Source organism: Pelodiscus sinensis, chromosome 5, assembly GCF_052426305.1.
Source record: "Pelodiscus sinensis isolate ZL-2025 chromosome 5, ASM5242630v1, whole genome shotgun sequence".
Classification (NCBI taxonomy): Eukaryota; Metazoa; Chordata; order Testudines; family Trionychidae; genus Pelodiscus; species Pelodiscus sinensis.
The window spans coordinates 134,331,848-134,399,347 of NC_143056.1; the positions used below are offsets into that span (position 1 = coordinate 134,331,848).

The 67,500-nt window shown below is 60.3% G+C and overlaps 4 protein-coding genes across 5 annotated transcripts in view; 3 read left to right on the plus strand and 1 right to left on the minus strand.

The window, feature by feature from the left end:
• The first annotated feature begins 3,188 nt into the window (after nucleotides 1–3,188).
• Nucleotides 3,189–55,893, plus strand: LOC142829296 (uncharacterized). The gene is made up of 9 exons (XM_089778863.1): nucleotides 3,189–3,331; nucleotides 5,316–5,417; nucleotides 8,501–8,599; nucleotides 10,143–10,869; nucleotides 11,246–11,270; nucleotides 19,313–19,558; nucleotides 43,441–43,588; nucleotides 52,340–52,441; nucleotides 52,905–55,893. Exons 2-9 carry the CDS (start codon nucleotides 5,330–5,332, stop codon nucleotides 55,718–55,720), a joined length of 4,251 nt encoding a protein of 1,416 aa, XP_089634989.1. The 5' UTR covers nucleotides 3,189–3,331; nucleotides 5,316–5,329; the 3' UTR covers nucleotides 55,721–55,893.
• Nucleotides 20,576–24,907, minus strand: CTF1 (cardiotrophin 1). Of its 2 annotated transcripts, XM_089779112.1 has the most exons (4): nucleotides 24,754–24,907; nucleotides 22,965–23,098; nucleotides 22,168–22,619; nucleotides 20,576–20,729 (listed from the first exon to the last, which is right to left on the minus strand). In XM_089779112.1, exons 1-4 carry the CDS (start codon nucleotides 24,767–24,769, stop codon nucleotides 20,687–20,689), a joined length of 645 nt encoding a protein of 214 aa, XP_089635238.1. In that variant the 5' UTR covers nucleotides 24,770–24,907; the 3' UTR covers nucleotides 20,576–20,686. The 2 variants fall into 2 exon arrangements, with proteins under 2 accessions (XP_089635238.1, XP_075784832.1); XM_075928717.2 differs by lacking the exon at nucleotides 20,576–20,729 and having other exon boundaries at nucleotides 21,764–22,619.
• BCL7C (BAF chromatin remodeling complex subunit BCL7C) lies at nucleotides 28,625–39,407 on the plus strand. Its single transcript, XM_075928716.2, has 6 exons — nucleotides 28,625–28,969; nucleotides 31,039–31,117; nucleotides 31,265–31,373; nucleotides 35,631–35,792; nucleotides 36,040–36,125; nucleotides 37,506–39,407. The coding sequence occupies exons 1-6, from the start codon at nucleotides 28,878–28,880 to the stop codon at nucleotides 37,650–37,652; spliced, it is 675 nt and encodes a 224-aa protein (XP_075784831.1). The 5' UTR covers nucleotides 28,625–28,877; the 3' UTR covers nucleotides 37,653–39,407.
• Nucleotides 55,894–63,461: 7,568 nt separating the features above from the next.
• Nucleotides 63,462–67,500, plus strand: part of LOC142829300 (uncharacterized) — an 8,864-nt gene continuing 4,825 nt past the window's right edge. The window contains exons 1-2 of the mRNA XM_075928731.2: nucleotides 63,462–63,610; nucleotides 67,237–67,500. The exon at nucleotides 67,237–67,500 is cut by the window's right edge and continues 4,825 nt beyond it. Of these exons, the coding sequence (XP_075784846.2) occupies nucleotides 63,547–63,610; nucleotides 67,237–67,500 (328 nt within the window). The 5' untranslated portion in view covers nucleotides 63,462–63,546. The remainder of the gene's footprint in view (nucleotides 63,611–67,236) is intronic.

A 67,500-nucleotide genomic window follows, 5' to 3' on the forward strand; every position in this document is an offset into this window, starting at 1 on the left:
TGAACCGTGACTCTCAATACTTTGCACCAGCTCAACCGTTTATGGCACTAGTCAAGTACGTTCTTTAGAAAGCATAGAGATCGACAAAATCGATCCAAACACATGAATGGGTGACAATGTTTGTCATAAAGATGCCTTAGAAGAATTACAGCGTCTTCGAAGCCTTCCTCCTTTTCACCAACAAAACAATTGATCGATCACCTCAATTACTTTATCCTTGACTTACACACAACTGTTTTTCATTATAAATGTAAATACCTAGTGCAAAAAATTTTTGTAAAAAAGTCTAGCTCAAAATATATAAGCATATCAAAATGAACCTTGTAGTTTTTTACTTGAAACACATGAGATTTAAGATAAAGACAAAAATTAATATATACATATATATTTTAAAAACACAATCTTTCTAAACGTGTACCAAAAGACTAAACATAATAAAAAAGTGCACCAAAAAGTCAAAAATAAAGTTGTAAGCTAGCAATTTAGGAGAAAGATTGGCTGGCTAAGTACGATTCAAGCTAGCTGCTGTTAGCCATCCAATCTTTTTCCTAAATTGCTAGCTTAACTCTTTATTTTTGAATTTTTTGGTGTACTTTTTTATTATTTTTAGTCTTTTGGTGCACTTTTAGAAAGATTGTCTTTTGAAAAAAATTTGTTATGGCTTTCTTTGTTGTGCCTGTCAGGAAATTCAAAATAAAAATCTCTCCCATTACATGCCTTTTTTTAATCTGGGAAGGGAGTTAAATCCTTTGAGACTATTTTCCCATCTCCCCCTCTCATGAGAATGGTAGCTCCCAAACCCAGAGTGAGTTTTTGGGGGAGGGGGGTTCCCACACAGCTCCACATGGGGTGAAGTGTGAGTCTGGATCCACTCTGGGGTCAAGGAAATCCTCACTCCATTAGTGTCAGTGAAGTCACTCCAGATTCAGACCCGGATCACCAAGAGCAGCATCTAATTCTCATGACATATTTTCCTTGAAGTTCCTGGAGTCATGTGAAATCAGCTTCCATTTGGAAAAAAAATGTTTAGTTCTCATAGATGCGGGACAGAAGTTCAAAACAAGAGTGACCCTAACTGTAGCCAAACGAAAAGCCCCCACAATTTATCATTTAAAAAATTACCAGATTTTTAAGCCAATCTTGTGATTTGTTTGTGAAGCCCCACTTGTGAGTTTTGACTCTGTAGTGAGTCAGCGTGACTCTGGAAGGTGCAACGGACACACGGCCCCTGCTGCTAGTAGGTCATAGGATTTCTGGATAGAGGACTGTGAACTCAGGACTCTGTTCCTGCCTCTATCACCGGATGGCTGCATTATTTTGGGTCAGTCACTGCAGCTCCGTGCCTCAGTTTCCCAGGGATAGTGATCCTGGCCTCCTATGTAAATATCTTGATGGAAAGTGCCAGGTAAGAGCCAGGGTTTATTTATTATTACAGCAATAGAAATAAGTGACTGGAACTAGTCAACCCTCCCCCCTCCCCCAGAACAGAACATTTCCATGAAAACGTGTCTTGCAATAAAATGCCATCCCCCAGGGGAGGGGGCAATAATATTTCAATAGGAAACAGCTCCGTTTTCCGCTTCCCAAAAGACATTCGGTTTATGACATTTACAAATTATAATGCAATCTAATAAAAATGTCAAAATGGGAATGCATCATTTCGATCGCAGAGCACGGGAATGTTTGCAATTGACCTGGTGTGTTTTTATTTCCCCAAGATGGATGGATGGATAGATAGAGGATGGGGTGGAGACAGGTACATTGACACGTAGATTGGGCACTACATATGTGGCTAGCTGGATAGATATAGTAGTATATGAGGATTAGATAGATGATAGATAGATCCATCGATCATATGGGCTGTGTCCAGACTCAGGGTTTTTTTCCGAAAAAGTAGCCTTTTTCCGAAAAAACTTCACCTGCGTCTAGACTGCAGCCGCGTTCTTTCGAAATTAAATCGAAAGAACGCGGCTTTTCTTTCGACGGTGGTAAACCTCATTTTACGAGGAAGAACGCCTTTTTTCGAAAGTGCTCTTTCGAAAAAAGGCGTTCTTGAATGCAAACAGGAGTTTTTCAAAAGAGAGCATCCAGACTGCCTTTCGAAAAAGCGGCTTGCTTTTTCGAAAGTTCTGCTTGCAGTCTAGACGCTCTTTTTCGAAAGAGGCTTTTTCAAAAGTATCTTTCGAAAAAGACTCTTTCGAAAGAGGCTTGCAGTCTAGACATAGCCCTGGGGGATATATAGATGGATGATGATGTATGGGTGATACAAAGTTGTGTATATGAAGCTGGATGGATAGATAAGTAACAATGTAGAGGGCTGGATGTATAGGTAAGGGGTTTGTATGGGGATATGAGGTATGTATGAGCGTGGAGAAATAGATATATAGATATAGGGTGCACATGGGGATGGATAGATGGGGATTGATAGAAGGGTATGCATATGAGGATGGGTGGATGGATACATAAAGGTAAAGGTGTGTAAAGGCACAGATGGACGAAGGGTGCATCTTGGGATAGATGGGGTGTATATTGGGATAGATAGATAGATAGATAGACATAATGCATGTGGAGCTAGATGGGGTGTGTATAATGATGGATAGAGGGATACAGTGCTTGATTTGTAATGCAAGACACAGCAAGGCTTAAGCAATAAGGAACCAGGACTCAAGATTTTCTTATATTCATAACTGACACGAGGGACAAGGAGTCCTGTGGCACCTTATAGACTAACAGATGGATTGGAGCATAAGCAGATGCACGAAGTGGGTCTTTGCCCACGAAAGCTCACGCTCCAATCCATCTGTTAGTCTCTAAGGTGCCACAGGGCTCCTCTTCGCTTTTGCAGATCCAGACTAACAGGGCTGCCCCTCTGATACACAGCTGGCATGGTGAGCCCAGAGGTGCTGGCCCAGAGACGCCAGGACAGCGGGTGCCGGGCTCTGCGCTGCTGGGCCGGGGAGGCCAGGCTCTGAACTGTGGGCCCAGGGGGTGGCTGGCCGGGGGGGAGCGGGCTTGGGGGTGCTGCCGGGACGGGGGTGCTGGATTTAGGGGTGCCAGCCGGGGGTGGCAGGCCGGGGAGGGGGCCGGACCAGGGGGGCCGGGCCGGTAACTGGGTGTCTGCCTTGCAGCCCGGCCGGGCGCGGCGGCAGGAGCGAGGCCACGGGGACAGGCGCGGGGCTGGCGCTGCCCGGCGCGCGGGGGACTCTAATAACAAAGGCAACTTCCTGTTCCCAGCCTGCTCGGCTGCGAGAGCCGCCAGCTGCCGGGCGGGGGCAGGGCCGGTCCCAGCGCCAGAGCCCCCTCCAAGGGGGGGGGGTGCAAAGGAGCCGGGGTGAGTGGGGGGCCGGGCCGGGGGCGGCGGTCAGAGCGGAGGGGGCGCAGCAGCAGCAGGGGCAGGAAATTGCAGCCTGTGGGAAGTGGGCAAAGGGGATCGGGGCGAGGGGGGGCGGTGCAGCCAGCTCTGGGGGTGCACGGGGAGGGGACTGAGCAGCTGGATCTCCAGCCAGCTCTGGGGGTGCACGGGGAGGGGGCTGAGCAGCTGGAGTTCCAGCCAGCTCTGGGGGTGCACGGGGAGGGGGCTGCCCCCTGCCCGCTCTGGGGGTGCACGGGGAGGGGGCTTCCCCCTGCCAGCTCTGGGGGTGCACGGGGAGGGGGCTGAGCAGCTGGATCTCCAGCCAGCTCTGGGGGTGCACGGGGAGGGGGCTTCCCCCTGCCAGTTCTGGGGGTGCACGGGGAGGGGGCTTCCCCCTGCCAGTTCTGGGGGTGCACGGGGAGGGGACTGAGCAGCTGGATCTCCAGCCAGCTCTGGGGGTGCACGGGGAGGGGGCTGAGCAGCTGGATCTCCAGCCAGCTCTGGGGGTGCACGGGGAGGGGGCTTCCCCCTGCCAGCTCTGGGGGTGCACGGGGAGGGGACTGAGCAGCTGGATCTCCAGCCAGCTCTGGGGGTGCACGGGGAGGGGGCTGAGCAGCTGGATCTCCAGCCAGCTCTGGGGGTGCACGGGGAGGGGGCTTCCCCCTGCCAGCTCTGGGGGTGCACGGGGAGGGGGCTGCCCCCTGCCAGCTCTGGGGGTGCACGGGGAGGGGGCTGAGCAGCTGGATCTCCAGCCAGCTCTGGGGGTGCACGGGGAGGGGGCTGAGCAGCTGGACCTCCAGCCAGCTCTGGGGGTGCACGGGGAGGGGACTGAGCAGCTGGATCTCCAGCCAGCTCTGGGGGTGCACGGGGAGGGGGCTTCCCCCTGCCAGCTCTGGGGGTGCACGGGGAGGGGACTGAGCAGTTGGATCTCCAGCCAGCTCTGGGGGTGCATGGAGAGGGGGCTGCCCCCTGCCAGCTCTGGGGGTGCACGGGGAGGGGGCTTCCCCCTGCCAGCTCTGGGGGTGCACGGGGAGGGGGCTGAGCAGCTGGACCTCCAGCCAGCTCTGGGGGTGCACGGGGAGGGGGCTGAGCAGCTGGACCTCTAGCCAGTTCTGGGGGTGCATGGAGAGGGGGCTGCCCCCTGCCAGCTCTGGGGGTGCACGGGGAGGGGACTGAGCAGCTGGACCTCTAGCCAGTTCTGGGGGTGCACGGGGAGAGGACTGAGCAGCTGGATCTCCAGCCAGTTCTGGGGGTGCACGGGGAGGGGGCTGAGCAGCTGGACCTCTAGCCAGTTCTGGGGGCTGCCCCCTGCCAGCTCTGGGGGTGCACGGGGAGGGGGCTGAGCAGTTGGATCTCCAGCCAGCTCTGGGGGTGCACGGGGAGGGGACTGAGCAGTTGGATCTCCAGCCAGTTCTGGGGGTGCATGGAGAGGGGGCTGCCCCCTGCCAGGTCTGGGGGTGCACGGGCATGGGGCTGCCCCCTGCTAGCTCTGGGGGTGCACGGGGATGGGGCTGCCCCCTGCCAGCTCTGGGGGTGCATGGGGATGGGGCTGCCCCCTGCTAGCTCTGGGGGTGCACGGAGATGGGGCTGCCCCCTGCCAGCTCTGGGGGTGCACGGGGAGGGGGCAATAGCAGCTGGACCCCCAGCCAGCTCTGGGGGTGCAAGGAGGTTCCTGGTGTCTCCTGGCACTAGATGTGTTGGACACAGTGGGACTTTCTGCCCCCATTCACACCACTAATGCCCTCTGCCTGCCCAGCCCTCAGGGCAGGAACTCTGCCCCCCCCCCCCCCCGACTTTCTGTCTGTCTGTCCGGCCATCCCCCGTGTCCATAATACTTTTCAGCCAATTATAACTCCCCCCACCCCCCACCCCTATGAAGAGGCAGTTTTCAGGGAGCCCCTTCCGCTCTGGCTCCCAGCCCCCCAGATGTTTGCCCTGACCTGGGGTGCGTCCGTCTGTGCAGGTGCCGGGGCTGCGATGGAGGAGTGGGCGCTGCTGGATGAGAGGCAGAGGGAGCTCTACAGGGACGTCATGCAGGAGAACTACGGAGATGCCATCTCGCTCGGTGAGGGGCCAAGGTGGGGGGCGGGGGGCATCAGCTCCCTAGGGCTGCAGGCAGAGGGATTGTCACCCGACATCTCCTTCCCGTGGGCTGATCCAGTCCTGGGCTCTCTCCTCCAGCCCTGCTCCCCCCTTCCCACAGTGTCCCTGGGCCTGCCCTGCTCCCCCCCCCCCATGCCCCGGGCTCTCCCCAACTGCCTCTTTCCCACAGTGCATCTGGGGCACCCCCTCCCCACAATCCCCTGCCCACCTGTTCCTCCCTCAGTGCCCCACTGGGCTGTCTTTGATCACCCCGATCCCTTTCAGAACGGGACGCCTCTGCGCAGAAGGCATTGCTGCTGACGTGCCTAAGCGTGGTGCTGACGCGCCTCCCCGCAGACGCCGGGCGCGGGCACACCAGCACGTGCTAGCTACGGTCCAGAGAACTGCCGAGTTGAAGGACAGTCGCGATCTATCTGGTTCCATCACCGTAGCATCTGGGCACCTCATGCCCCTAGTGCATTTAACCTCCTAACACCACGGTGAGGCAGAGCTTTTCGCCCCCGTGGGGAAACTCGGGCATGGAACGGCTAAATGACTCGCCCATGGTCATAGAGGAAATATGTGGCAGAGTGAGGAACTGGCTAGCATCCTATAACCATTGGGCCAGCCTTCCTCTATGCCAGATAACGCCGTTGGGGGTGAAGTTGGCAGAAGTTTTTGGAGTGACAGATTTCTTGAAAAATGGCCTTTTTTCAAAATAGTTATTTTCATGAAAAATGTGGTGTTAAAAACCATTTTTTTAAAGTTTTTTTTTAACAGAAGTGAGAAATGAGCAATGGAAGGGTTTTTCCATTTTCCATGTTGGTGGTGACGTGGAAGAAAGAGAGAAAAATGTCAACAATTAACAATTTTCAACAGAAAAATGTCATAGATTTCCATTTAATCTGGCGCGTTTTTAAGTGAAAAATGAAAATTAGCACTTAAAAATATGAAAAAACATTTTAAAAACGAAGAATTTTCAGCATAGTAAGTACCCCTGCTTCTGGAACTTCCACTCCGAGTCATCTGATGAAGTGGATTTTACTCATGAAAGCTTATTCCCAAATCAGTCTGAGGTGCCACAGGACTCTTCATTGTTTTAACATAGAAAATGTTCATGGCAAATTCGTGAGGGCTTTTTTATTCTGCTCTTTTCAAAAACGTGAGAAATGATTTTTTTTTCAAATTTTATTTTTTCTATTTAGTCTCCTTTTTCTGTGGGAGGGGAAGAGGGAAAGCCCTCAACGAATTAAAAAGTGGACATTTATATGTAGCTATGTCAAAGAACACCTGAAGAGTTCTGCACAGCTCAAAAGTTTCTTTCTCACACCACAAGAAATGGATCCAATAAAAGATATTACCTCATTTTACAATTGGAAATGTTAATGGAATATTAAAACAAATATTTTTTTGTTTAACAAAAAAGTGAAGAAAATCAGTAGAGTCAGTTTCTAAAATTTCCTGGCCAGCCCCTTTTTCTTTGGAAAATTTAAAAGGGGGCGGGGGGAGGGGAAATTTCACAACAATGTTTGGGTTTCAAAAAAGTACTTTTCTAAAAACGGAAAACTTGTGTTGTTTTTCAGATTTCTTTTCCTCATTTCCTCCACCTTTGCTGTGGCAAAATGAATGAAAGGAAATAAAGGAGAAAAATCCCTCAAACTTTAGAAAATGAACGTTTTCCAAACTGAGTTATTTTTTTAAACATTCTATGTTTTTTTTCATGATGAACTTAGAAAATGATCTGTCTTTTCCAGTTTCCTCCCCCATCTCCCAATTCCTCTCCTTTTTTCTACAAAAAATAGAGATGGGAGGAGGAAATGGGCGGGGGGGGGGGGGGGACCAAAACAGGATGATGGAAAATTTTAGGTTTAAAAAAGTTATTTTTAAAAAACAAAATTACATGGAATTGGGTTTTCAACTTCCATTTTTTCCATTTTCCCCTTTCCTTTTTATTGTAGAGAAATAAAAAAAATGGGGAAAACAAGAAAAACTTCAAAAATAAATGTTTTCAAGGCCATTATTTTGGGGGGGTTATTTTTAAAAATTGTAATTTTTAATTTTAATTAAAAAAAATTAATGAAGAGGAGAAAAGAAAATGGATTTTTTTTAAAGTTTTTCCTCCCTCATTTCTTACCCTTTTTCCATGGCAAGTTGGGGGGGGGGGATTTATTTATTTATATTCTATTAGTTTTGATACAATTAATGTAATACAAACATTACATATTTTATTTTTATTGCTTTGGCTTGTATAATATGTAATACAATATACATCATTAACAGAGGTTGGGAAGGATTTAATTTTTATCATTAAATGTTGCTAAATTTCCTTCTTCCCATATACGCACAAACCGACAAAAAATGTTTCCATTGATGGTCATCAAAATTTGCAGATCGAGTAAGACTTTATAGGCAAACTCCAACTCTTTAGATTTTTGAATGAGTGAATTGTTACTTCGGGTATTGTAGCATGTGACACTGACAATTTGTGTTTAGCAGACGTAAAGCTTTAACATTTGTCTGACACGTTCTCCTTAATTTCCCATAATTGAAAATTGCGGGGGGAGGGGAAATGTTTTAAGGCCCCTTTGAACAGTTGTGAAAATGTAAATGGATAAACATCTAAAAGTTTAAAAATCAACATTGATATTATATTGCAAAATTATAAAAAAAAATAATTCTACCAAGTGATATTAGACCCTTTTTTCTTGCCACTTAAATACACTGGCAGATGTTTGGATTATTACAGAATAGTGAAGGCATTGTGCTTATATTGTGTTATATGCTTTTTTCATGCTTCTCCCTTCTCTATCCAGGGTCAGCTACTTTTGTAGCAGGATAATAGAATATACTGGGAAATGTGTTGGTTATTATGTAACAGTGGAAGTACTTGTCAATTACTGTTGTATCAGGATTCATGAAATAGGCAAGGCTCTTTTTGTGTTTGTGGACAGCCCCATGTGTGTCCTGCCATGGAATTCGGTGCATGGAGATGCTCTTGGCCCTCCACGCACAATCCTAGTGAGCCCTGCTGGGAAGATAACAAACCTGCTTTCCTCCCGCTGGCAGGATTCCCTGTTCCCAAACCAGCTGGGATCTCCTGGATGGAGCGAGGGGAAGAGCCGTGTGGCCCGGATCTCCAGGGCTCTGAGGAACAGGAGATCCCAGGTGAGCACCAAGTGACACCATCCAGGAGTGATGGGAAAAGCTGGGATCCTTCTGGCTTCCATCGGCCCTACCTGACTCCTGGCCTTCCCCGGCCTTTCTCGGGGGGCTCCATGGGCCCTTGGAGCAGAACCGGCCCCTCCCCTCGGGGGAGGTAACACTGACCCCAGGGAGGTGGGTGTGCATGGGGCTGGAGGGATCGCTGGCATGGGGATGGGGATGGATGGATGGAGAAGGGGACTGTAAGGGGGTGGAGAGAGGGAGGGATAGATGAGACATGTATGGGGTGGACGATAGGGATATGATTGGTTAACTGGGGTTTTCCACACCTAGTGGGCGAGTGTAAGGATGGATGGATGAGTGTGTGGGGGTGGATGAAGGGAGTGGACGTGTGTAGGAAGGACAGGTATTGGGACGCACCGCTGGAGGGGCTGGGAGTGGAGGAGGGGTCTGTGCAAGGACAGGTGGGTGGATGGTGTGGGGATGGGTGTGCACAGGGAGGGAGGGAGGGAGAGAGGGATGGGGGCTTACAACAATGGGTCAGTGGGGGGTTTGTGGAGACAGAGGGAGGGGTGAAGAAATGGGTGGGTGTTTACAGGGCTAGATGGGCTGGAAGGGGGAGCAGGTGCGGAGGGAGGGGTGGCGTGTATATGCGGATGGGTGTTCACGGAGTGGCAGCCCTCTCTGGCGCAGGCGTGCCCGGTGTGTCAGTGACAGCCCTCTCTGGCGTGGGCGTGAGCCCTGCCTGTGCCCTCGCCGTGCCCGGTGTGTCAATAGCAGCCCTCTCTGGCGTGGGCGTGAGCCCTGCCTGTGCCCTCGCCGTGCCCGGCTTGTCAATGGCAGCCCTCTCTGGCACGGGCGTGAGCCCTGCCTGTGCCCTCGCCGTGCCCGGTGTGTCAATAGCAGCCCTCTCTGGCGTGGGCGTGAGCCCTGCCTGTGCCCTCGCCATGCCCGGCGTGTCAGTGGCAGCCCTCTCTGGCGCGGGCGTGAGCCCTGCCTGTGCCCTCGCCGTGCCCGGCGTGTCAATAGCAGCCCTCTCTGGCACGGGCGTGAGCCCTGCCTGTGCCCTCGCCGTGCCTGGCGTGTCAATAGCAGCCCTCTCTGGCACGGGCGTGAGCCCTGCCTGTGCCCTCGCCGTGCCTGGCGTGTCCGTGGCAGCCCTCTCTGGCACGGGCGTGAGCCCTGCCTGTGCCCTCGCCGTGCCTGGCGTGTCAATGGCAGCCCTCTCTGGCGCGGGCGTGAGCGCTGCCTGTGCCCTCGCCGTGTCCGGCGTGTCCGTGGCAGCCCTCTCTGGCGTGGGCGTGAGCCCTGCCTGTGCCCTCGCCGTGCCCGGCGTGTCCGTGGCAGCCCTCTCTGGCGTGGGCGTGAGCCCTGCCTGTGCCCTCGCCGTGCCTGGCGTGTCCGTGGCAGGCCGCAAGCCCTGCCTGTGCCCTCGCCGTGCCCGGCGTGTCCGTGGCAGGCTGCAAGCCCTGCCTGTGCCCTCGCCGTGCCTGGCGTGTCCGTGGCAGGCCGCAAGCCCTGCCTGCACTCTTGCTGTGTCTCCCAGCAGGCGAGGGGACAGCGAGCGACAATGAGGATGAGGAGGCGGCGGAGCCTCCCCGGCAGGAGGAAGAGTCTCCGGGGCCGGATGCCCCCAGCCACCCTGACTGGGCCGAAGCCTGCGAGAGCTTGTGCCGGCCCCCGCAGCGGGGGGGCCGCTGGGGCCCCTATGGCCGGCGGCGGCGGGTCAGCACCGCCCCGCGGGCCCAGCCCCGCTTCTTCGACTGCCCCGACTGCGGGAAACGCTTCACGCTGAGCTCCCACCTCATCCGGCACCAGCGGGTGCACACGGGCGAGCGGCCCTTCGCCTGCGGGGTGTGCGGGAAGAGCTTCTCGCAGCGCTCGGACCTGGGCCGCCACCAGCGCACCCACACGGGCGAGAAACTCTACCGCTGCACCCAGTGCCAGAAGAGCTTCAGCGAGAGCTCCCACCTCATCCGCCACCAGATCATCCACTCCGGCGAGAAGCCCTTCAAGTGCAACGTCTGCGGCAAGAGCTACGGCGACAGCTCCTACCTGGCCGTGCACCAGCGGGCCCACACCGGCGCCCGCCCCTACCGCTGCCCCCTCTGCGGCAAGAGCTTCGGGCGCAGCTCCACCCTCATCCGCCACCAGCGCGTCCACGCCGGCGACAGCACCAGCGCCACGGGCCAGCCCGCCCTGCCCACGCCGCCGCCCCCGCCCCGGCCCAACGCCCGCCACCTCCGGATAGTGGGCTGGCAGTGGGGGGTGGAGTGAAGGGAGGGGCCGCTTGGGACGTGATCGGTCACCATTGGGGGGTTGATTACCATGGTGACTGGTCAGTACGGAGAGACTTGGTGGGCTGGTTACCCTGGTGACTGGTCCATATGGAGGGGTTTGTTGGACTGGTTATGCTGGTGACTGGTCCCTACACAGAGGCTTGGTGTGTTGGTTACCATGGTGACTGGTCCATGTGGAGGGGTTTGTTGGACTGGTTATGCTGGTGACTGGTCCCTACACAGAGGCTTGGTGTGTTGGTTACCATGGTGACCGGTCACTATGGAAACGCTTGGTGGGCTGGTTACCCTAGTGACCGGTCACTATGGAAGCGCTTGGTGGGCTGGTTACGCTGCTGACTGGTCCCTACAGAGGGCTTGGTGTGCTGGTTACCATGGTAACTGGTCACTAAGCTGGGGATTGGTAGTTCAGTAGCCATGGTGACTGACCACTGATGGGGAGGATTGCCTGTCCGGTTCCCAAGGACGATGGGTCACTATGAGAGAAGGAGGGGATGGGTGGTTTGATTACCACGGCAATTGTTGCTAAGGAGTCAATTGGTTCTTTGGTTGCTAGGGGAAACTTGTCAGTCAGAAGTAGGTGGGCCGACAGTCTGTTCCCTGGGTGTGGGGGGTGCGCGAGGCTCCAGCTGGGGTCGCTCGGCCTAGCGCCATTGGGTCAGTGGGGTCAGGCCCTAGCTGGGTCACTTGGCCTAGCGCCATTGGGTCAGTGGGGCCAGGCCCTAGCTGGGTCACCCGGCCTAGCGCCATTGGGTCAGTGGGGTCAGGCCCTAGCTGGGGTCGCTCGGCCTAGCGCCATTGGGTCAGTGGGGCCAGGCCCTAGCTGGGTCGCTTGGCCTAGCGCCATTGGGTCAGTGGGGCCAGGCCCTAGCTGGGTCACCCGGCCTAGCGCCATTGGGTCAGTGGGGTCAGGCCCTAGCTGGGGTCGCTCGGCCTAGCGCCATTGGGTCAGTGAGGTCAGGCCCTAGCTGGGGTCGCTCGGCCTAGCGCCATTGGGTCAGTGGGGCCAGGCCCTAGCTGGGTCGCTTGGCCTAGCGCCATTGGGTCAGTGGGGCCAGGCCCTAGCTGGGTCACCCGGCCTAGCGCCATTGGGTCAGTGGGGTCAGGCCCTAGCTGGGGTCGCTCGGCCTAGCGCCATTGGGTCAGTGAGGTCAGGCCCTAGCTGGGGTCGCTCGGCCTAGCGCCATTGGGTCAGTGGGGCCAGGCCCTAGCTGGGTCACCCGGCCTAGCGCCATTGGGTCAGTGGGGTCAGGCCCTAGCTGGGTCACTCGGCCTAGCGCCATTGGGTCAGTGGGGCCAGGCCCTAGCTGGGTCGCTCGGCCTAGCGCCATTGGGTCAGTGGGGCCAGGCCCTAGCTGGGGTCGCTCGGCCTAGCGCCATTGGGTCAGTGGGGTCAGGCCCTAGCTGGGTCACTCGGCCTAGCGCCATTGGGTCAGTGAGGTCAGGCCCTAGCTGGGGTCGCTCGGCCTAGCGCCATTGGGTCAGTGGGGCCAGGCCCTAGCTGGGTCACTCGGCCTAGCGCCATTGGGTCAGTGGGGCCAGGCCCTAGCTGGGTCACTCGGCCTAGCGCCATTGGGTCAGTGGGGCCAGGCCCTAGCTGGGTCACCCGGCCTAGCGCCATTGGGTCAGTGGGGCCAGGCCCTAGCTGGGTCACTCGGCCTAGCGCCATTGGGTCAGTGGGGCCAGGACCTAGCTGGGGTCACTCGGCCTAGCGCCATTGGGTCAGTGGGGCCAGGCCCTAGCTGGGGTCATTTGGCCTAGCGCCATTGGGTCAGTGGGGCCAGGCCCTAGCTGGGTCACTTGGCCTAGCGCCATTGGGTCAGTGGGGCCAGGACCTAGCTGGGTCACTCGGCCTAGCGCCATTGGGTCAGTGGGGCCAGGACCTAGCTGGGTCACTCGGCCTAGCGCCATTGGGTCAGTGGGGCCAGGACCTAGCTGGGTCACTCGGCCTAGCGCCATTGGGTCAGTGGGGCCAGGACCTAGCTGGGTCACTCGGCCTAGCGCCATTGGGTCAGTGGGGCCAGGTCCTAGCTGGGGTCATTTGGCCTAGCGCCATTGGGTCAGTGGGGCCAGGACCTAGCTGGGTCACTCGGCCTAGCGCCATTGGGTCAGTGGGGCCAGGTCCTAGCTGGGATTCCTCGGCTGTGACTCTGTGGGAGCCGGAGGGGGGGGGGATGGACCACGTAGAGGTGCTATTCGGCCATGGCTCCATTTGGGTGAGTGGGGCCACACCACGCAGGGGTATTAATCGGCCGGGGGTCAGTGGGGCCGGACCACACGGGTGTTAATTGGCCGGGCTCCATGGGGATCAGCGCGTCGCTGGCTGCCAGCAGCCAGCCATGTATCCTGGACGTTCTCAGACTTGTGACACTATAACCCGACTGATCTTTCTATTTATTTACGGTTCCCTGGCCCGTGCCCGCAGCGTGTCCTAGGTTTGCCTAGCTTAGATTGTAAGCCGACGGGGGCAGGAACCTTTCTTTTCTAGACCTCTGTCCGAGCTCTGTGCACAGCCACTGGGACGCGGAAATGTTTAATAATAATAAAAACCTAACGACGAGTCACCTCGCAGCCCATCCCTCCCAGCGCCAATCGCCACCCAGTCCACGGCCCGCACCCCGGGATCGGAGCCAGCACAGAGAGCTCTTGGGGTCTGGACTACTTAGTTTGGACAGGGCTGTTGCTTATATGCAAGCCTTCTTCTGGGTAATCAGCCCTAGCACCCTGTGTCTGGTTCCCAAGGGGCAGGGGGTGATGGGCTGTCATAGCACAGTGTGCCCAGGAGGGGGCTGTGCAAACTCACGCCTCCCAGCACACCTGCCTTTGGGGTGAGCGGTTCCCAAAGGACCCCCATGGCCTGAAGCTGGGGAGGTTACGCAAGGAAACCTGGGAGCCAGCTCTCCTGGGTTCTAGCCCAACAGGGGAAACTGAGGCAGGAACCAGGGCACAGAAAGATACCAGGAGCCCTGTTCTAATAGCCCCTCCAGAGCCTGGGAGCTAGCCCAGGAGTCCTTGCTCCCTACCCCTACCCACTAGACCCCACTCTGCTTCCCGAGCCAGGTAGAGAACCCAGGGGTCCAGGACTCTCACCCCCACAGTAACAAGTGGAATGGAAAACAGGAGCGGGATCCTGCAGCTCCCGGGTGGGTCGGGCCAGGCGGAAATCGAAGCAACAGAGGCGGAAAAACGGCCTGCCTGTCGGGTGCCAGGTGCTTCCCCGCCCCATGCCCGGCCACCTGGCTGCCTCCACCCCCTGGGTCTGGATTCTTGGAAAGAATACACCATAAGCTGTTCCGGTCAGACCAGTTCTGCCAGACAGCTCGCCTGCCCCATAGCGCCCCCTAAGGGGAGCGGTCCCCTGCCCTGGGGCTGGATCGGACCCAGCACCCCCTCCAGGGGAAAGACCCATATCTCTCATGCCACTTTCCAGTCCCCATGCAGGCAGGTTTACAAAAAGGAAATTCTCTAGAATAAATAAAGGTGACGGTGAGGGGAAAACCGGCTGAGAGTCCTGGCAGGTGCTAAGTTCCAGGCAGAGAGGAAAGAGGCTGGGTGCATTGTTTGCTTTTACCCCATCGTAAAACACTCTATGATTTCCGGCTAGACACTCTTACAGTTCCTGTTTGTAGCAGGGGATGTGCTCTCTGCAGGCTCCCAGCCCCATACCCGAGATGGTACCGGGTGTGGACAAAATTGGGGGGGGGGTTGGTTTTGAGTGTGGGAATGGAACCCAGGAGTCCCAGTTCCCAGCTCCCCTATTCAACGCCACTAGCCATCCAGAGCTGGGGACTGAACCCAGAAATCCTGGCTCCCGCCAATGTTCCCTGTAAGCTGAGTGCTTGGGCGACCACTCAGCTGCTTAGCAGAGCCCCACAGCTAGCATGCCTTGGTGCACCTAATAAAATTTATTCCACACATGGGTGGAAAACATTAGACTGCTGAGTCCCACTCCTCTGCTGTAACCCACCAGACCCTGTTCCCCTCCCAGAGCCAATAATAAAACCCAGGGCTACAGCTACACTGCAGAGTTTTTGCACAAAACCAGCCGTTTTTGCACAAAAACTCGCAGAGTGTCCACATTACAAGTGCATTTTTGCACAAGAAAAAGTACAGTCGATCGCCAGAAGACAGGGCTTTTTGCGCAAGAGTTACTCTTTCCACAAGGAATACGCCTTTTTGTGTTAGAGCTGTTGCACAAAAAGGCGCGTGTGGACGGGTGCACAGGTGCTCTCTGATGGCCATTCACAGAATGGCCGTCAGAGCTTTCTTGCACAAGAGCATCCGTGGCAATGCGGATGTGGCAGTGTGGATGTGCTCTTGCACAAGAGGTGTTTGTGGAACATCTCTTCCACAAACAGTTCTGGCTTCCGGGCCTTCCCTGCTTTCAGCTGACTCAGCTTCCCCACCAGCGACTGGAGGTGTGTGTGGCGGGGAAGGAAGTAATTCTGTATTTGATGTCAGTGGGGTGGGGGGTCTGGGAAGGGCAAGGAAGTGACCTCACTATGCAAATGAGTGGGCAAGACCAGGATGCCTTGGGATGTTCAGTCCTGGACACGGGAGAGTCCTCTCATGCCAAAGCTGCCTGGAAATCACCCACTACTCAGAGCAAACCCCTGTGCTGGAGTGGGGAGGGATTTGCCCCACTGGACCTTCACAGGAAGAGATGTGATTCCTGTTTCCTCTTCTCACCATGAGTCACAATTGATGGGTCTGTGAGTCTTGTAGCTGAGCACACAGGACCCCCCCCCCCCCAGAGCTGGCAGGCTGGGGTAATGGGGATGCAGGCTGAGGGGTGCTGATGGATGCGCTTGGGGAGAGAGATGCGTGCATGCAAAGAGTGAGCCGGTGCTAGGAACACTTTGGTTTTTCGTTTGTTCTGCTGGGACCTCTCAGTTGCAGCTGCTGCTCCACTCCCAGGGCACAAGCTAGACCCCAGGAGTCCTGGCTGCCCCCCAGCTCTCGCTCACTAGACCCCACTCCCAGAACCAGAGCCAGACGTCCTGGCTGCCCCCCAGCTCTTGCTCACTAGACCCCACTCCCAGAACCAGAGCCAGACGTCCTGGCTGCCCCCCAGCTCTCGCTCACTAGACCCCACTCCCAGAACCAGAGCCAGACGTCCTGGCTGCCCCCCGGCTCTCGCTCACTAGACCCCACTCCCCCCGCCCCCAGAACCAGGAACAGAACCCAGGAGTTCTGCCTCCACGCTCCTCTCCCCAGCTGGCTTCTTTCCTGCCCCCAGCTCACATTGTGGCTGGAAACCCGATCTGGTGAGGACGTGCAGCAACGCCAATCCCTGTCGGCTGGCACAGCCTGGGCACCTATTGTATCTGTCACAAAGGGACCCCGCCCTGCCCCCTCCCGCACTGCCTCCCCCAGCCTTGGCCCCTTCTCATCCCACATTTCTCCCTTCAAGTCAGGGCCTGGCCTCCAGACCCCCCCCCCCCCCTTGTGGGGTGGGTCAGGCCTTCCTCTGGCCTCGGGCCCAGGGGCACGCTGCTCAAGGCTGGTGGAGGGGGATGGGAGTCCTGGGGGGAGGGGAGGAACGAGAAAGGGGGATTAGAGGGGTTGGCATGGGGAAGCATAGGGGAAGGAAGCAGCAGAGGCAAGAAGCCGAGACTGACAAAAGGCCAGAGAAGGAGGAAGAATCTTCAGGATATAACTCCCCCCATCATGTGACTTTGGGACTTTCAGGCTGGGGTGTGCCCCCCTCCCTGTCCCATTCCCCACCCCATAGGAGGCGTGTGCCTTGGGGGGGGGCAGGTGGGGACAGGGCCCAGCCTGCCTATAAAGCAGCCACACACCTGGGGCTCAGGTAACAGCAGAAGCCTGGATCAAGAGGAGCACATGAGAAGCTCCCTGCTGACACAGCAAATTCAGTGAGGGTGGAGGGGTGGCTGGAATCAGCCCTGGGGGGCAAGAAGAGGAGATACCGGGATCAGCCACTAGAGGGTGACAGGAGACGTTGCTGCGATCAGCCACCAGGGGGCAACCGGCGACGTTGCTGGGACACACCACTAGGGGGCGACAGGAAAATAGATTGGGAGCTAAATCTTGATTGGCACCCGCTGGATCCCAGCACTCCAGAAATGCCGCCCACCCTAGGTAAGTGCCCTTGCAGCAGGGTCTCTGGGAAGATTTAACTGAGCTTCAAGCACCTTTGCTCTTAACCCACTAGACCCCACTCCCCTCTGGCTCCCAGCTTCCCTGCTCTAATCACTAGACCCTGCTCCCTTTCAAGAGCCAAGGATGGACCCTCAAAATCCTGGCTTCCAACCCACCCCCTCTCTAACGCCCTACACCCCACTGCCCTCCCAGTGGGTAATGTATGATCCACAGCCTCCAATCCAAACCACTGTGTAAATCTGGTTCTGGATTTAATCGCTCCCCATCCTCTGGCTATTGGCAAATGCAGGGGCCCAACTGAGAGAGTCACATGGAAATTCCAGAGTGGAATATGGCTCTGCACTGGATTGGGGATCCATAAGGCAGACTAAATAGCAGAGAAGCCAGACAGGGATTCCTACAGGGGGCAGATGGCCGGTATAACCCAGAGTTGTGCGGGTAGAACCCCAGCAAAAGAGGCTGCTAGAGGAGGAGCCTGTGATAGACAAGAGCAGAGGGATGGTGGGGGCGGTGGGATCCCAGCAGAGGAAGAACTGGCTGCCATTGCCCAGAGCAGAAGGATGGTGGAGGCGTGGGATCCCAGCAGAGGAAAAAGTGGCTGCCATTGCCCAGAGTAGAGGGATGGTGGGGGCGGTGGGATCCCAGCAGAGGAAGAAGGGCTGCCATTACCCAGAGCAGAGGGATGGTGGGGGTGGTGGGATCCCAGCAGAGGAAGACGTGGCTGCCATTGCCCAGAGCAGAGGGATGGTGGGGGTGGTGGGATCCCAGCAGAGCAAGAAGTGGCTGCCATTGCTCAGAGCAGAGGGATGGTGGGGGCAGTGGGATCCCAGCAGAGCAAGAAGTGGCTGCCATTGCTCAGAGCAGAGGGATGGTGGGGGCAGTGGGATCCCAGCAGAGCAAGAAGTGGCTGCCATTGCTCAGAGCAGAGGGATGGTGGGGGCGGTGGGATCCCAGCAGAGCAAGAAGTGGCTGCCATTGCTCAGAGCAGAGGGATGGTGGGGGCGGTGGGATCCCAGCAGAGCAAGAAGTGGCTGCCATTGCTCAGAGCAGAGGGATGGTGGGGGCGGTGGGATCCCAGCAGAGCAAGAAGTGGTTGCCATTGCCCAGAGCAGAGAGATGATGGCAGCCCAGCAAAAGTGTGTCTCCCGCTGAGGGAAAGTGCTGTGACTGGGCAGGCCAATGGCTGACTCGCCAACTAAGCCTCTCTCCCCCCTTACTCCTGCAGCCCAGAATCTGCTTGTGTCCCTGGTCCTGGTCCAGCTGGCCCGGCCCGACCCCAATCCCAGCGCTACGACTATCGCCCAGACTTACAACCTGGCCCGGCTGCTGCAGGCCAACTCTACAGCATTGCTCAACACCTACGTGAGTGCTGGGCCCCCAGGGTGCCAGGGGCTCTGTGGCCTCAGGAGGTCCGGGAAGTCATTGTCTCTAGCGCCCCAGAGGGGGAAGGCCTCCTGTCCCATCCCCCCCAAGTCAGTCACCCCACTCAGGGAAAACACAGATGACAGATTTCACTCCAGTCTCTTGGTGAGTCCTCCAAGGTCCCTCTCCCCCTGACGACTGGAGAGTGTGTGTGTGTGTGTGTGGGGGGGGGGGGGGTGTGCGTATGTGTGGGAGGGTGTTTCAGCTGCCCCACCTGGGGTCCCTTGGCTCCATCCCCATCCCCAGCCCAGCCAATTACCCAGTCCACAAGCCTGGATCACAGCCATAGCCCAGAGCACAGGGATGGTGGGGGCGGTGGGATGTGGCCCAGACAGCAATTCTGCAGCTTGGATGTGCTGGTATGCCTGGACCCTGGGAATGCCAGAGTGCGGGACGGTGATGGGATAGGGTCTGAGGCTGCCCCTTTAGCCCCATGGGAATTCCCACCCCAGGCATCCCCCCATCGCGCCCAGAGATGCCCTCCCCTTGGCATTCTGCTTCTGCATGTCCATACAGTCCCCATTCCAGGGTGGGGAAATTGGGGGGTGTTGGAAGGGGGTGTGCAGGGAGGATAGGGCGCAATCTTGGGACAGAGCTGGGGGAGGGGACAGGTATTGGGGGAAGGATGGGAGCTGAGGTGGGGAGGCCACTAGGCGAAGGCAGCACATGCCCTGACTCCCCACTGTTTGTGTTCCCCTCCCAGCTGAGCGCCCAGGGCTCCCCATTCAGCGACCCTGGTTTCAGCGCTGTGGGGCTGCGGTGGGCGGGCGTGCCAGTGGCCACCCTGCCGTTCCTGGCCTGGCGCACCATGGGCGACGCAGAGCGGCTGACACGGAGCTACGGGGCGTACGCTGCCTTTGACGCCTTCCTCCAGCTGGTGTGGGATGACCAAGCCGAGCTGTGCCCCGGTTGCTCTGAGCTGCTGGCCATGCTGGGCGCAGCCCGGGCCCGGACCCGAGGCCTCCTGGCCAACCTGACCTCCATTATGGCTACCATGGGCATCCCAGCGCCCCCTGCTGCAGACTCCTTGAGCTTGGAGGCGACTGGGGTGGGGGCATTTGAGAGGAAGTGCCGGGGCTATGTGGTGTGCCGGGAGTATCAGGGCTGGATTGACCGGACCGTGAGGGACTTCACACTACTCAAGGCCAAATACCCTGCCTAGGGGCTGCTGTCATGCCAGGCATTGCCTGTGAGTATAGAGACTGGGCCATACATTTCCTGTTGGCCCGGAGCATGGCCAGCATACTTCCTGTTGGCTAGGACATGGATTTCCTGTGATCCTCAATCCTGGGCCATGAACTTCCTGTTAACATATCAAGGGGGCTACGCACAACCTGTTGGCCTATGGCCTGTGCCATGCACTTCCTGTTGGCCTAGTGGATAGCCAATGCACTTCCTGTTGGCCTAGTGGATAGCCAATGCACTTCCTGTTGGCCTAGTGGATAGCCAATGCACTTCTTGTTGGGCTATGGCATAGACCATGCACTTCCTGTTGGCCTAGTAGATAGCCAATGCACTTCCGGTTGGGCTAGGGCTTAGACCATGTACTTCCTGTTGACCTAGTAGATAGCCAATGCACTTCCTGTTGGGCTATGGCTTAGACCATGCACTTCCTGTTGGCCTAGTAGATAACCAATGCACTTCCTGTTGGGCTATGGCTTAGACCATGCACTTCCTGTTGGCCTAGTAGATAGCCAATGCACTTCCTGTTGGGCTAGGGCTTAGACCATGTACTTCCTGTTGGCCTAGTAGATAGCCAATGCACTTCCTGTTGGGCTATGGCTTGGACCATGCACTTCCTGTTGGCCTAGTAGATAGCCAATGCACTTCCTGTTGGGCTATGGCTTGGACCATGCACTTCCTGTTGGCCTAGAGAATGGTCAATACACTTCCTGTTGACTTGACCGCACACTTCCTGTTCGTGTCTGCTTCAGGGAATCCATCATATGCATGGGGCCCAAATAAAATTATTGGCCTACTGGCTAGGCCATGCACTTCCTCTATGCCTGGAGGATGGCCAATGCACTTCCTGTTGTCCAATAACATGGCCCATGAACTTTCTGTCCTACATTTCCTATGAACCCTATTTCTTCCCCTCCATAGCAAAGATAAATGATTCGAAAGGGTTTTTTTTTTTTTTTTTTTTTTTTGAGGGGTTGATGAAGTCAGTCGATTTTCCTCCTCACATCAGTTCTGGCCCAAACCGAGATGGGGAAAGTTCCTCTTGTGACAGATGTGATGATAATTATCACAGCAATAACACCCAGCTCTCATCCACAGACCTCAAAGCACTTCAAAGAGAGAGAAATATAATTAGCCCAAGTTTACCTATGGGGAAACTGAGTCACAGCCAGGGGACTTGCAGCGCCGGGGATAGAACCCAGGAGTCCTAAGGTCCACGGGTTTACGTCATAGGCCCCCAAATCCATTACAGTCGGCATGTGAACAGCATTAATAGATGTTTTAAAATCCCCTTGTGTTTATGTCCAAAAGAAACATGAATTTGGATTATTTATACTAATTAACAGACTAGCTGAATGTTGGCTTGAATTTGGGGCTTCTAATAGTTGGAGACCTCTTGAGGCCTTATCAAGGTGAAATTGCTGTAGGTTTACGGAAGGAAACCAAAATACATGTTCCAAAAGCACTTTATAAAGTGACGTGAGACTCCAAGCCAGTGCAGACATGCAGCTGCCTCCGGGGGTTGGACAGCTTGGGAAGAGCCGCCCAGAAATGCTGCATCAGGCTGTAATGAAGCCTAAAACTTGATGCCTTAAAAGTCATTGTCAAATGTCTTGTTACTTGTGTAATTTCCTCGGATTGCCTATAAATGTACCGATTTTAGTGGCTGTGACTGCTTGATTGTTACAGTAAGCCTAGCTGCTACTACTGTACAACACATTTGTCTCTCTCTACTCTGTATCCACTCGTGGTTGGCATTTCATTGGTGAGCGGGTAGCCTCACGTACAGCAAGGAGGTTCTCGGCCTTAAAAACATGGGTTGCTTCCGTTTGAACTCCGGGGAATCTCTGTTAGCAGTACAGGGCATATGACACACAGAGGAGCAATTCTGAGTCTAGCCAGTGGAGGGGAATGCTTCTCCCTCACAAGTACCCACTCATGTCTCTTTGTAATTGTGTCACGAGATTTTTTTTTAAATTGGTGTTTTTGACACCCAATAAAAGTTCTGATTTTTTTGAGCTAAAACTCTTGTGCTGGGATCTCTCCCTGACTCAGGGAGAGGAGAGGGGTGGGTTGGAGCAGGGAGGCGGAAGAACGTGGGTTCTATCCCTGGGTTGGGTGGGGGACATGATACACTTTCAGCTTCTACCAAAAATACTTTATTAATTATTATTACACTGTGATATTGTCTAGGAACATACCTCAGTCTGAACTACTGTTATGGGCGTAAAGTCCCTCAGTACTGGGGGTGCAGAGGGGACCCCTCCTAACCCCTCTGCATAAATCATGGGGGAACTGTCTGTAGTGATAAGGAGGGGGGCATTGGAGATGCTCACCCCAGAACTCAATGGGGGAGGCCTTCCTACGAGTCCTCTGGAGTGGGGGATGCGGGATCCGCTGGGGGAAGGGAGACCCCCCCAGCAGTGTGAAGGTTAGGGGGGTTCCGTGGGGGAGGGTTAGGGGCAGGGTTACTTGGGGGCAGATGCAGGGAGTCTTGTGGGGGGGGCGGCGACAGGGCAGAGGGAAGGATGGGGGAGGGACACTCACAGTGGGTATTTGGTGGTGAGACGCACCAATGCGTCATGGCTCCGTGCGGCCCAGTCCCGGTGCAGCCGGCACACGTGGTACCCTCTCAGCTTAGCCAGGAAGGCGTTGGGGGGGGGAGAGCCCAGGTTGGGGGCAGGAGAGGGGGGGCCAGGCACCCCCAAGGCGCCCATGAGCCCCTCCAGGTTCACAGCCAGCCCCCGGCACTGACGAGCTGCCGCATCCAGCTGCCGGTGCAGCTCCGAAGCCAGAGGGTTGAGGTCGTCCTGCTGCTGCTGCACGGCACCCAGGAGTCCGGGCAGGGCGGCGTAGGCCACGGCGAGGTGCCACAGTCGCTCCCCGTCACTCAGTGCCAGCCAGGCCTCCAGGGAGACGGGGGGCGAGGGCAGGCCAGGCACTGTCATTGCAGGGGGCTGAAAATTGGCACTGCTGAAAGGCTCCCCCTGGTGGCGCACCTGGAATGGAGAGAGACTCCGTCAGGACTCCGGGGTTCTACCCCCAGCTCTGGGAAGGGAGCAGCGTCTAGTGGTTACAGCAGGGGGGGTGGGCATGGCCTGGGATCCCAGAGAACTGCCTGAAGCACTGAGCTGTAAGAGCGGCAGTGAAATCCATGACACATTTCATGCTTGAAGGCCCACCATTAGGTTCAAGAGTCAACAGGGGAACAGAGAGAGGGGGTTTCCCCTAGGACTGAAGCCAGGCAATAGACAAAAATGTGTAGGCAAGTGGGCTCGAGGGGACAGCAAGACACACACAGAGAGGAGTCCGATTCCCCCCCCGGCCCACCCCTCCATGCTCACATATTCTGCCAGCAGCTGTTCCGAGCAGCGCTTCAGCAGCACGGTCAGGCTGTGCGTCTGCTTGATCTTGGTGGCCACCTCTTGCTGGGCAGAGGAGGAGGCGGCGGCGGAAGGGCGCAGGTTGGCACGATCAACTGGAGAGAGGAAGTTCACAAAGGGGTCATTCGACTCATGCCCAGAGCCGCCAACCTCTGGAGCAAGCTCCTGGGCTCAGAGGCCGCCTCGAGGGAAAATTAATTCAGCGCAAGATCCCTCTCCCTGCCCCCTGGAAAAATGCTGGTGAGATGCAGCCACCTCTGGGGTGGGGCGGTGGGGAAAACAGCTGCACGCAACGGGTCCTTCTGTCTGCCTGCAGCATGGCACCTCCTCCTGCCACCCGGGGGCACTGGAGCCAGCACAGACTGCGGGAGAGCAAGCCCCCCCCCCACCCCGCTGCTGACCCATTTCCTCCCCTAGGTGTCAGGTGCACCCCACCCCTCATTGTACCCAGTGTACTACTTCCCCGCCAAGCCCCAGAGAGCCCATTGTTCTGACCCAGCAGAGCAGAATGACCACAGGCTCTCCGGGAGGGCAGTTCTGCCCAATGGTTAGAGCAGGGAGAACAGACCCAGGAGTCCTGGTTCCCAGTCCCTCCCTCCGCTCTAGCCACTAGACCCCCCTCCCCTTCCCAGAGCCCCCTAACTGCCCCTTTGCGTTGATCTCTCAGCAGGGCCATGCCCGCCCCAGCACAGATATTTGGTCACATCACGTCCATCCGCCCCCACCCCCAGGTTCCCAGCCGGACCAATGGCTAGGGGGGCGGGCCAGGAACCTGGAGAACCCTGCTAGACCAGCCCGGCTGGCTCTGTCCCGGGCCCCTGCCCACGCCACAGGAGCTGGCCAAGGCCGAGAGTGGGACCCCTAGGAAAGCGTCATAGTTCAAGGCCCTTCTCCGCCTTGGCAGATGCCAGTCTCCTTGGGGGCGGGGGAACATTGCCAGTGCTTTGTGGGGTCTGTCCCCAGCCTGGGAGGGGAGCGGAGTCGAGTGGGTATGGGCAGGAGGGCTGCATGTCAGGACTCCTGGGTTCTCAGGAAGGGAGTATGGGCCAGTGGTTAGAGCACGTACAAGTATTCCCCTGAAAGCAGCCCCAGTGCGTCTGGCCACAGCTCTGCGGCTGCCCCTCACATCAGCCCCCCGGCCTCGGGGGGAGGAGGGGTCGCACCAGTGGGACCTGACTCCCACATCTCGGAGAGCATGTGGCGGGCTCTTGGTTCGAGACCCGAGCGCGCTCGTCCCGCCCCGGATCCCTCTGGCGCCCAGACGCTGCATCTGTCAATCATTAGCCAAAGGCAGGCGGCCCAGAGATGGAGCCCGCAGTGGCTGGGTGGACAGCAGAGCCCACACCTGGCCCCGGAGAGGCCCCCGAGGCAGGGCAGGGTGGGCAGAAGGAGTTAGCTCCTGAGGGGGAAGTTTCTATGGGCGAGGGGATTTTCTGGGGCTGCCTCAGCTCATTGCAGGTACCCCAGGTCTCCCCTCCGATGCCCCCCAACTGTCTCCATCACCCCTCCCTTCCAATCCACCCTGAGCCCCCTTTCCCCCACAAAGCCTTGCTCCTGCCCCCAGATCAGGATCTGCCCCTGCAAGGAACATCCCCAAATGCTGTGTCTGGTGGGGGCGGGAGGGACTGAGTTATAACAGCTGGGGAGAGAACCCAGGCCTCCTGGCCTCAGCCCCTTTCCTGCTCTACCCACTAGACCCCACTCCCCTCCCAGAGCCAGGGCGAGAACCCAGGAGTCCTGGCTCCCCTACCTCTCAGCACTTCCATGCTGTGCCAGCCGCGCACACTTGTTGCTGTCCCGCAGAGCCCGGTCTGGGGGCGGGAGCCGGGGTTTATATCCCCTCCCAGCCCTGCCCCCCCCGCCCACGCCCCTTTCCCAGCGCCCGTGGGAATGCCAACAGGCTGAGCTCACGGTCCGGTGGCTGGAGCTGCTCCTGTAGGACTGTGCAGTGAATGATTTGTCTGATCCTAACCTGGCGCGGTCCGGCAGGGACGCGGCCCAGGCGGATCGCCCCCCCTAGGGCCGTGGGGGAGGGGAGCCGCCGTCCCGTCTCTCCCTGGGCGGGCAGCCCGCCCCACGCTCCTTAGTTTTACTTCGTGAGTCTTTGCGCCCCTGATTAGGAGGCACCCGGGGCCAACGCCCCACCCTGGCAGGGGGGAGCCTCCGGCATAAACACATTCCTGAGCCGGCTTAAAGGGGCCGTGGGGCGGGAGGGGGGCACAGGTCCCGTGTCTCCGTCCTACACCCCTCTGGCCTCGCCCCCTGCTCCTCCCGCCCCCAGCGCTGCAAAGCCCCCTCCCCGAGGAGGAAGTAAGTGGGGGCGTCACGGTGCGCTGCCCGGCAAGAGCCAGCAGGGAGCTCTGGGAAGGGCTGGCAAGGCCCTGGGTTGCAATAGAACAGTACCTGGAAGAAACTCAATTCCTTTCCCCCGGCTATTCCCATTAGTCAGCTTTGGAGAGAGATGGTGGGGCCTAGTGGTTAGAGTGGGGGAGGCTGGGAGCCAGGAGTGCAGCGCTCCAGCCCAGCTTTGGGAGGGAAGCGGGGTGCAGTGGTTAGAGGGGTGGCTGGGAGCAGGGGTAACACCTCGGACCCTCCCTATGTGACCCAGCTCTGCGGAAATCCACAGACCCCCCCACCCGTCAGCAGGGGGCTTCTGGGCTTTCCTAAGCCTCTCTACGTGCAAAGACAGGAGGCAGCGAGGTACAGGGTCCACCGAGCTGCAGGTACACACCCCCAGCTGCGCCCCCAGCCCTGCCGGTGCCCCTCATTCCCGCCTCCCAGCCCTGCCGGCGCCCCTCACTCCCGCCCCCCAGCCCTGCCCCCAGCCCTGCCGGTGCCCCTCACTCCCACCCCCCAGCCCAGCCGGTGCCCCTCACTCCCACCCCACAGCCCCCACAAGCCCAGCCCTGCCCCTCACTCCCGCCCCCCAGCCCTGCCGGCGCTCCTCACTCCCGCCCCACAGCCCCCACAAGCCCAGCCCTGCCCCTCACTCCCACCCCCCAGCCCCCGCCAGCCCAGTCCTGCCCCTCACTCCCACCCCCCAGCCCCCGCCAGCCCAGTCCTGCCCCTCACTTCCACCCCCCAGCCCCCGCCAGCCCAGTCCTGCCCCTCACTCCCACCCCCCAGCCCCTGCCAGCCCAGTCCTGCCCCTCACTCCCACCCCCCAACCCCCGCCAGCCCAGCCCTGCCCCTCACTCCCGCCCCCCAGCCCCCGCCAGCCCAGTCCTGCCCCTCACTCCCGCCCCCCAGCCCCCGCCAGCCCAGTCCTGCCCCTCACTCTCGCCCCCCAGCCCCCGCCAGCCCAGTCCTGCCCCTCACTCCCGCCCCCCAGCCCCCGCCAGCCCTGCCCTGCCACTCACTCCTGCCCTCCAGCCCCCGCCAGCCCTGCCAGTGCCCCTCACTCCTGCCCCCCAGCCCCCACCAGCCCAGTCCTGTCCCTCACTCCCGGCCCCCCAGCCCTGCCCCTCACTCCTGCCCCCAGCCCAGTCCTGCCCCTCACTCCCACCCCGCAGCCCCTGCCAGCCCAGCCCCCCCCTCGTTTCCCTCACTCCAGACCTATAGCCCCCCCCCCCGCAGCAGGTTCCTGCCCGTGGGCGGCTGAGGTAATGGTGACCCCCCAGCCTGCTCCAGGGTGAGTCACCCCAGCACAATGAGCTCAGTGTCTAACCCCAGGCCCCTCCATTGTAATCCCTGCTGAGCTACTGCCAGGATTAAAGGGGGGGGAAGGGGTAGGAGCCGGGACTCCTGGGTTCTGGGTCTAGGAATTGCAGCAAGGTGGGGAGGCCGGATATCCGGGCTCTCCCCTGACTGGGGGGGTCCTGTGGTGGGGGACAGGACACCAGGGCTCTCTCCTGACTGGGCAGGGATCTAGTGGGGGGGCGGGGAGGCCGTACACCTGGGTTCTTCTCTGGCTGGGGGCGGGATCTAGTGGGTGGGGGGGGGGAGGCGGGACACCTGGGTTCCTTGCTGGCGGGGGGGGGGGGGATATAGTGGGGGGGAGGCCAGACACCCGGGTTCCTCGCTGGTGGGGGGGAAATAGTGGGGGGGAGGCCGAACAACCAGGTTCCTCGCTGGTGGGGGGGGATATAGTGGGGGGGGGGAAGGCTGGACACCCGGTTCCTCGCTGGTGGGGGGATAGTGGGGGGGGGAAGGCTGGACACCCGGGTTCCTCGCTGGCGGGGGAGGGATGGGGGGGGGAGGGATATAGTGGGGGGGGAGGCTGGACACCCGGGTTCCTCGCTGGCGGGGGAGGGATATAGTGGGGGGGGGGGAGTCGGACACCCGGGTTCTTCGCTGGTGTAGGGGATATGGGGGGGCAGACATCCTCTTCCTCGCTGGCGGGGGGATATAGTGGGGGGAGGCCAGACACCCGGGTTCCTCGCTGGCGGGGGAGGGATATAGTGGGGGGGAGGGATATAGTGGGGGGGGGAGGCTGGACACCCGGGTTCCTCGCTGGCGGGGGGGGAGGGATATAGTGGGGGGGGGAGGCTGGACACCCGGGTTCCTCGCTGGCGGGGGAGGGATATAGTGGGGGGGGGGGGAGTCGGACACCCGGGTTCTTCGCTGGTGTAGGGGATATGGGGGGGGCAGACATCCTCTTCCTCGCTGGCGGGGGGATATAGTGGGGGGAGGCCAGACACCCGGGTTCCTCGCTGGCGGGGGGGGATATAGTGGGGGGGGTGTCGGTCACCCGGGTTCCTCGCTGGCGGGGGGGGGGGAATATAGTGGGGGGTGTCGGTCACCCGGGTTCCTCGCTGGCGGGGGGGGGATATAGTGGGGGGGGTGTCGGTCACCCGGGTTCCTCGCTGGCGGGGGGGGGATATAGTGGGGGGGGTGTCGGTCACCCGGGTTCCTCGCTGGCGGGGGGTGTCGGTCACCCGGGTTCCTCGCTGGCGGGGGGATATAGTGGGGGGAGGCCGAACACCCGGGTTCCTCGCTGGCGGGGGGGGGGTGATATAGTGGGGGAGGCCGAACACCCGGGTTCCTCGCTGGCGGGGGGGATATAGTGGGGGGAGGCCGAACACCCGGGTTCCTCGCTGGCGGGGGGGGATATAGTGGGGGGAGGCCGAACACCCGGGTTCCTCGCTGGCGGGGAGGGGATATAGTGGGGGAGGCCGAACACCCGGGTTCCTCGCTGGCGGGGGGGGGGGGATATAGTGGGGGAGGCCGAACACCCGGGTTCCTCGCTGGCGGGGGCGGATATAGTGGGGGGGGCCGAACACCCGGGTTCCTCGCTGGCGGGGGGGGGGGGGATATAGTGGGGGGAGGCCGAACACCCGGGTTCCTCGCTGGCGGGGGGGGGGGATATAGTGGGGGGAGGCCGAACACCCGGGTTCCTCGCTGGCGGGGGGGGGGGGATATAGTGGGGGGAGGCCGAACACCCGGGTTCCTCGCTGGCGGGGGCGGATATAGTGGGGGGGGCCGAACACCCGGGTTCCTCGCTGGCGGGGGGGGGGGGGATATAGTGGGGGGGAGGCCGAACACCCGGGTTCCTCGCTGGCGGGGGGGGATATAGTGGGGGGGGGGCCGAACACCAGGGTTCCTCGCTGGCGGGGGGGGATATAGTGGGGGGGGGCCGAACACCAGGGTTCCTCGCTGGCGGGGGGGGATATAGTGGGGGGGTTGGGGTTGTGGGGGGGCAGGGGGTGCGGGACCCAGCCCGGCTCGCGGGGGTGCGCGTGTCTCTTGCGGAGAAGCCGGAGTCCCGCCCCCCAGGCCCGCCCGGCCCCGGCTCTGCCCGCGGAAGCCCGAGTTCGCTTCCGCTCCGCCTCCCGCAGCGAGCTCGGCCGGCGCGGGGCGGTTCTGCGCGGAGCCAGGGCCAGCGAGCCGGACCCGCGCGCAGTGACCCGCCCGGCGCCCCGGGGTCCCGTCCCCATGGCCGGGCGCACCGTGCGGGCCGAGACCCGCAGCCGGGCCAAGGATGACATCAAGAAGGTGATGGCAGCCATCGAGAGAGTGCGCCGATGGTGAGCGGCAGGGTGTGCGGGAGGCGGGCGGCCTTGTGTGCGGCTGTTCCCCCGGGTGTCCTGCCCCAGAGCTGGCTGCATCTCAGGGCCGGGTGAGCTAGCCCCACGCGGCGTTATGTGCGGCCGTTCCCCCGGGTGTCCTGCCCCAGAGCTGGCTGCATCTCAGAGCCGGGTGAGCTAGCCCCACGCGGCGTTATGTGCGGCCGTTCCCCCGGGTGCCCTGCCCCAGAGCTGGCTGCATCTCAGGGCCGGGTGAGCTAGCCCCACGCGGCGTTATGTGCGGCCGTTCCCCCGGGTGCCCTGCCCCAGAGCTGGCTGCATCTCAGGGCCGGGTGAGCTAGCCCCACGCAGCGTTATCTGCGGCCGTTCCCCCGGGTGTCCTGCCCCAGAGCTGGCTGCATCTCAGAGCCGGGTGAGTCAGCCCCCGCGGCGTTATGTGCGGCTGTTCCCCCGGGTGCCCTGCCCCAGAGCTGGCTGCATCTCAGGGCCGGGTGAGTCAGCCCCCACGGCGTTATGTGCGGCCGTTCCCCCGGGTGCCCTGCCCCAGAGCTGGCTGCATCTCAGGGCCGGGTGAGTCAGCCCCCGCGGCGTTATGTGCGGCTGTTCCCCCGGGTGTCCTGCCCCAGAGCTGGCTGCATCTCAGAGCCAGGTGAGCTAGCCCCACGCGGCGTTATGTGCGGCCGTTCCCTCGGGTGTCCTGTCCCAGAGCTGGCTGCATCTCAGGGCCAGGTGAGCTAGCCCCACGCGGCATTATGTGCGGCCGTTCCCCCGGGTGTCCTGTCCCAGAGCTGGCTGCATCTCAGGGCCGGGTGAGCTAGCCCCACACGGCGTTATGTGCGGCCGTTCCCCCGGGTGTCCTGCCCCAGAGCTGGCTGCATCTCAGAGCTGGGTGAGCTAGCCCCACACGGCGTTATGTGCGGCCGTTCCCCTGGGTGTCCTGCCCCAGAGCTGGCTGCATCTCAGGGCCGGGTGAGCTAGCCCCACGCGGCGTTATGTGCGGCCGTTCCCCCGGGTGTCCTGCCCCAGAGCTGGCTGCATCTCAGAGCCGGGTGAGCTAGCCCCATGCGGCGTTATGTGCGGCCGTTCCCCCGGGTGCCCTGCCCCAGAGCTGGCTGCATCTCAGAGCCGGGCGAGTCACCTCCACGCGGCCTTGTGTGTGGCTGTTCCCTCGGGTGCCCTGCCCCAGAGCTGGCTGCATCTCAGAGCCGGGCGAGTCAGCCCCACGCAGCGTTATGTGCGGCTGTTCCCCCAGGTACCCTGCCCCAGAGCTGGCTGCATCTCAGGGCTGGGTGAGCTAGCCCCACGTGGCGTTATGTGCGGCTGTTCCCCCAGGTACCCTGCCCCAGAGCTGGCTGCATCTCAGAGCCGGGTGAGTCAGCCCCACGCAGCGTTATGTGCGGCCGTTCCCCCAGCTGCCCTGCCCCAGAGCTGGCTTCATCTCAGTGCCAGGCGAGTCAGCCCCAGGTGGTGTTATGTGCGGCTGTTCCCCCAACTGCCCCACCCCAGAACCAGATGCATCTCAGCGCTGGGCCAGCCAGCCCCATGCAGTCTCGCTGGGTGGCTTTCCCCATTTATCCTACCCCAGAGGTGGTGCCATCTTCTTTAAAGTAACTCCTGTGGCCAAATGCAGGAGCAGGCTCTTAATTATGGCAATTAGTTATTCGTCCATTATTTAATTATTGTGTGTATTGTTCACCTCCCTTTCTCTATGGAAATTGCTTCTGAGATGTGACTAGCTGTCAAGTTCTTTACTCTGGATAATATGTCAGACAGTCATCTGCTGGACAAGAGAAGATAACAACTTACTATTGCTGCTCTTTAAGGGAGTCTGTATTTTAACTTGGGGAGGATGCGATTGGAGAGTTTCCGCCCTCATGACAGACAAAAGATAACCTGCCACTGCTGCTAGCCCATGGCCTCAGCCCTTTAGCGCTGCCTGGGGGATAATAACCTACTACTTCTGCCAGTGAGCGGCACCACCTACAGGTTTAGATGGGAGTGGCTGCAAATTTTGGCGGCGAGGGGCTCTGTGTGGGGCTATATCCACCTCATCTCCAACCCCCCCGCAGGGAGAAGCGCTGGGTGACCGTGGGGGACACATCTCTGAGGATCTACAAGTGGGTGCCCATTGTGGACCCCCGAGATGAGGTAAGCGGGAGACGGGGTGCCAGTCTGCTTCCACCCTGTCTGTCTGGCCATCCCTGCTGTGTGCCCCAGCCCCCTTCTTCCTCTCTCCTCTCCCCCCCATTTGGATGCCATCTGTACTCCCTTTCTTCTCTCCCCCCACCCCCGCAGGAGAAGCGGCGACTGGCTGGCAGCGGGGAGAGGCACAAGGGCCGGGAGAGGAGGGGGCGCGTGCCCAGCCCCCGGACCAACCCCGCCCTCCTCATGCTGGATCTGAATGGTACGCTGCAGGCTGTGGGGGGGGGGGGACCCAGGCGTCCGGGACAGCAACGCACGGTCTTCCATCCTGAGGGGCTCTCGTTGGGACGTGGGAATTCAGGCACAGGGCTGGGAGGGACCGCCCGGGCCGTGTCATCCACCCTCCGGAGAGGATGCAGGATCTGCTGCGTCTAAACCAGCCCCCTCTCTCCAGCCTCTTCCAGAACCTCCCGCACAGTTGCTTCCTGCTCCCTCATCCTGCCAGGCTGGCGCTTAGGAAGTTTTCCCTGCGATTTCATCTCCGTCTGCCGGGCTCGGGTTGGAACCCATCGCCCCTGGTCCTGCCCTCTGAGGCAGGCGAAAACAACTTCCCCCGCCTCCTAGGGCCGGCTTTCAACCGCTGTCTCATAGACTCATAGACTCCAGGGTCAGAAGGGACCATTATGATCACCCAGTCCGACCCCCTGCACAGTGCAGGCCACAAATCTCACCCACCCCTCCTAGAATAATCCTCTCACCTAGATCTCAGATATTGAAGCCTTCCAATACTTTGAAGACCCCAAGATGCAGAGAATCCTCCAGCTGTGATCTGTGCCCCATGCTACAGAGGAAGGCGAAAAACCTCCAGGGTCTCTGCCAATCTACCCTGGAGGAAAATTCCTTCCCAACCCCAAATATGGCGATCAGCTAAACCCTGAGCATGTGGGCAAGACTCACCAGCCAGACACCCAGAAAGTTCTCTATAAAAGTCATGTGCGCCTGTCATCTCCTCTGCAAACTAAAGTACCATGTCCCTCCAGCCTTGGCCCACAGGGCTGGCGTCTCCCTCCCCTTGATCAGCTTTGGCACTCACCTCTGGGGCCTTTCCCGTCTCTCTACATCTCTCTCCCCCGCCCCAGCGTGGCACCATCGGCCCATCAGCATGAGTAAAACTATTAAACCACGCCAGACCCAGAGCAGCTCCCGACCAATCCCCACTGAAGACCACCCTGTAACCAATTAGGTAGCCATTTAACGGCCTTTCCCCTGCTTACTTATCTCAGTGAGTCAGCGGCCTGCCTGGAGGCATGGTGTGTTAGGTCAACTGCATGGCCCCTTTCATCAAATCAGTTACCTTGTCAAAGACAGACACCTGGCTGATTTGGCAACCTCCTGGTAAACCCAGGCTGGCTGCTAGTGATTAATGCGCCATTCTCCAGGTATCTGCCTCCCTCCAGCCACACCGCAAACCTGTGGAACTCCTTGCCAGAGGATGTTAGGACAACCAGGACTCAAAAAAGAGCTAGATAACTGCATGGATGTTAGGTCCATCAATAGCTATTAGCTAGGAATGGTGTCTCTGGCCTCTTTTTATCCAAGGCTGGGAGTGGGCGACGGAGGAGGGATCACTGGATGGTTCCTGGTTCTGTTCCCTCCCTCTGGGGCATCTGGCACTGGCCACTGTGGGCAGACAGGACTGGGCTGGATGGGCCTTTGGTCTGACCCCGTCTGGCCGTTCTTACGGATTTGCAAATTGAATATTTTATGCGTTGGTCGAGTGGCCTCCCAAGGGTCCAAGTCAGGCTGGCTGGTCTATGGTTCCCCGGCTCCTCCTTTCGCCCCTTTTTCCAGATGGGCACCACGTTAGCGCTTCTCCTGTCTTCTGAGGCCTGTGAACCCCAAGTTGGCAACGCGTCTTGCCAGAAGTTCTCCAGCTCCTTCCTTCTGCGCCCCGGGGCGATGACAGCGGCCGGCCCAGCTGACTTGACTTGGGGCGGATTGGTCAGAAGATCTGATGCGTTGGTACAGGGCCGGCCCACAACGTTCTGGCAGCCGAGGCGGGGAGCTCAAATGATGCCCCCATAGTCCCTCGCTTGGGCCAAAACTTTGAAAGGTCTCAAGTCTCCGGGTCCTCGTGGCGCCCCCCACGGTCTGGCACCGGAGGCGGCTGCCTCGGTTTGCCTCCTGGTAAGGCCGGCCCTGCGTCGGTGCCCGATCTGCAGCCCTCGGGGGTAGCGTCTCTAGTGGTCCAGTCTCATGGGGAGAAGACTGAAGCAACGTAGGCCTTGAGCGGCTCTGCCTTACTGTCCTCTGCCGCCAGCACCCCTCCCCCACAGAGCAGGACCAATGGGGGGGGGAGCAGTGGAGTTGGAAGGCAAAGGAGTCGGTTGCCTGGGCTCTGGGCCCTTTAAATCGCCGCCGGAGCCCTCTGTAGCCCAGTCCAGGCAGCGCTGAGGGCTTGCTGCCTGTTAGCCACGCCCCTTCCACCAGATGCCCCACCCCTTCCACCAGAGGCCCCGCCCTTCCCACCTTGCCCAGGCCTTGGTGAAGTCTGTCGCCATCCCTGCAGGACCGACACCATCCGGTCACTCGTTCCTTGCCTTGGCTTTCCGGACCCCTGTGTCCTTCCTTAGTGACTTGCCCCCCTTCCCTTCTCTGGATGGGCCCCTCTTGGGGCGGAGGTTGCTAAAAACGCCGTGAGCCTCCACGTGAGCCTCCTGTGACTCTTCTTTCCTCGGCCTCGGGGTAGCTTGTTGGCGAGTGTCTGGCACGGCCGGCTTTGGGGAGCTGCCCTTCGGTTCTGCTTCCTCCCACGCCGTCGGTCCACGGGACCCTGTCTCCTGTGGCGCCGAGTCGGCCGAAATCCACCTCTCGGCCCCGCTCTCCTTGTTTGGCTGCTCTCGGGGCCTCCTTTCCGCAGGCTCTCGAAATCTACCAGGGGGTGATCACTTCCTCCCACGCCCCTGCCCGCCTTCCTGTCCGCCACCAATCCATCCCTCTTGGTCAAAACCAGATCCGCAGGGGATGCCCCCGGGTGGTTTCCTCTCAGCTTTCTGGGTCCGAAAACTGCCCCTTGCCCAGGAGGCAGCGGGCGCGGCTGCAAATCACCTTCCAGCAGAAATCAGGGAGGTTAAAACCCTCCAGTGAACACTAGTGCAAGTGGCCCTCATTGGAGACTCAGGAGATGGGACCCAGGTGTCCGGGACGGCGGCGTGCCCCGCGTACTTGGAGTGAGGGGAAGGGACCCAGGCGTCCGGGACGGCGGCGTGCCCCGCGTACTTGGAGTGAGGGGAAGGGACCCAGGTGTCCGGGACGGCGGCGTGCCCCGTGTAGTTGGAGTGAGGGGAAGGGACCCAGGCGTCCGGGACGGCGGCGTGCCCCGTGTAGTTGGAGTGAGGGGAAGGGACCCAGGCGTCCGGGACGGTGGCGTGCCCTGCGTACTTGGAGTGAGGGGAAGGGACCCAGGTGTCCGGGACGGCGGCGTGCCCCGCGTACTTGGAGTGAGGGGAAGGGACCCAGGCGTCCGGGACGGCGGCGTGCCCCGCGTACTTGGAGTGAGGGGAAGGGACCCAGGCGTCCGGGACGGCGGCGTGCCCCGTGTACTTGGAGTGAGGGGAAGGGACCCAGGTGTCCGGGACGGCGGCGTGCCCCGTGTACTTGGAGTGAGGGGAAGGGACCCAGGCGTCCGGGACGGCGGCGTGCCCCGCATACTTGGAGTGAGGGGAAGGGACCCAGGTGTCCGGGACGGCGGCGTGCCCCGTGTACTTGGAGTGAGGGGAAGGGACCCAGGCGTCCGGGACGGCGGCGTGCCCCGCATACTTGGAGTGAGGGGAAGGGACCCAGGCGTCCGGGACGGCGGCGTGCCCCGCGTACTTGGAGTGAGGGGAAGGGATCCAGGTGTCCGGGACGGTGGCGTGCCCCGCGTACTTGGAGTGAGGGGAAGGGACCCAGGTGTCCGGGACGGTGGCGTGCCCCGCGTACTTGGAGTGAGGGGAAGGGACCCAGGCGTCCGGGACGGCGGCGTGCCCCGTGTACTTGGAGTGAGGGGAAGGGACCCAGGTGTCCGGGACGGCGGCGTGCCCCGTGTACTTGGAGTGAGGGGAAGGGACCCAGGCGTCCGGGACGGCGGCGTGCCCCGCATACTTGGAGTGAGGGGAAGGGACCCAGGTGTCCGGGACGGCGGCGTGCCCCGTGTACTTGGAGTGAGGGGAAGGGACCCAGGCGTCCGGGACGGCGGCGTGCCCCGCATACTTGGAGTGAGGGGAAGGGACCCAGGCGTCCGGGACGGCGGCGTGCCCCGTGTACTTGGAGTGAGGGGAAGGGACCCAGGTGTCCGGGACGGCGGCGTGCCCCGCGTACTTGGAGTGAGGGGAAGGGACCCAGGCGTCCGGGACAGCCGTGTGCCTAGCACACCTGGAGGGAAGGGATGGGCCCAGGTATCCGTGCTGGCGGTGCCTCTAAAGAACTGAGGATAGGACTTAGGCATCTCAGACGCCCCCCGACCCTGTCCGCTTTGCAGATGAGAACAGCAACCAGAGCTCGCTGTCCGAGACCTCCCTGGCCAAGGGGGGCGACACCAGCTCCAGCCCCACCCCTGACCGCAGCCAGACGGCGACCCCCACTCCGCTGGGGGAACTGAAAGCGGAGGACTCGCAGCCTCCCATGCTGGGGCAGGAAGGGGGTAAGTGCCATGGTGGGGGAGAGGGATGCAGAATTGCCAGTCCTGCAAGGAGGGAAGGAGAGAGAGGAACCCAGGAGTCCGGGACTGCTTCACCCCCAGCTCCCCGCATGGCATCACTCGGCGCCCCCAGGGAGTGAGGGGGTGGGACCCAGGCAGCGGGGAGGGCCATGCTTCCCAGAGGGCTACAGGAGAGGGCAGCGAGCTGGCACCAGGGTACTCCACTGTTTTCATTCCTCTCTGGGTCCAGACCCTGGGGTGCTGCTGCTGGAGGGGACAGATGAGCCCCCCATGTTGACCAAGGAGGACCCTGTTCCAGGACTGCTGGAGTCACAGGTGCGTGGGGAAGGGTCGGGAATTGAGGGGTGAGGCGTGGAGATGGGTTGGATGGAGTGGGGTGCAGCTTGGGGCGTGACCGGTTGGGGAGAGTGCATGGAGGAGTGGAACCAAGGGATAGGGGATGCACGGAACTGAGAAGTTTGGTCAGGTGTCCAGGGGTGAATGGTGCGTGGGGGTGGGCTGAGTGGGGTGGAGACTGGGGTGTGGGTTGGATGGAAACACTGCCATTGGCAGTGGCTGGGTTGTTTGGAGCTTGGGCCACTGCCGAAGGCTGAGTAGGGTAGACTTTGGCCATTGGTGAAGGTTGGGTGGAGCTGCATAGAAGTCCGACCATTGGGGAAGATTAGGCCAAGTAGAGGTTGTTTTGTGTGGAGGTTGAGCTATTGACAAAAGTTGGATTTTGCTTTGTGGGATGAAGGTTGGGTCATTGGCAAAACCTGGGTTCATGTGAGCTAGGTAGAGGTTGCATCATTGGTGGTGGCTGGGTTAGGCCATAGGCAACGGTTGGATTGGGTGGTGTGTGGGGCGTAGGTACTGCCTGGGCTGAGTTGAGTGGAGGCTGGGCTGTTGGTGAAAGTTGGGTTGTGTTGGGTTGCATGGAGGTTGAACTATTGGCAAAGGTTGGGTTGTATTGGGTTAGGGCGGTGCAGGCTAGGCCATTGGCAATGGATAGGTTGAGTTGGATGGAGGTAGGGTCAGTGGCAAAGGCTGGATTGAGTTGGCTTGGGTGGAGGTTGGACCACTGGCAGGTTTGGGTTGAGTTGGGTGGTGGTGGTGGTGGTGGTGGAGCCGGTGGTGGAGCCAGTGGTGAAGGTTGGGTTGGGTGTAGATTGGATCTTTGGCAAAAGTTGTGTTGAACTGGGTTGTGTAGAGGTTGGACATTTGGAAGGATTGAGTTGAGTTGGGTGAATGTTGGGCCATTGGTGAAGGTTGGGTTGAATTGGGTGGATGTTGAGCCATTGGTGAAGGTTGGGTTGAATTGGGTGGATGTTGAGCCATTGGTGAAGGTTGGGTTGAATTGGGTGGATGTTGAGCCATTGGTGAAGGTTGGGTTGAGTTGGGTGGATGTTGAGCCATTGGCAGGGCTGGGTTGAGTTGGGTGGATGTTGAGCCATTGGTGAAGGTTGGGTTGAGTTGGGTGGATGTTGAGCCATTGGTGAGGGTTGGGTTGAGTTGGGTTGGGTCGAGGTTGGGCCATTGGCCAGAAGGTCTCATTGTTTACGTTGGGGATGGTGGTTACCCATGGCAGAGGAGAAAGCAGGGAGGTTGCTGGGGACCTCGGGGTGGGATCAGGGCTGCCGTACCTAGGTTGCTGGGGTGCCATCCCTCTGGCTGCCCTCTCTCAGAGTCTAACACCCATTCCCCTTTTCCCCAAAGGGGCAGGACGATGCACCGCCCTTCGAGACAGCCCCAGCCTTCCCCCAGCCGGTGCTGGAAGAAGAGGATGATGAGTCCATGGGGGCACCTCCCCTGAAGCGCATCTGCCCCGAGGAGCAGGAAATGGGCGCATCCCACTCCCCATAGACCTTGCTTCATCCCTGCCCTCTCCCCGGCTTTGCGCCCTACAGGGGGCATGGCGGGCAGAGGGGGAGCCGGGCAGGAGGTGAATCACGCTTGCCAAATGCAAAGGGACCAAAGACGCTTTGAAGAGGGTATTGAAGTTGGGTCAGGACCCTGGGGATGGGAGGGGAGGGCAGTGGGGTCTAGTGGTTGGAGCAGGGCGGCTGGGAGCCAGGTCTCCTGGGTTCTCTCCCAGCTCTGGGAGGGGAGTGGGAGGAGACGGACTGTGGGTAGGGAAAGCTGGGCAGCATCCTCTGCACCACAGTGCCCCCTGCTGCCTGGCCAGGGGTGAATTTTACACCCTCTGTGTATATACTTTTTTTTTTTTTTTTGGTCTGAACAATAGACTTTGCTATGAAACTGCTAAGGTGGCTTTGTGCTAGTCATTTACCAGCCTCGGCCCTCTGAAACTGAGCCAACTGCTCTGCAGCCTGGCAGTGAGATGCAGCCGCCTCTGGGGCAGGGCAGCAGGGAACAGACGCCCAGGGGGATGGCTCACCTGGTGCTTAGAGACACCGCTCTGGTGTCCCCATCGGCGTCTGGTCCTTTTGGGGGTGACGCCCCACAGGATGCGGGTGCTTCTGGACTGTAACGGGGGCTTCCTACAATTCCACGAGCACGTCCCCCCTCGGCGCGCATCCTGTCCAGGTTCGAGGAAGGCTGTTCCCCGGGCTGGGAGCTCGTGGGGCAGAGCCAGGACTCCGGGGTGCTACCGTGGCTCTGGAGGGAGAGTGAGGTCTTGGGGGTTAGGGCGGGGGCAGGGTGGGAGTCAGGACTCCTGGGATCTAGTCACAGATTACAAAGCCAAAAGGGACCACTGTGACCAGCCAGCCTGGCTGCCTTGAATTGTGGGCCCCGGACCTGGACGCACGATTCCAGCCACAGTCGCCCCAGGGCCAAATCCAGAGTAAAGTAACCTCTGCACTCCTGGAGAGCCCTGTCTCGGATCCACCGTGACCCCCAAATCATTCACAGGGTCACCGCTTTCCAGGAGCAAGCGAGCTCCCCTCCAAGTCCGGCCTTGGCATTCTTGTTCCGTGATGGACCCATTTACGGCTAGCTGTACGAAAACCCGCACTGTTCGCTCGTGCCCAGCTGACCAAGCGAGCCTTAGCTGCCCCTCCCCCAACGTGCATGGCATCGGCAGACTTTCCCAGTGGAGATTTTACATTGTCTTCCAGGTCACTGAGACCAGGGTTAAATAGCATGCGGCCAAGAGCCGTGCCCGGCGGGACCCCGCTAGATACGCACCCGCTTGGTCGTAGAATATCATTCTAGCCTGCAATCAAAGTGCCAAGTCAAGCACCTTGCAGAAATCTGTTAGCTCTGCTCCATTTCTTTTATCACCCAAACGTAGACTTGTCTCCTCACAAAAACAGTTACCAAGTTAGTTTGTTGGGATGTGTTTTGCATAACCCCGTGGCAATAGGTATTAGTTATAGGACCCTCCTTGAGTTTATGAATGAAGTCCTGTATCAGCTGCTCTATTGTTTTGCCCAGGATCAATATCCCTCCTCACCCCGCACTACAGTCTTCTGGAACTTCCTGAGCCAGCAGCTCCTCGGCCAACTCTTCTAAAACTCTTGGATACAATAGCCAGCCCCACTGAGTTAAAAATGTTTACTTTTAGTGACTGTTGTCTAGCTGTCTGATTTCAACACAACTTGGTACGACTGTTTGAAAAGCTCTGCTAAAAGAATATATGGCTTGTAAGATCTTTGTGACATTGTTTTAATTCGCTAGGTGTGTTTTAGTATCTGGAGAAAACAGGCCGCCATGGCTTTGGAAGGGCATTGGGATATAGTGGGGTGGGCTGGGAGCCAGGACTCCTGGGTTCCATTATTAGCTCTGGGAGGGGAGTCCAACAATTTCAGAGAGGTTTGGGGGGGGGTGCGATGTGCTCTGAGGGGCCCCAAGAGCCTATGGGGCTAGATGCAGGGGGGTGGGAGGTCAGAGGAGACAATAATCTGGGTTCTCACTAGACATCAAAAGCATCCCCCACCTCTCCATCTGAGTGCCACCTCGTCAGCAGAAACCAGGGCAAGGGGAGGGTCTGAGGGCCCTGTGCAGCGGGGGGGTTAGACACCCCCACGGACACCAGCCCCATCTCCTGAGTCCAACCTGGGACGGTGCTCTGTTGTCTGGCCCCATTCCTCAGCTCTGTCATCTGGCCACTGGCCCTGGGCTACCGACGCCTGCTGCTCTGCCGCCTGGCCTGAGGTTGGCTGTAGCCATTAGGCATGACTGCCCATGGCCTGGTCTCTGCTGCCAGCCTGGGCTTGGCATTCCCATAAGGACCATGGCTCTGTTCCCCTGGCACCATCTCGGCTCCTCCCGCGTCTGCTCACTCCTAGGTGCACAGATCCACTGAGCCGGGCAGGGCCGGGCCGGGCCAAGCGGGCACCGCTGAGAAGGGGCCAATCTCCTTGCTTAGGGGGGAGCCTGGCTGGAGTTGTATGCCCAGGCCGCACCCGAAATACCCCTCCCGCACCTCAGGTGCCTCTGGGCTGTTACAGCCGCCCCCGGGTGTGAGAAGTAAAACAGTCGCGCTCAGCCAGGGTAGGGGAGAGCAGAGATGTGGGCTCGCCAGCAGCGATCAGAATCCAGCTGGACTCGCACTGGCTCTGTGCCGGGGGCTCCGAGGGCAGGATCTGGCCTGGAAATAAGAGTGTTGATGCATTTGCATTTCGGGAGGGGGGCGCTAGGACACCTGGGTTCTGCGCCTGGTTCTGGGAGGGAGTGGGGGCTAGTGGTTAGAGCTAGGGGGCTGGGAGCCAGCCCTCCAGTTTCTCTCCCCACAAGGAAGCGGGGCTACTGATTATAGCAGGAGCTAGGGTTGCGGACCAGGATGCTGGGTTCTCCCCCTGGCTCCGGGAAGGGAGTGGGACCTAGTGGGTAGAGCAGGGGACACTCCCCGCTTCCGGGACTTAGGGAGGCTCGCGTGGGGAAGAAGGTCCGCGGCAGGTAAACCCAGGGCCAGTCCCCCAGCCCTGCCCGGCCTCTCTCCAGGGCTGCAGCGCGCAGAGGGTTAACGAGGCCGAGGCATGCTGGGAATTGTAGTCCCTATGGGTAGCAGGCGGGCGGCGGGGCTCGCTCCATTTCCGCCCGGTGCAACCGCGCTCCGCTCCCTCCCGGCCCGGCGCGTGGCGCTCCCGGGTCCGGCCGGCAGGGCTGGGGACCTGTGCACGGAGTCCAGCGCCCCGAGATCGGGCCCCCCTCGCTGCACCCCCACCCAGGTGCTCTGTGCGGGAGTGTGTTTCCCCCCCCCCCAAGCAGTCAGACTAAAAGGGGAAACTGAGGCCGGGGGAAATTCAGTCACTTACCCAGGAAGTCACACAGTGGAGTCTGTGTCAGAGCTGGGGAGAAAACCCAGGGGTCCCGGCTCTAACCCTCGCCATCGGCACCAGCTGCTCTGGAAATGACCCTCCCCTGGGTCGTGCTGCAAGCAAAGTGCAGGCAGCAGCAGGAGGGCTAGTTACACTGCACAGTCCCTGGCACAGCAGCGCCCCTGATCTTGGCCAGAGGCTCTTTGTAATTTTATAATGGAGGTTGCCTATCTCCTAGAGCTGGAAGGGACCTCGGAAGTCCAGTCCCCTGCCTCACAGCAGGACCAAGTACCATCCCTGACAAATTTTTGCTCCAGATCCCTAAATGGCCTCCACAAGGTTTGATCTCACAACCCTGGGTTTAGCAGGCTCATGCACAAACCACTGGGCCATCCCTCCCCCCATACACTACAGGGTGGCCCCCTGCCCCAATCCCACCTCTTCACAGCTCGGGGGAGGAACCCCGGCTGGATTCCCCCCACCCCCAGGGTGTACCCCAGAATGCTGAGGGAGAGGGTGTGCATGGGACATTCGCAGTCAGAGCCTATGAGGACACATCCCAGAATCCCCAGGGAACAGATCTGGTAGGACTTCCCAATGAGATCCCAAGAGGATGTATCCCAGAATTCCCCGGAGCAGCAGATCTGCTTAGGACCGTCTAGGGATCCTGGAGGACATACGTGACAGCGCTCTTGGCATGCATGTCCCATGTTTGCGGGAATGGCTCTGCCCTCACTAGGCGACGGAGAAACCCTACTGGTACTCCCTGTGCAGCCAGAATTCCCCCATCCCTCCAGCCTCCTCCAGTACCACCGATACCTCAGCCACCAGCAGGTTGCCCAGCAAGCAGGGGAACCCATCTCTGTCCAGATTGTGGCAGTGGATGTCCCCCAGTGCTCAGAACAGACAGCACACTGGTGAGAGATCCCACTGCTGACACCAATATGGAGACACCCCCCTCCCATACACATACACAAGTGCCACCACTGCAGAAAGGGGATTATGTGGGGCTTTTCCCAACATATCCAGATTCATACAGGGAAGAAGCCCCCCTCCCAGCACTTCCAGTGTGGGAGGTGCTACAGCCATAGCCTCAGAAGACCCACACCCAGTGGCATATGCACCAGTGTCGGGACTTCTGTCAGAGTTCTAACCTTCTTAAGCATCACAGCTTCTGCTCAGGGAGCAGGGCCCACCAGTGTCCTCGGTAGGGCCGTGCAGGGAACAGAAAATCCAGTCCAACACACGTCGACACTTTTCGAATTCTCCCGGAAAGCAGATTCAGTTCCACTGATCAAAATGTTTCATTTGACAAAAAGCACTTGGAGCAGGACCCCGAGGAGAAAGCTCCGAGCGAGATTTTGGGCAAAGCTCTGCCCGGAAGGAGGCGTGGGATTATTGCGAGCAAAGACACTGACTCCTGCTGTTCTGGTTCCCCTTAGGGTCAGGGAGACAGGACTTTGCGTCCCTTTGTAAATACACAGGGTGGCGTTGAAGAACAACAGGGGTTTCCTTCCCCTGGAAACCACCCTGAGGGGATAAAGGGGGAACTTTGTTGCCTTCCTGAGCTAATTGCCTTAAGATGGGGGGCTGCCCCCTGCCTGGGTCTGCAGAGAGTCTGAGTCCGTTGCTCTGAACTTCTTTGTGCTTCTCCATCTCTGCCTTTGGCATTTACTATTCCTCTTGCTGCTCACTGCAGTGGCCGGAGAGGGGTGGAAGCGATGCCAATGGGGATAAATAGAGGAATCACCGCGGGGAGGAAAACAAAAGATTTCAGCATCCGTCCCTATGTGAATGTGGCCTCCAGCCCATGTTACCTTCCATGGAGCCCTGATGTTAGAGGAGTAAGGCCATCCACTGAAGCAGCTACCAGACCCCAGCTGAGCTGAGGGAGTGACTCCATCAGCGGGCAGAGGTAGTAGGTTGTTACCCTCTAGCTGAGCAGCCCCTGGACACGAGTAGAGCTGAGGGAGAGACTCCCATAGCTGCCAGCAGTAGTGGGCTGTTATCTTCTGGCAGCCCACTTGCAGAAGGCGGCCTTGGACAGCTGGAGCAGGGGCAGACCAGACTGGGTTGGGGATGGGGCCTCTCCTCTTATTCACCCCTTTTTTAGCTTGTCTCTCGTGACAAATTCAAGGCCCAGGTGAGGGGCTGACAAGGCAGGACTCCTGGAGTCTCATGATGGTCCCAGGGTCTGTGTCAGGCGCCCCCCCCCCCGAACTCTCCGGTATGTTTCCTTCTCCCACCCATCGGGCAGCCCCCCAGGGGGATGCGAAGCGGAGCCGGGCCAGGCAGCGGGAGCCGCACACCCCGGCCGGGCGGGGCAGCGGGCCCAGGAGTCCGGGGGCGGGGCTAGAACCCGGCGCCCAGCTGTTCGAGCCCGCGGAGCTCGCTGGCTCCCGGCTGGCGGCAGGAGCGGGAAGTAGCGTAAGAGGGTGGGAGGGTTGGGGACAGGATACGAGAAGGGACCTTCCTCCGCTCGCCAGGCAGTCACCCTGAGCCCGCCCAGCTCGCCTGCGAGCCCGGCCAGGGGGCCGCGGGGCTGCCGCCCGCCTAGCGCCCCCGGCCGCAGCGGTGAGTGGGGCCCGGGGCAGGCAGCGGGAACAATGGAGGGGGGGCGGCGGGCGGCTCCGAGGCGGGCAGGGAGGGAGGGGCGGCTCCGCTGCACCAGCCCCCGCTGCCCCCCCAAAGAGAGAACCCAGGAGTCCTGAGCCCAGCGCCCCGCTCTGACCACTAGCCCCCACTGCCCTCCCAAAGAGAGAACCCAGGAGTCCTGATCCCAGCGCCCCGCTCTAACCACTAGCCCCCACTGCCCTCCCAAAGAGAGCACCCAGGAGTCCTGATCCCAGCGCCCCGCTCTAACCACTAGCCCCCACTGCCCTCCCAAAGAGAGCACCCAGGAGTCCTGATCCCAGCGCCCCGCTCTGACCACTAGCCCCCACTGCCTTCCCAAAGAGAGCACCCAGGAGTCCTGAGCCCAGCGCCCCGCTCTGACCACTAGCCCCCACTGCCTTCCCAAAGAGAGCACCCAGGAGTCCTGAGCCCAGCGCCCCGCTCTAACCACTAGCCCCCACTGCCCTCCCAAAGAGAGAACCCAGGAGTCCTGATCCCAGCGCCCCGCTCTAACCACTAGCCCCCACTGCCCTCCCAAAGAGAGAACCCAGGAGTCCTGATCCCAGCGCCCCGCTCTAACCACTAGCCCCCACTGCCCTCCCAAAGAGAGAACCCAGGAGTCCTGAGCCCAGCGCCCCGCTCTGACCACTAGCCCCCACTGCCCTCCCAAAGAGAGAACCCAGGAGTCCTGAGCCCAGCGCCCCGCTCTAACCACTAGCCCCCACTGCCCTCCCAAAGAGAGAACCCAGGAGTCCTGAGCCCAGCGCCCCGCTCTAACCACTAGCCCCCACTGCCTTCCCAAAGAGAGCACCCAGGAGTCCTGATCCCAGCGCCCCGCTCTGACCACTAGCCCCCACTGCCCTCCCAAAGAGAGAACCCAGGAGTCCTGATCCCAGCGCCCCGCTCTGACCACTAGCCCCCACTGCCCTCCCAAAGAGAGCACCCAGGAGTCCTGAGCCCAGCGCCCCGCTCTGACCACTAGCCCCCACTGCCCTCCCAAAGAGAGAACCCAGGAGTCCTGATCCCAGCGCCCCGCTCTAACCACTAGCCCCCACTGCCCTCCCAAAGAGAGAACCCAGGAGTCCTGAGCCCAGCGCCCCGCTCTGACCACTAGCCCCCACTGCCTTCCCAAAGAGAGCACCCAGGAGTCCTGAGCCCAGCGCCCCGCTCTAACCACTAGCCCCCACTGCCCTCCCAAAGAGAGAACCCAGGAGTCCTGATCCCAGCGCCCCGCTCTAACCACTAGCCCCCACTGCCCTCCCAAAGAGAGAACCCAGGAGTCCTGAGCCCAGCGCCCCGCTCTAACCACTAGCCCCCACTGCCCTCCCAAAGAGAGAACCCAGGAGTCCTGAGCCCAGCGCCCCGCTCTGACCACTAGCCCCCACTGCCCTCCCAAAGAGGGAACCCAGGAGTCCTGATCCCAGCGCCCCGCTCTAACCACTAGCCCCCACTGCCTTCCCAAAGAGAGAACCCAGGAGTCCTGATCCCAGCGCCCCGCTCTGACCACTAGCCCCCACTGCCCTCCCAAAGAGAGAACCCAGGAGTCCTGATCCCAGCGCCCCGCTCTAACCACTAGCCCCCACTGCCCTCCCAAAGAGAGAACCCAGGAGTCCTGAGCCCAGCGCCCCGCTCTAACCTCTAGCCCCCACTGCCTTCCCAAAGAGAGCACCCAGGAGTCCTGAGCCCAGCGCCCCGCTCTAACCACTAGCCCCCACTGCCCTCCAAAAGAGAGAACCCAGGAGTCCTGAGCCCAGCGCCCCGCTCTAACCACTAGCCCCCACTGCCCTCCCAAAGAGAGAACCCAGGAGTCCTGATCCCAGCGCCCCGCTCTAACCACTAGCCCCCACTGCCTTCCCAAAGAGAGAACCCAGGAGTCCTGAGCCCAGCGCCCCGCTCTGACCACTAGCCCCCACTGCCCTCCCAAAGAGAGAACCCAGGAGTCCTGAGCCCAGCGCCCCGCTCTAACCACTAGCCCCCACTGCCTTCCCAAAGAGAGAACCCAGGAGTCCTGATCCCAGCGCCCCGCTCTGACCACTAGCCCCCACTGCCCTCCCAAAGAGAGAACCCAGGAGTCCTGATCCCAGCGCCCCGCTCTAACCACTAGCCCCCACTGCCCTCCCAAAGAGAGAACCCAGGAGTCCTGAGCCCAGCGCCCCGCTCTAACCTCTAGCCCCCACTGCCTTCCCAAAGAGAGCACCCAGGAGTCCTGAGCCCAGCGCCCCGCTCTAACCACTAGCCCCCACTGCCCTCCAAAAGAGAGAACCCAGGAGTCCTGAGCCCAGCGCCCCGCTCTAACCACTAGCCCCCACTGCCCTCCCAAAGAGAGAACCCAGGAGTCCTGATCCCAGCGCCCCGCTCTAACCACTAGCCCCCACTGCCCTCCCAAAGAGAGAACCCAGGAGTCCTGATCCCAGCGCCCCGCTCTAACCACTAGCCCCCACTGCCTTCCCAAAGAGAGCACCCAGGAGTCCTGAGCCCAGCGCCCCGCTCTAACCACTAGCCCCCACTGCCCTCCCAAAGAGAGAACCCAGGAGTCCTGAGCCCAGCGCCCCGCTCTAACCACTAGCCCCCACTGCCCTCCAAAAGAGAGAACCCAGGAGTCCTGAGCCCAGCGCCCCGCTCTAACCACTAGCCCCCACTGCCCTCCCAAAGAGAGAACCCAGGAGTCCTGAGCCCAGCGCCCCGCTCTAACCACTAGCCCCCACTGCCCTCCCAAAGAGAGAACCCAGGAGTCCTGAGCCCAGCGCCCCGCTCTAACCACTAGCCCCCACTACCCCCCCAAAGAGAGAACCCAGGAGTCCTGAGCCCAGCGCCCCGCTCTAACCACTAGCCCCCACTGCCCTCCCAAAGAGAGAACCCAGGAGTCCTGATCCCAGCGCCCCGCTCTGACCACTAGCCCCCACTGCCTTCCCAAAGAGAGCACCCAGGAGTCCTGATCCCAGCGCCCCTCTCTGACCCCTAGCCCCCACTGCCCTCCCAAAGAGAGAACCCAGGAGTCCTGATCCCAGCGCCCCGCTCTAACCACTAGCCCCCACTGCCCTCCCAAAGAGAGCACCCAGGAGTCCTGATCCCAGCGCCCCGCTCTAACCACTAGCCCCCACTGCCCTCCCAAAGAGAGAACCCAGGAGTCCTGAGCCCAGCGCCCCGCTCTAACCACTAGCCCCCACTGCCCTCCCAAAGAGAGCACCCAGGAGTCCTTGATCCCAGCGCCCCGCTCTGACCACTAGCCCCCACTGCCTTCCCAAAGAGAGAACCCAGGAGTCCTGATCCCAGCGCCCCGCTCTGACCACTAGCCCCCACTGCCTTCCCAAAGAGAGAACCCAGGAGTCCTGATCCCAGCGCCCCGCTCTAACCACTAGCCCCCACTGCCCTCCCAAAGAGAGAACCCAGGAGTCCTGAGCCCAGCGCCCCGCTCTAACCACTAGCCCCCACTGCCCTCCCAAAGAGAGCACCCAGGAGTCCTCGATCCCAGCGCCCCGCTCTAACCACTAGCCCCCACTGCCTTCCCAAAGAGAGAACCCAGGAGTCCTGATCCCAGCGCCCCGCTCTAACCACTAGCCCCCACTGCCCTCCCAAAGAGAGCACCCAGGAGTCCTCGATCCCAGCGCCCCGCTCTAACCACTAGCACCCACTGCCTTCCCAACAAGTCAGCCCAGGAGTCCTGGCTCCGCACCGCATCCCCCGCTCTAACCACTAGCCCCCACTGCCTTCCCAACAAGTCAACCCAGGAGTCCTGGCTCCGCACCGCATCCCCCGCTCTAACCACTAGCCCCCACTGCCTTCCCAACAAGTCAACCCAGGAGTCCTGGCTCCCCACCGCATCCCCCGTTCTAACCATTAGCCCCCACTGCCTTCCTAAAGAGAGAACCCAGGAGTCCTGGCTCCCCACCGCATCCCCCGTTCTAACCATTAGCCCCCACTGCCTTCCTAAAGAGAGAACCCAGGAGTCCTGGCTCCCCACCGCATCCCCCGTTCTAACCATTAGCCCCCACTGCCTTCCTAAAGAGAGAACCCAGGAGTCCTGGCTCCCCACCGCATCCCCCGTTCTAACCATTAGCCCCCACTGCCTTCCTAAAGAGAGAACCCAGGAGTCCTGGCTCCAGCTCCCCTCCCCCCGTCTAACCACTAGCCCCCACTCCTCTCCCAAAGAGACAACCCAGGAGTCCTGGCTCTCAAACCCCCTGTTCTAACCCACGAGCCCCCTCGCTCCCATCCCAGTCCTGGGGAGAGATCCCAGAAGTCCGGGCCCCCGTCCCCTCCCCGAGCTGGGGTTAGCACCCAGAGTCCAGATGCCCAGTTCCCTCACCCCTTAGCAGTCCTAGTGAGAGCTTTGTGTAGCTGAGCCCAGCAGGGTCCCCACAGCCAGGGCGGGGGGGACTGGAGGTGCCGGGTCTCCCAGCAACGTGCATGTTCAAACCTTACCCATCGCTTCCCTCGCGCCACAGGGAGCCGGGGTTATGCTGGGCTGGGAGGGGGGTGGTCAAGCTACTCCTCAGGTGAGCAAGGTTTTCATCTCCGTGAAAATGGGAGAGCGAGCGGCGTCCGGGGATGGAGATGCGCAGCACAGGGACTCGGTTTCCCCTGCTCGTGTGAGGCTGGTGAGACTGCCCCAGGCCCACCCTGTCCCGGGCTTGTGTGTGTGGCTCCATGTTTGGGCAGGTTCAGAGTGGCCCCGCCAGAAGCCAGGAGTTCTGGGAGGGGAGTGAGGTCTAGTGGTGAGAGCAGCAAGCAAGCCAGGACTCCTGGGTTCTCTCCCCAGCCCTGCTAAGGGAGTTCATACTGGGCACCCAACTCAGCATGTGCTCCCCATGATGGAAAGGGCTGATTCCACCTTGGTCTGTGTGAACAAGAAAACAGGGGTGCTTGTACCTGACACCGCTACCGGCGTAGGGCCCGCAGCTATGGGGCAGCACGAGCGGTCGAGGACCCACGAAAACGAGGCTAGGGCTGGAGAAAACGAGGGAGAGACGGCCCATGCACCTCCAAAGGAAGATGGAAAGGCCCCGAGATCCCCAGAGGTCAGAGACCATCCCAGGCCCTGTCAGGGCTGGAATCCAGCTGAGAAATCCATGGCCTGCATCTAGAAGCCAAACAGATCCCAATAAGGCAGCACGTTTTCCACACTCCGTGATCAGCCCTGGCCACAACCTCCCAAGGCCAGGGGTGGAATTCCCATCTTGAGGCCTTCCACTCTAGACTGGCTGACTTCCTGGAAGATGCCGGAGCCAGACACAGGTGATCGGGCTCCATGCTGGAGCAGCCAGGTGCTATTCTCCGGCCCCGCTTCTCCAGGAAGTTGGACCCGGTCGAGGCACGGTTGTTAAATAGGCTGGAAGTCTAAGGGCAGGAATACAGCTTGGCCCAAAACCTGACCTAGGAGGGCGTGTGCAGCCAGGGATCCGGGGGTGAGAGCGGCTCACAGACGGAACAGGAGGCAGCCCCGTACATATCGCTCTGGGGCTGTCGGCAGGAGCGTGGAGAGCAAGACCCGAGAGAGAATTCTGCTGCCGGGCTCGGCACCGAAAGGCCGGCCGGTGTCCAGCTCCTTGGGAACGACGCGGCCACGTGGCAGAGTCCGGAAGAGCGCGCCGAAAGGCCGGCCGGTGTCCAGCTCCTTGGGAACGACGCGGCCACGTGGCAGAGTCCGGAAGAGCGCGCCGAAAGGCCGGCCGGTGTCCAGCTCCTTGGGAACGACGCGGCCGCGTTGCAGAGTCTGGAAGAGCGCGCCGAAAGGCCGGTCGGTGTCCAGCTCCTTGGGAATGACGCGGCCACGTGGCAGAGTCTGGAAGAGCGCGCCGAAAGGCCGGTCGGTGTCCAGCTCCTTGGGAACGACGCGGCCGCGTGGCAGAGTCCGGAAGAGCGCGCCGAAAGGCCGGCCGGTGTCCAGCTCCTTGGGAACGACGCGGCCTCGTTACAGAGTCCGGAAGAGCGCGCCGAAAGGCCGGTCGGTGTCCAGCTCCTTGGGAACGACGCGGCCGCGTGGCAGAGTCCGGAAGAGCGCGCCGAAAGGCCGGCCGGTGTCCAGCTCCTTGGGAACGACGCGGCCGCGTTGCAGAGTCCGGAAGAGCGCGCCGAAAGGCCGGCCGGTGTCCAGCTCCTTGGGAACGACGCGGCCGCGTTGCAGAGTCTGGAAGAGCGCGCCGAAAGGCCGGTCGGTGTCCAGCTCCTTGGGAACGACGTGGCCGCGTGGCAGAGTCCGGAAGAGCGCGCCGAAAGGCCGGCCGGTGTCCAGCTCCTTGGGAACGACGCGGCCGCGTGGCAGAGTCTGGAAGAGCGCGCCGAAAGGCCGGCCGGTGTCCAGCTCCTTGGGAACGACGCGGCCGCGTGGCAGAGTCCGGAAGAGCGCGCCGAAAGGCCGGCCGGTGACCAGCTCCTTGGGAACGACGCGGCCGCGTGGCAGAGTCTGGAAGAGCGCGCCGAAAGGCCGGCCGGTGTCCAGCTCCTTGGGAACGACGCGGCCGCGTGGCAGCGTCCGGAAGAGCGCGCCGAAAGGCCGGCCGGTGTCCAGCTCCTTGGGAACGACGCGGCCGCGTGGCAGCGTCCGGAAGAGCGCGCTGAAGGGCCGGCCGGCCGGTCTCGGGAACATGGCTGACGCGCGAGGCGGGGAAAACGGGCTTGCGTAGCGTGGGGAAGAGCCCCCGCGGGGACAGGAAAACGGGTGTCAGGCACGGGGAAGATGGTTACGAAGCGGAGGGCGATTAATTGTTCTCCCCGCCGGAGGACAGGACGAGAGACGGTGGCCTGGCGTTGTGCTGGGCTGGGTGACCGAGGAGAGCCCGCTGCCGGGCAGTTCGGTGATAATAAACACCGATTGGCAGCAAACCAGCAGCCATGCTGCAGGCCCGCTGCTGCTGGCCAGGGCTCGGGCCGGCGGCTCTTCCTGGGTCCCCGAGATGTGTGGCTTAAAGCGCAGCTGCGGTGCCTGGCTGGCCAGTTGATCTTCACCACAGCAAATCGGCCGCTTTTTCTCCCCCACAGTAGGAGCCGGCTGTGTGGGGAGGGGGCCCTCCTCAAGCTGGCAGAGAGGGGCGGAAAAATTGATGCTCCCCCAAATCGGTATCTGTCTTTATAGCTGGAGTGGGGTGGGGAGTGAGCCAGGCTCCTGGCTTCTCACCCCAGCTCAGGGAGGGACTCGGGTGTAGTGGTTAGAGCAGTGGGCCTGGGCGCTAGGACTCCTGGGTTCTAGAGGAGTGGGGTCTAGTGGTTAGAGCAGCAGGCCTGGGTGCCTGGACTCCTTGGTTCTAAGGGGTAGTGGGGTCTAGTGGTTAGAGCAGGGGGGCAGAGGAGCCAGGACTCCTGGTTCCTCTCTTGATCTCTGGGAGAAGAGTGAGTGTAAAACGAGACCCACGCCCCCATCTGGGTTTGTGCAGCGCCTGGCGCAGCAGGGCCTGGGTTTCCCTCAGGGTGTGTCTACCTGCCAGTCGCATGGCGGGGCTGCGCAGAACTCCCCGTGGTAACTGACTACAGGCTCGGAAGGCGCTTTAAGGATGCTGAAGACACGAGGAGGAAGAAAAGACGCAGCCGGGTTTTTAGGGGAAACGCCCCGGTCCAAGTTCCCGGAGCTGAGGACCGGCCGCGAGGCGGCGAAATCCGGCGCGAAGGGCGTCAGGGCCGGCTTCCGAGCGGGGCCGCCCCGGTGCGCATCCCGCGGCTCCCGCTGCCGGAGGGGGGCTCGGCGCCCGGTCGCTAACCACGGAGGCGCCGGGCACATGACTCGCAGCCAGGGATTTCGGAGCCGAAATCTCCACCCTGCCAGCAGCTCATCCTGTGTCCTCCGGGCAGATGAGTTCATTGGTGTGACTCAGCCGCCTGTGTGTCAGGGCGGGCTAAGAATACCTACCTCCCAGGGCTGCGGGCAGGATTAATTAGGTAATGCGCTCTAATTGCTTTGACGAGTCAAGAAAACCAACCCCCCAGACCCTGCGTGGAAACTGACAGGGAGCTGTTCCTTTGGTCGGACGCAGCCAGGCCGGGAGGGCGGCGCTGTGCACCCCTTGGGCTGCGGTCGGGGAGCCCGCTTCACTTCTGGAATCAGCTGTGGGGGCGGATCCGGAGCTCGGTGACCTCTGTGTAAACACGGTGTGGTCCCCGCAGACACCAGTGGAGACAGGGCCTGGCAGGGAGTGGGGGCTAATGGTTAGAGCAGGGAGCCAGGACTCCTGGGTTCAGTTTCTGAATGTGTATGAATGAACCCTCCGTGCCTCAGTTTCCCCTACTATAAAATGGTTACCAGTCGCCTCCCTTGCCCACGTTATGTGCCTTGAGATCCGCAGGGAAAGCGCTACACGGCTGGGCACAGGGTTAATCTGATCCGCCTGGCAGCTCCCCATCCCTACTGCAAGCTGGGATTCCTGGGGTCTCCCCCCACCTCCAGGAGGGGAGTGGGGTCTAGTGGTTAGTGTGTGGTTGTGGGGTGGGAGCTGGATTCCTGGGGTCTCCCCCCAGCTCTGGGAGGGGAGTGGGGTCTAGTGGTTAGTGTGTGGTTGTGGGGTGGGAGCCTGGATTCCTGGGGTCTCTCCCTAGCTCTGGGAGGGGAGTGGGGTCTAGTGGTTAGTGTGTGGTTGCGGGGTGGGAGCCTGGATTCCTGGGGTCTCCCCCCAGCTCTGGGAGGGGAGCGGAGTCAAGTGGGCTAAGGCAGGGAGACTGAGAGCCAGGACTCCCCATATTGGTCCTCCCTGTCCCATTATCTGTTTGTCTTTTCTCCATGCACAGATTATCCCGATTCTTCTCCTGCTGTGACCTCCTGGATGGAGCGAGGGCCAGAGCCGAGCGCCCCGGGTCTCCAGGGCTCCGAGGAACGGGAGATCTCGGGAGGTAACCACGCGGGCGAGGAACGAGCCAGGCCGGCTTGGACAATGTCCAGCAGTAACCTGAGGCTGGGGATCGGGGTCGGGTCTCACAGCTCCTTGGCTCTCTAGTTGGCTTTGTAGCAGGCCAGGGAGGGTGCAGGCTCAGCTGCTCTACCCACTAGGCCAGGGCTGGCCAACCCGTTACAGGCAAAGAGCCAAAATAGTTGTGCCTATAGTGCAAAGAGCCGGGGTGGGGGGAGTTGTTGAGCAAAAAAAAAAAGCCCCAGCCACATCTGGGGGAAGAGCCGCATGCGGCTCGCGGGCGCGGATTGGCCACGGCTGCACTAGGCCTCACTCCCCTCCCAGACCTGGGGAGAGAAGCCAGGAGTCCTGGCTCTAACCACTAGCTCCCACTCCCTTCCCAGAGCCAGGGCTGGACCCCAGGCCTCCGGACACATTCCCATCATCTTTCTCTTTCTCCCCCACAGCTGAGCGCACGTCGCCGGAGGACAAACCTCCCCCGGACCCCAAGCTTGCCAGCGCCGAGTGGCAGTGGGGGAACCGTTCCTGGACTCAAGGGGGCCGCCCTGCCCCGCTGGAGCCCCCATCCCCCGCCACCACCTCCTCCCGCCCCGCCCCTCCGCAGCGCAAGGGCGAGCGCCCCTACATCTGCAACGAGTGCGGGAAGAGCTTCACCCAGTGGTCCAAGCTGGTGCGTCACCAGCGCATCCACACGGGCGAGCGGCCCAACACCTGCTCCGAGTGCGGCAAGAGCTTCACGCAGAGCTCCCACCTGGTCCAGCACCAGCGCACCCACACCGGCGAGAAGCCCTACCAGTGCGGGGAGTGCGGCAAGGCCTTCAGCTGGAGCTCCAACCTCATCCAGCACCAGCGCACCCACACCGGCGAGAAGCCCTACCAGTGCGGGGAGTGCGGCAAGGCCTTCAGCCAGAGCACCAACCTCATCAAGCACCAGCGCTCCCACACCGGCGAGAAGCCCTACCAGTGCGGGGACTGCAAGAAGAGCTTCTACCGCAGCTCCGACCTCATCCAGCACCAGATCACGCACACGGGCGAGCGCCCCTTCAAGTGCGCCCAGTGCGGCAAAGGCTTCACCCAGAGCGCCAACCTGGTGAAGCACCAGAAGATCCACGCCGGGGAGAAGCCCTTCCGCTGCACCGAGTGCGGGAAGACCTTCATCCAGAGCTCGGAGCTCATCCAGCACCAGCGCACCCACACCGGCGAGAAGCCCTACGAATGCCTGCAGTGCGGGAAGAGCTTCGGGCACAGCGCCACGCTGGTCAAGCACCAGCGGCTGCACATGGGCGTGGAGCCCTACAAGTGCCCCACCTGCCACAAGACGTTCGGGCTCAGCTCGGCGCTGGCCCGCCACCAGCGCTGCCACACCGAGGAGCGGCCCTACGCCTGCGCCGAGTGCGGGCAGAGCTTCAGCCTCAGCTCCAACCTCACCCTGCACATGCGCATCCACCGGGGCGAGAAGCCCTACCGGTGCGGGGAGTGCGGGAAGAGCTTCGGGATGAGCTCCACCCTCATCCGTCACCAGCGCATCCACACCGGCGAGAAGCCCTACCAGTGCGGGGAGTGCGGCAAGAGCTTCGTGCGCAGCTCCCACCTCATCCAGCACCGCCGCACCCACACCGGCGAGAAGCCCTACCGGTGCGGGGAGTGCGGCAAGGCCTTCAGCCAGAGCTCCAACCTCATCACCCACGAGCGCATCCACATGGAGGAGCGGCCCCACGTGTGCCACGAGTGCGGGCAGCGCTTTGCCGAGGAGGCGGCGCTGCGGCGGCACCAGGAGGAGGGGCACGGCGGCGGGGCAGGAGGCAGGGCCCGCCAGCAGAGCCACGGGTCCTGTGTCTGCAAAGAGTGCGGGCGGAGCTTTGGAGACAGCTCCGCCCTCGCCGACCACCAGGAGAGCCACGCCTCCTGCATCTGTAGCGAGTGTGGGCGGGGCTTTGGAGACAGCTCCGCCCTCGCCCAGCACCAGGAGAGCCACGCCTCCTGCATCTGTAGCGAGTGTGGGCGGGGCTTTGGAGACAGCTCCGCCCTCGCCGACCACCAGGAGAGCCACGCCTCCTGCATCTGTAGCGAGTGTGGGCGGGGCTTTGGAGACAGCTCCGCCCTCGCCCAGCACCAGGAGAGCCACGCCTCCTGCATCTGTAGCGAGTGTGGGCGGGGCTTTGGAGACAGCTCCGCCCTCGCCGACCACCAGGAGAGCCACGCCTCCTGCATCTGTAGCGAGTGTGGGCAGAGCTTCGGAGATACCTCAGCATTGGCCAAGCACCAGGAGCGCCACGGGTCCTGCGTCTGCAGTGAGTGCGGGCTCGGTTTGGAAGGGTGCGCGGCGCTGGCCGAGCACCGGCAGACCCACGCCCCGTGCATCTGCCCCGAGTGCGGGCAGGCCTGCGCGGACAGCGCGGCCCTGACCCGGCACCAGATCACCCACATGCGCGAGAAGCTGTACAGGTGCCCGGACTGCGGGCAGAGCTTTGGTGACATCGCCGCCCTCACCCAGCACCAGAGGAGCCACATCCGCGAGAAGCTGCGGTGCCCCGATTGTGGGCAGGGCCTCGGGGCGCCGGGCGCCCACCAGAGAGGCCAGGCCACGGCCAAGCCCTCCCACGACTGCCCGGCCCGCGGGAGAAACCCCGCCGAGGTGGAGCCCGGCCCCGACCGTGCCGATCTCGAGGGCCAGGAAAGAGGCTGCCCCAGGGGGGAACCGTCCCAGGAAGGAGGCCGGCCCGCGGTGGATCCTGTCCTCGACGGCGGCCGCCGCGGCTCTGGCGAGATCGCCAGCCTCATCCAGCGCCTGGCCACCGAGCCCTACAAGTGCCACGACTGCGGCCAGAGCTTCGCCGAGGGCTCCGGGCTCTCCCGCCACCTGGCCTCCCACCCCAAGCCCTGCCGGTGCCCGGAGTGTGGGCGGGGCTTCTCGGACGCCGCCGCCCTGGCCCGGCACCAGGAAGTCCACGCGGGAGGGGAGCCGGCCGGGCCCGGGGGGAACCGCCGCAAGAGCTGTGCTGAGATCTCCGCCGTCCTCTTGAGCCAAGGAAACCACGTGGCCGGGCGTGGCCCCAAGAGCCACGCACCAGGCGACTTCCTGGCTCCTGGCTCCCGCCACGGCCCGGCTCGGCCACGCCTCCAGCCCCCGGGCCGCAGCTCGGCCCCAGCCACCCGCCGGCTCGGGAGCGTGTCTCTGGGGCGCCCGGAGTGCAGCAAAGGCCCCCAGGGGGGCTCGGTGCTCCTACAGCACCTCCAGAACCACGTCGGGGACAGGGCGTGAGGCCGCCGGGGGCGTGGGCAGCTGGGGGTCCGGATGTCAGCAAGGGAGGCCTGCGGTGCTGTGGGGGCTGGCGAGGAAGGGAGGCTAATTTCGGGATCTGTTTGAATGGGATCTGGTCTGGCAGGGGGCAGGTTGCTCTGGGATCGGGGGGCTGGGTTAGTGGGGGCGTGGCTGGGCTCTCAGGGGTGGCATTCCGGGGGGAGGAGGTTGGGCTGGGATTCGGGGAGGGGGCTGTTTGCAGGAGGTCAGACTAGGATGGGGGGCTGGGTTTGTGGGGGTCAGGCTGGATCTGGGAGGCTGGGTTTGTGGGGGGTCAGGCTAGGATCTGGGGGGCTGGGTTTGCAGGGGGCGAGGATGGGGTTTGTGGGGGGGTTGGACTGGGATCTCGGGGGCTGGGTTTGTGGGGGGCGAGGATGGGGTTTGTGGGGAGTTGGACTGGGGGGCTGTGTTCATGGGGGTCATGCTGGGATCTGGGGGCTGGGTTTGTGGGGGGGGTCGGGCTGGGGGCTGGGTTTGTGGGGGGTCAGGCTGGGATCTCGGGGCTGGGTTTGTGGGGGGTCAGGCTGGGGGCTGGGTTTGTGGGGGGGTCAGGCTGGGATCTCGGGGCTGGGTTTGTGGGGGGGTCAGGCTGGGATCTGGGGGCTGGGTTTGTGGGGGGGGTCCGGCTGGGATCTCAGGGCTGGGTTTGTGGGGGGGTTGGGCTGGGTTTGTGGGGGATAGGCCTGAGATATATTCGGGGGACTTGACTCCGACCATGTTGGGATCTGTCTGGGGAATTGCATTTCTTTACGGGAGCCCGTGAGTGGTGTCACTGTCCCCTCGCTGCCCCGCCCCAGAGGCAGCCGCATTTCAGCACTGGGCCAGCCTTTCTGGTGTGGCTCTTACCCCTCCCCTCCCCTCCTGCCCACTGCTTCCCATTCGGCCTTTGTCAGGGAGCGCCAAGAACCCGCCGTCCTCCCAAACCCAGAGGCCGGAATCACGTCGCTGCTCCTGTCGGCCGAAGCCTCTTCCTCTCTCTGGCAGCCTTCCCGGGCCTCCAGGCTGTCGTGGGAGGCAGTGTGGCCAGGGAACCAGGACTCCTGGGTTCTAGGCCCAGTGCTTGGAGGAGAGTGGGGCCTAGTGGTTAGAGCAGAGGGCCCGGGAGCCAGGACTGGCTCTGCCATTGCCCGTCCCCCGATCCTGTCCCCCCCGGGCCATTGGTGAAATGTGACTTTTCGTCTCCTGGCGTGGGAGGAGGAGTCCAGCGGGGGCCCGTTTCCCCTCGGAAAGCAATGGCAGCTCTTTGGAGGCGGCTCCCAGGGGTGTGTTGATTTCACCCCCCCCATGCTCTGCGGAGCCAGGGGGCCGGCCACTCGGTAACGGCCGAGCCGAGCACGACAACGAGTGCAAGAAGGGATCCGGCCGTGGGAAGGATACTGCGGGCGTTCCCAGCGGTGGCAGCCCCCGGGAAGGGAGAACCCCCCAGCACTAAACTCCTCCCTGTGCCCCCTTCAACGCCCCTAGTACATCGGCTCCTGCCCCTCCCTCCCAGTGCTTCCGGAACGCCGTGAACAGCTGGTTTGTGGCACTCAGGTTCCAGGAGGGAGGGGGAGGACTGGGGGAAGAGGCAGGGTGGGGGCGGGGCCAGCCCATGACAAAACGAGAAATCGGCAACTATGGTGGGAGACTCTTTTTTTTTTTGGCCAAAGCCACGACACATTTTGCGGTTTCTCGTCCGTTTCGGCAAATGGTTTGGGTTGGAAAAAGCCCCCAGAAAATAATCCCCCCAAAGAGTTTGCGTCCTGATTCCCAACCACAGCTCAAAAGGAAACATTTTGTTTGAACCTACATGGGATTTTTTTTTTTTGATTTGCTGGAAATGATTTTCCCCCAGGGTGGGGATGGGGGGTTCATCTGTATTTCTCTGAAGCAGCTGCGACATCAGAAGAGCCAGACGGGGTCAGGCCAGACATCCCTCTAACCCGGTGTCCTGTCTTTGGACAGTGGCCAACGCCAGGTGCCCCAGCGGGAGGGAACAGACCAGGGAAACATCCCCTATCACCCGTTCTCGGCCTTTGGGAACTGTCACGGATAGAGATAGGATACCGGAGTAGTTGGGCCTGTTGTTCTGCTCTGGGGCCGGTATTCCTGTGGGATTTGGAAGAGGGCCTGTGGAGTGTAACATGGCTACTGTTCTGGACTGGGAAGAGATGCCATAGGGAGGACTGGATATTACTCTCTTCTCAAGCTGCAAACTGGCTCCTTGTTGATTTCATCCTCTACTGTACATGGAATCTGAACTAGATTCCGGTGGCTGGGACTTACCTCGCCAGCCTCCGCCACACGCACAAGCTGAATGCCGCAGACATCAGAGTACAAGTTCTTTTGTTCTGTGTCCGTACAGCGTCTATTGCTGGGGGTGCTAAAGGGGTCGTAGGCCACGGCTGGTGCTCATAGACGCTACCACAATCCAGATAATAAATACTGTTAATTTACAACATTCTTTGCTCCTTTTTGGTGCATAGGGATGAGGTCAGAACGAACGTATTCCCCTCGAAAGAGATCAGGGTTGCATTTCTGCTTTAAAATATTTGTGTCCATTTCGGAGGCTGTTAGTGCGATGGGATGGAGATTCCACATTTTTGGGGGCAGAATTTTTGTTCCGCTCCATGTAAATTTGAAGTAGTAATGAACTTTATCCATGTGGAGACCTTTCATTGAAATATGGTTGGGTTTATTGGGCTATGAAGTTTTACAGCTTTTGACATGCAATGAGAAATGCGGATAGATCATATTTTGAGCGATTCAGAATTCTGCTGGCAATACTGAAATTAAAAATGTCGATGAAAATATGGTGCTGAAATTGGACACTGGTGCAAAGCATCATTGGAATTTCAGAGCATAACTGGGAAACATTGCAATGAGATTTGCCAGCATGAAAGGAAATATCAAAATTGAAATGCCAGTGAAAATGTTTTGTTGAAATTTGAAACTGATGAAAAATGTCATTGGAATTTTACTGTTTGTAGGGGGGGAATTTCAATGCGATTCAAAATTCTGATGGAAAATGTCAGAATTAGTAGTGTCACTGGAATGTTTTGGTTGAAATGCTTGTGATATTTTGAAGAGGAATTTTAATTTTGTGGGTACTCAAATTGAGATGGAAAATAACAAAACTTGAAATGTGACTGAAAAATTTGCACTGAAACTTGATATTTTGATGCAAAATTTCATTGATATTTGAAGAAGTCAATATGAGTGTTGCAATTCAAATTTCGGAGCAAATATTTCAGTGAGATTGATGATTTTGACAAAAAAAGCCCCAGTTTGAAATGTCAAAAAATGTTTTGATACTTGAAATTGGTGAAGAAAATGCACTGGAATTTTTAAAAGTATGATGAAAACATTTCAACAACATTTGAAATTCTGATGGGAAACAGAAATTTGCAATGTCAATGGAAGGTTTTGTGTGAATTTGAAATTCTGATGAATGTTTTCACTGATATTTGCAGTGTGGATGAGAAATGTTGCAATTCAAATTTTTGAGGAAAAATTTCAGTAAGATTAAAAATTCTGATAAAATACTGAAATTGAAAACATGGATGAATTTTTTTTGTAGAAATGTTGAACATTTTTACTGAAATTGGACCTTTTTGATAATTTTTACTGGCATGCGAAGGGTTGATGGGAAAAGTGCACATTCAATTTCTGATGAAAATATTATGATGAAATCTGGATGGAAAATAAATATCAAAATTTGAAATGTCAAAATATTTTCTTGGAATTTGAAATTGATGAAAAATTTCACTAGCATTTTCAATTGTGAGTGGGGAAAAAATTCAATGACCTTCAAAATTCTCATGAAAATGATCGAAGTTCTGAATGTGTCTGAGAAATAGGAAAGTTTTGAGAAGTTTTGAGATTCCAAATGTGGGTGAATAAGCACTGCAATCAAACACATTTGACATTTGGATGGAAAAGATCGAAATTCCAAATGTTGCAAGTTGTTTGTGGACATTTCAAATGTTGATGAAAATCGGCCCTGACGTTTGGATGAGATTCCTGCTTTTGCATCACTAGATTGAAGACAATGTAGCTAAGATTTCCCCTTGCTTCTGTCTCTCTCTCTCTCTCTGTCTAGCTCTCCCGTGAGGTGACGGGCCAGGGTGAATGATGCCCGGTCATTGATAAGAGTCTGGGGAGAATGACCTGCCGTGTCATCCCCGTTTTGTCTCTTCCCTAGACTGGCCAATTTCCTCCAGCCAAAACCCTGTCCGTGGGAATTGGTGATGTCTAGTGCAAAAAGGAAGTAAAATTTTCCCCTCCAAAAAATCACTGGATCACAGCCTGGCCCAGGAAGCCAGCTGGACTGTCGAAATCACTCTTGTCTCTACCTCTGGGGGTCAAAGAATAACCCCCAACAGAGCCCTTGATTTCCTGCTCTAGGGTTTCTCTTTGCTACTTGCAGCCTGGCTCTGAAGCAACAGACAGCGTCCCTCAAGTGGTGTCCCAGGTGGATTGCAGCTCCTGGGGACGGGACCCTTCTAGCACTACTAGTGGCCCGGAGGGGTACTGCGCCTTGAAGTGCCAGAACTCCTCCAGTGCCTGGTGCCCCTGGCGTCACGGTACCACGTGGCGGATTTGTGGCATGGAAAGGGCGTTAATAAGCACCAGGCTGGGCTTGAAAACTGCACTCAGCCCAAGGTAGGCGGGAAGCGTGTGATCGCCTGCGATATTCCCAGCTCCCAGGAGCCACACCTGCTGCCCGAGGTCCCAGCTGTACGACACGGGTGCTAATGGAGCCCCCACTTGCCAGCCTTGCCGTGGGGCAAAGGGGGCTCTGAGCCGGGCCTTCCACCCCACCCGCCTCCTGGGCATTTTACAGCTGCTCTGGCAGTGAGCCATGGCTACGCGATTCCTGTCCCTCTGTCAGTAATACTCCGTCTGTCTGTCTGTCCTGTCTCTGAGTGGACTCTAGTCTGTATGTCTGTACACTGTCTGACTTCCTCATTGGACTATCTATCTATCCCCACACCCCCCTCTATCTATCTATCCCCACACCCCCCTCTATCTATCTATCTATCTATCTATCTATCTATCTATCTATCTATCTATCTATCTATCTATCTATCTATCTATCTATCTATCTATCCCCATACACCTTATCCCTCTCTCTCCCCCCATACACCCCCTCTAACTAGCTATCTACCTATCCTCGTTAGATTGTGGTGCTGCTACCTCTCCGGCCCCATGCAGACCCTTGTATCTGCCTATTGTCTGTTTCATGACAGTGTCTCCTTCACTCATTACACTCAGGGCTAAACTCTCTCTCCCCTCCCCAGAGAAGCGCATAAGCCTCCCTGCTTAGCGCGCGGCAACATGTGGTTAAGCTGTTGGAACTGACTGATTTATTTATGTGTGATTCATGTCATGGGAGCATTGGTTGCGTAGGAATCTTTTCCGCTCTGCGCCCGCGCGGCGTCTTGTGAATGACTTTGCCCTGTATCCGTAGGGATGTAACCGGCCTGGGTGTGATGGTGGGCTCTGGCTTTTTTTGTGGTTAAAGGGTAGAAATTTGGTAAAAAGTTTTCTACAGAGAAAAATCGAGAATGTTGGAGTTTGTTAGTGTGTGTGTGTGTGTGTGTGTGTGTGTGTGTGTGTGTGTGTGTGTGTGCAGAGAGTGAGGACAAAGCGTGCATTGAGTGAAACAGGGTTCCCTTATAGTGTGTGTGTGTGTGTGTGTGTGTGTGTGTGTGTGTGTACGTACGTACAGCTGGACACACATCAACATGTGTGCGAATAGCCACCTGAAGTGTGGGATTAAAAATACCGTGTGCATGTGTGTGAGATTAGAATTGTGAGTCATTTGTGTGTGAGAGAGATTAGGAATTGACAGTGTGGCTTTCAGACTCTGATCACGGTCAGAGCTGTGTGCGAGATGGCTACGTCTGCAAGGGTTTGATTTTTAGCAGGGTGTGCTGGTTTCGCTGTGCCCACACGCAGCCCGACAATCAAACTGCAAAGGGGGGCCGGAGAGCTCATGCGAATGTCACTCGTTTCAGGGGACTGGGCCACATGCTGTTAAGAGTGTGTGGGTTTTATGGGGACGAAGCCTTAACTTTTGGGATCTCGCCCTGGACGGTCATTAATTTTTGTCCCACTGCCTGGACCACTCCCAAGCTTTCCCGCAGCTGTAAAAATGTAAATTGCTGCAAGGGAGAGAGGTTTCTAGTCCATAATTTTGTAACAATGAAAATTTAACTTGATGCAAACGAGGGGGAGAAGGGGTTAAAACCAAGCATTGCTCGCGGCCTAAATTATAAAGAGAGGGCAAACTGAGCACTACCTAGGTGACGTGGGTGCAGATCTCGGATGAAAATGTAAAGGAGGCTTGTGTCTGCGGGTGAGAAGGGTTAGAGAGACGGCTGCTGTCTGTGGGATGAATATGGTGGAGGTTGGGAGGGGGGTTAGAAGCACCCAGTGGAGGTGTGTATGGGACCATAAAAATGGCCAGACAGGGTTAGACCAAAGGTCCATCCAGCCTAGAGTCCTGTATGGCCAGTGCCAGGTGCCCCAGAGGGAGTGAACAGGGTCGCGGGTTCGAGTCCCGGAACCATCAGGTGATCCCTTTCCTGTCACCCATTCCCAGCCTCTGACAAACAGAGGCCAGGAACACCATTCCTACCCAGCCTGGCTAACAGCCATTGATGGATCTAACCACCATGAATCTATCTAGCTCATTTTTTAACCCTGTTAAAGTCCTGGCCTTCACCACATCCTCTGGCAAGGAGTTCCACAGGTTGGCGGTGCTCTGTGTGAAGAAAAACGTCCTTTGGTTTGCTTTAAACCTGCTGCCTGTTCATTTCCTTTGGTGATCCCTCATTCTTGTGTTATGGGCACAAGTAAACTAAAAGTAAATAACTTTTCCTTATTCACTGTCTCTACACCAGTCCTGATTTTATAGACCTCTGTCTGATTTTATAGACCTCTGTCATTCCATGTGCATGGAATTAGAACTAGGAATACATGTGTGTATGTTACTGACTGCAACACACACACACACACACACAACCCTATCCCCTCCCAGACACACACAGAATGAGAAGCAATAGATGGGCAATGAGTTGTGATCGCTTCTGTGTTTTTGGGAGCATCCCTCTTCATACCTGTCGAAATTGACAGGATAATCTTCTGAAAAATACCCCAGAGGTGTGTATCTCCTGCATGCGTGTTTTGTTGTGGATGTAAAAGACTGAGCGAGCGGGGCTGCCCCTGCTGGAGGGAAGCAGGCCTGTGTGGGTGTGATCTGAGAAAATGGCAGGGAATCCCAAGCGGGCCGTTAACCTGCGGAACTCACCGCCAGGTGATCGAGAACACAGGTTTGGGATTTCATCTAAGCATGTGTAAGAGCCCAAGGTTAGAAAACGCGCCAAGGCTGCTCGCGAGGCAATACTGGGCATAAACCAAGATTAGTTTTCCTGGGCAGCCAGGCGGTTCCCGAACAATTTCTCTGCAGCCCGATTGCGGCAGGAGGGGGGCGGGGTACCGGCTAGATGGGAGGATCCCAAGCTGGGGCACTGTGGCGGGGAAGTTCACAGCAAGGCAGTCCCTGGCTGGGCGCGGGAGGGGGGGGGGGTGACGGGAGGGATCCGAGGAGACGGGGGGGGGGACCCGGGATTCCTGGGTCCCAGGGACACAGGCGCTGGGACTACCGCTCCCACAAGCCTCTGCCTGGGGAACTCCCCGGCCCATGGTGCTTTGCGGAGTGCGGGGGGGGGGGGGGGGGAGCGCCCCGCTTTTCTCTGCCGCTTCCTGCCCCGCGGGGTGCGGACGGGAGCGGGGGCCGCATGGAGCCGGGCCCGCCCCGCACGGAGCCGGCAGCTGCCGCCGCCAGAGCCGCTGGGTGCCGGGGTGAGCCACCCCCCCTGCACCGCCCGCAGCCCCCATCCCCCCTCCCGCTGCACCGCCTGCAGCCCCCCGCCCCTGCAGCCCCCCTGTACCGCCTGCAGCCCCCCCGCTGCACCGCCCGCAGCCCCCCTGCAGCCCCCCTGCACCGCCCGCAGCCCCCCCCGCTGCACCGCCCGCAGCCCCCCTGCAGCCCCCCTGCACCGCCCGCAGCCCCCGCCCGCTGCACCGCCTGCAACCCCCCCCCCGCCCCTGCACCGCCCGCAGCCCCCGCCCGCTGCACCGCCTGCAACCCCCCCCCGCCCCTGCACCGCCTGCAACCCCCCTGCAGCCCCCCTGCACCGCCCGCACCCCCCCCGCTGCACCGCCCGCAGCCCCCCTGCAACCCCCCTGCACCGCCCGCCCCCCCCCCGCCCGCTGCACCGCCTGCAACCCCCCCCGCCCCCTGCACCGTCCGCAGCCCCCCTCCCCCCTCCCGCTGCACCGCCTGCAGCCCCCCGCCCCTGCAGCCCCCCTGCACCGCCCGCAGCCCCCCCCGCTGCACCGCCCGCTGCACCGCCTGCAGCCCCCCTGCAGCCCCCCGCCCCTGCAGCCCCCCTGCACCGCCCGCAACCCCCCCCGCTGCACCGCCCGCTGCACCGCCTGCAGCCTCCCCGCCCGCTGCACCGCCTGCAGCCCCCCGCCCCTGCAGCCCCCCTGCACCGCCCGCAGCCCCCCCCGCTGCACCGCCCGCTGCACCGCCTGCAGCCCCCCGCCCCTGCAGCCCCCCTGCACCGCCCGCAACCCCCCCCGCTGCACCGCCCGCTGCACCGCCTGCAGCCCCCCGCCCCTGCAGCCCCCCTGCACCGCCCGCAGCCCCCCCGCATGCTGCACCGCTCGCTGCCACCCACCCCCCTGCACCGCCCGCAGCCCCCCGCCCCTGCAGCCCCCCTGCACCGCCCGCAGCCCCCCTGCTGCACCGCCTGCAGCCTCCCGCCCCTGCAGCCCCCCTGCACCGCCTGCAGCACCGCCTGCAGCCCCCCTGCAGCCCCCCCGCCCCTGCAGCCCCCCGCCCACTGCAACGCCCGCAGCCCCCCTCCCCTGCAGCCCCCCCCGCCACTCCGCCTCTTGCTCTTGAGTCTCTCCATCCATCCCCCCGCCCTGTACCTGCCTCCCCATCCACCGCCTCTGCCTGCCCACCCCCAGCCTGGCTGGGATCTGCCTCCCCTCACCCTGACACCCCACTGGGGAATGGCCTGGCAGGCACCTCCCCCCGCCCGGCTGAGCCCACACGAGGCCTGGCTCGGGAGGGCCCGAGAGCCCCCCGGGATGGATAGCACGAGGGGGCGCATGGGGACAGCTAAGCATGGGTGGGACGGAGGGACAGGCCGGGGGGCAGGGCTGGGGGTGGGGACAGAGGGGGCGTGGCGGGGGGGCAATGCAGCCGGCAGGATGGATGGAGAGATGGGGTTGGGGGCCCAAGCTGGGGGAACTGACAGCGACAGGGGAGTGAGGCTGGGTGGCTGGGGGGGGGGCAGGAAGTATGGGGATGGCTGGAAGGGGTATAGGGCGGGACGGGGGCTCAGGGATGGGAAGATGGGAGTGGGGGGAAACAGGGAAGGGGGTGCAGGAGCGCAGGGAAGGGGATGGAGGGACCCGGATCCGGAGGTGCGGGGCGTTTGCAAGGGGGGGTTGCAGGCGGAGGGAGGGGAAAGGCAGTGGGTGGTGCAGCAGGCAGGGGGCTGCGGGTGGTGCAGGGGGGCTGCAGAGGTGGGGGGCTGCGGGCAGAGGGAGGGGAAGGGCGGCGGGCAGTGCAGGAGTGGGGAGGTTGCAGGGGGTGGGGAATGTGGGCGGGGGGCTGCAGGCGGTGCAGCGGGCGGGGGCGGGGGGCTGCAGGGGGGCTACGGGCAGTGCAGGGTTGGGGGCTGCGTGCAGTGCAGCGGGCGGGGGGGCTGAGGGCGGTGCAGGGGTGGGGCGGCTTCAGGGGGTGGGGAATGCGGACGGGGGCTGCAGGCGGTTCAGGGACCGGGGGGGCTGCGGGCAGGAGGTGGGATGCGCAGAGGGGTGTAGGTGGGTAGATGGAGAGAAAGAGGTGTGTGGGGACGGATGGGGTAGCTACCCAGAGTCATGAAGGGGGTGGAGACAGTGAGGGGTGTGAGTAGGAGAACAGACGTGATGAGGTGTGTGGGGGAGGATAAGGGGTGTCTGGCAGAGCGAGGGACAGGTAGGTGATGAGGTGTGTGGGGGTGGATAAGGGGTGTCTGGCAGAGCGAGGGACAGGTAGGTGATGAGGTGTGTGGGGGTGGATAAGGGGTGTCTGGGAGAGCGAGGGACAGGTAGGTGATGAAGTGTGTGGGGGTGGATAAGGGGTGTCTGGGAGAGCGAGGGACAGGTAGGTGATGAGGTGTGTGGGGATGGATAGGGGGTGTCTGGGAGAGCGAGGGACAGGTAGATGACGAGGTGTGTGGGGGTGGATGGGGGTGTCTGGGAGAGCGAGGGACAGGTAGATGACGAGGTGTGTGGGGGTGGATAGGGGGTGTCTGGGAGAGCAAGGGACAGGTAGATGACGAGGTGTGTGGGGGTGGATAGGGGGTGTCTGGGAGAGCAAGGGACAGGTAGATGACGAGGTGTGTGGGGGTGGATAGGGGGTGTCTGGGAGAGCAAGGGACAGGTAGATGACGAGGTGTGTGGGGGTGGATAGGGGGTGTCTGGGAGAGCAAGGGACAGGTAGATGATGAGGTGTGTGGGGGTGGATAGGGGTGTCTGGGAGAGCAAGGGACAGGTAGATGACGAGGTGTGTGGGGGTGGATAGGGGGTGTCTGGGAGAGCAAGGGACAGGTAGATGACGAGGTGTGTGGGGGTGGATAGGGGGTGTCTGGGAGAGCAAGGGACAGGTAGATGACGAGGTGTGTGGGGGTGGATGGGGTGTCTGGGAGAGCGAGGGACAGGTAGATGACGAGGTGTGTGGGGGTGGATGGGGGTGTCTGGGAGAGTGAGGGACAGGTAGATGACGAGGTGTGTGGGAGTGAATAGGGGGTGTCTGGGAGAGTGAGGGACAGGTAGATGATGAGGTGTGTGGGGGAGGATAAGGGATGTCTGGGAGAGTGAGGGACAGGTAGATGACGAGGTGTGTGGGGGAGGATAAGGGATGTCTGGGAGAGTGAGGGACAGGTAGGTGACGAGGTGTGTGGGGGTGGATGGGGGGTCTGGGAGAGTGAGGGACAGGTAGGTGACGAGGTGTGTGGGGGTGGATGGGGGGTCTGGCAGAGCGAGGGACAGGTAGGTGACGAGGGGTACAGGCAGCGAGGTGCGGGAGGGTGGATGGATGGGAGGATGGGGGACAGACACACGGACGGAGAGGCGTGTGTGGACATCGGCGAGATGGAACGTGCGTGGATGGGTGGATGAAGGAGTCCCACGTCCTCTTATCTGCCTGCTCTCTAAGACAGGCTGTACGCGGTGTTGCCATCTCTCCAGACAGGCCCCCGCCTCCATGTGTCTCGGGCCGCCAGGGAGCGTGAGCAGAACCATCCCCAATCCGGTGTCTCTCTCCTGTCCCCAGACCCTGGTCCCGCCTCCATGCATGGGCCGAGGCGCAGAAAGCGCCCACGAGGGGTGTCCCTTTTCCTCAGCACCCCTTGCTTGTCCCGCAGGTCCTGGGTCCGGATGTCCGCATGAGGAGGACAAGAGAGCTGCTAAGATGGCGCCACCCATCGGGGATGTTTCCGGAAAGGCCCTCGAGGGACGTGTGACCTCAGTGTCACTGACCCGCCCCAAGACTGAGGAGGAGGAAGTGGCCAAGGAGGCATGTCTCAACGGGGATCTTGGGGAGGCCCATGGGGGACAGGCAACGAGGATGACCATGGCCAACGTGTTGACTCCCAACATGGACAATCCTGGGAAGGCCCAACAGGGCC

Excerpts from the sequence above, each read along its gene's own strand:
- BCL7C (XM_075928716.2), top strand. The coding sequence starts at position 28,878 with ATGGCCGGGCGCACCGTGCGGGCCGAGACCCGCAGCCGGGCCAAGGAT. Across the intron at positions 31,118-31,264 it reads TTGTGGACCCCCGAGATGAG|GAGAAGCGGCGACTGGCTGG; the intron begins GTAAGCGGGAGA and ends CCACCCCCGCAG. Across the intron at positions 31,374-35,630 it reads CCTCATGCTGGATCTGAATG|ATGAGAACAGCAACCAGAGC; the intron begins GTACGCTGCAGG and ends TCCGCTTTGCAG.
- LOC142829296 (XM_089778863.1), top strand. The coding sequence starts at position 5,330 with ATGGAGGAGTGGGCGCTGCTGGATGAGAGGCAGAGGGAGCTCTACAGG. Across the intron at positions 10,870-11,245 it reads GGCTGGCAGTGGGGGGTGGA|AGGGCTTGGTGTGCTGGTTA; the intron begins GTGAAGGGAGGG and ends TGGTCCCTACAG. Across the intron at positions 52,442-52,904 it reads GGAACGGGAGATCTCGGGAG|CTGAGCGCACGTCGCCGGAG; the intron begins GTAACCACGCGG and ends TCTCCCCCACAG.
- CTF1 (XM_089779112.1), bottom strand. Across the intron at positions 22,620-22,964 it reads AACAGCTGCTGGCAGAATAT|GTGCGCCACCAGGGGGAGCC; the intron begins GTGAGCATGGAG and ends TCTCCATTCCAG. Across the intron at positions 20,730-22,167 it reads CTCACCACCAAATACCCACT|TGCTTTGAGGTCTGTGGATG; the intron begins GTGAGTGTCCCT and ends CTCTCTTTGAAG.